This window comes from Erithacus rubecula (genome assembly GCF_903797595.1).
Source record: "Erithacus rubecula genome assembly, contig: SUPER_33_unloc_1, whole genome shotgun sequence".
Taxonomy (NCBI): domain Eukaryota; kingdom Metazoa; phylum Chordata; class Aves; order Passeriformes; family Muscicapidae; genus Erithacus; species Erithacus rubecula.
The window spans coordinates 273,046-341,601 of record NW_027636168.1 but is presented as its reverse complement, the minus strand read 5'-3'; the positions used below and the strand labels follow the sequence as shown (position 1 = coordinate 341,601).

The following is a 68,556-nucleotide window of genomic DNA, read 5'->3' as shown; positions in this document are numbered from 1 at the left end:
CTTGGATTGGATGGGGTCAGGGCTGGACCATTTAATAAAATTTTATTGTATTGGGAACATTTTGTAAACATGTAATACGTAGTGCAAACTATATAAGATCAGCCCTGCCTTCACCAGGCAGATTCCACCATGGATGCCAGGCTGAGCAGACCCTGCTGGCCAGGCAAAAGGTGCCTGAGATAAGAAATAATAAACAATCCTTGGAAAAAGAGAAAAGCATCTCCAGCAATCTCTCTTCAGCTGCTTCAGAGAAAACCAGGGTTTGAACCACCTTCGTGTCCCTCTGGGGTGATCTCGGGGCAGAGAAACCCCAGACTGGGATAGGGGACAACCCTCAGAATGTCATAATGTTCCCCAATCCACCTATAGGACATGGGGACAACGCCCCCTGGATGTCACAGCATCCCCATGAGGTTCTGGGACAACCCCCAGGAGGTCACAATGTCCCCAACTCACCTGGGGGCACCTGGACAACACCCAGGATTTCACAATGTCCTCAAACCACCCATGGAGCTCTGGGACAATTCCGAGGACATCAGAATGTCCCCAACCCACCTGTGGGGAAGTGAGACAATCTCCAGGATATCACAACGTCCCCATGGAGCTCTGGGACAATTTCTTGAGGATGTCACAGCGTCCCCAACCCACCTGTGGTGCTTTGGGACAACCCCCATGATGCCACAATGTCCCAAACCCACCTGTGGTGCTTTAGGACAACCCCCATGATGTCACAAGGTGCCCAACCCACCCATGGAGCTCTCCCTGTCCCCAAACTCACCGTAGACCCTCAGCTGGACCTGCTGGACGCTCTCCTGGCCAGCATCATCCTCCAGGTACAGTTGGTACTCGCTGCTGTCCCTGACGTTCAGCTCACTCATTTTTAGCGTGTGGTTGTCAAAGAGCTCCAGACGCCCCCAAAAGCGGGTACTGGGGTAGGTGGGCTCCTTCCCCCGTGTCCGGATGGCGATTGTCACCCGGTTTTCCCAGCGCCAGTGGATTCGGGAATATTTTGAGGGATCTTGGGGGCTGTGGGGGTTCAGAAATGCCACCCCACCAACGGCTCCATTCACCTCCAAGGGTTGGGGTTCTTGTGCCCACGCTGACAAAAAAACCCCAAAAATGAGGATGATGTTGTGGGGGTCACTCGGTCTTTCATGGGTTTCATCCCACTTGGAATTCCAAACATGTTTAAAATGCAAATTAACTTGAATATTAAAACCAAAATTCAAATAACTCCACCATTCCTGGAGCCCTTTGTCTTTAGTGGGTGTGGGAGCCCAGGGTGCATCCCCTGGCCCCCTTGGGGGTCTCAAAACCCCCCTGGCAAGGGTCTCAAAGACCTCTGAGTGAGACCCTGGTGTCACAGGTGCTGGATTCTAACACCTGGGGGAAGTTGTCAGCACAAAGAGAATGGAAACAAGCTACCAAAATTAGTGAAGTGTAAATTAGATTGTTAGAACGTAGATAAATAGGGTTTTTTTTGAATGTTTGTGGTAAGGGACACGTGGCCAAGATGGAGAATTTGGGGGGTGGACACCTTTTCCTCCTTCTTCCCTATGTCATCCATGCTGGGTGACACGTTGGCACTCTTGGATTGCATGGGGTCAGGGCTGGACTATTTAATAAAATTTTATTGTATTGGGAACATTTTGTAAACATGTAATACGTAGTACAAACTATATAAGATCAGCCCTGCCCTCACCAGGCAGATTCCACCATGGATGCCAGGCTGAGCAGACCCTGCTGGCCAGGCAAAAGGTGCCTGAGATAAGTAATAATTAACAATCCTTGGGAAAAGAGAAAAGCATCTCCAGCAATCTCTCTTCGGCTGCTTCAGAGAAAACCAAGGTTTGAACCACCTTCATGTCCCTCTGGGGTGATCTCGGGGCAGAGAAATCTCAGACTGGGAGAGCTGGGCAGGACAAGGATTTGAAGTTTTCCTACCCCAAATTCCTCAGGGATTAATTTTTCCCTCACTTCCGCTTTTTTGGGATTCCCCGTGGGGACAGTCTGTCCCCACCTCAAGGCGTGGTGGCTCCTGTGGGGACGGACTCGGTGGTGGCACCTTGTGGGAAAAGCCATGGTGGGGACAGGGTGGGGTCACCCCCATGTCCCCAAGTGTCCCCAGGGCCGCATCCCCACCCCAGCGCCCCCATCCACCCCGTACCTTGCACGATGAGGAAGAGGAGGAAGAGGAGGTTCAGAATCAGCCTCAGCACCATCTCCTGTCCCTAATATCATCTCTGGGAGTGGGACACCCCCACACCCCCCCCACACCCTGCCTCAAAGAACCCCCAAAGCCGGAGCCCCTCAAAATGCCCCCCAAAACTGGGGAAGGAGCTGAAAGGAAGAGGAAGAGATCACAACACGGAAAAGGGCGGGGGTTCCGGTCTTTCCATTTTTGGGCATGTCATAAATAAGGCTGCCTCAGCCTGACAGGGACACCTCCCACAGCATGACATAGATCCCCCAAATCCTCACCAGAGTAACCCCAATGGAATGACCCCAAAGCCGTCCCAATGACCAATGGGACACTGACCCCACATCTGGGTTGTCAGAGTGACCCCAAAGCCTGAGGGTAAGCTGGGAGGGATTTGGGATTGGATCCCAGGGAATGGGATAGGACAAGAGGGAATGGCCTTGAGCTGTGCCAGGCTGGGAAATTTGGAAAGATTTTTCCAAGGAAGAAAGGGTTGGGAAGTGTTCAAGGGGCTCAGGGAGGGTTGGATCCCCATCCCTGGAGGGAATTCCAGGAATTTGGAGTGGATAATCAGGTAAAGATCACTTTGGAATTCTTTCCCCCCTCACTGATCCCGGCATCTCTCAGGATTCCCGCCAAACTCAGGGTTTTAAACCTTTAATTTATCCATAAAAAGCAGGGGAAAAAAAGTATGAAAAAAGGGAATGTGACCATTCCATCACTTCCAGCATTCCGTGGGATGTCCCGGGGGGATCTGGGATGGATCCAGAGCTTCTGGATTTATGGATTGGGGGATTTGAGGATCAGGGAGTCGTGGCAGGCCACGGCGATGCCCCCGATGAGGTTTAGGAATTCCTGGAAATCCAGCTGCCCGTCGCTGTTCATGTCCAGCTTCTTCATCATCCTGTCCACCACGCCCGGATCCTTCTGGTTCTGGGGGAAAAAAATGGAATTGGTGCCTGGGATGAGGGGGAATTCCCTGCTCAGGGAAGGATTGGAGCTCAGGGAATCCTGGAATGGTTTGGGATGGAAGATGAAATATCCCAATCCATTGGCAGGGATGTTCCTGCTGTTCCAGAGGGATCCAGGCTGGAATTGGGCACTCCCAGAGATGGGGAATCCATGGAATAACTGGGGCCAGGGAAGGATTTATCCCTAAAATCCCATCTAAGCCAGCCCAGGGAATCCTGGAATGATTTAGGATGGGAAACCCTTAAATATCCACATTCAGTGATGTTCCCACAATCTCATCCCATTCCAAACCCAATCCCGGCACATTCCCAGGGCTGGGACCCTCTGGATCATCCCACTGATCCCATGTCATTGATCCCATCCCATCCTCCTGATCCTATTGATTCAATACCATTGATCCTATTGATCCCATTGTTTCCATCAATCTCTTCCCATTACATTGTTCCCATGGATCCCATCCCATTGATCCCATCCCATTCCATTGATCCCATGGATCCATCCCATGGATTGATCCCATCGATCCCATCCCATTAATCCCACTCCCATCCCATCCCATGGATGCCATCCGATTCCATTGATCCCATGGATTCATCCCATGGATCCATCCCATCAATCCCATCGATCCCATTGTTTCCATCGATCCCATCCCATTCCATTGATCCCATCCCATGGATCCCATCCCATTAATCCCATTGATCCCATCCCCATCCCAATCCCATGGATCTCATCCCATTGTTCCCACCTGATTCCACTGGTCCCATTGATCCCATCCTATCCCATCCCATCCCATCCCATCCCATCCCATCCCATCCCATCCCATCCCATCCCATCCCATCCCATCCCATCCCATCCCATCCCATCCCATCCCATTTCATTGATCCTATGGATCCATCCCATGGATCCCATCCCATGGATCCCATCCCATGGATCCCATTCCATTGACCCCACCCCATCCCATCAATCCCCTCCCATCAATCCAACCCCATCCCACCCCATGCCAATCCCATGGATCCCATCCCACTGACCCCACCCCATCCCAATCCCCCGCATCCCCGGGATCCCAGCCCCATTCCCGACCTTGGTGAAGGCGGCCAGCTCTGTTTCCATGAACGCCCGGAATTCCCGCTTGGAGAGGGTGCAGGAGCTCCCCTCCTTGCCAGCATAGCGCTGGAACACGGCCAGCAGCGACTCGATGCAGCGCTCCGTCTCGGTGGGCTGGGGAACGGGAACACACCGGGATCTCGGGATTTAGGGGCGGGGCAGGGCTGGGCCGGCCCCCTCTGCCCCTTCCAGCTGTGCCAGAGGCAATCCCGGGTTTTTTGGCAGCAGGAAAAGGCCCCTGCCCATTCCAGGAACAATCCCATTTTTTTGAGGAGTGGGGAAAGGCTGGAGGAGCCCCCTCTGCCCCTTCCAGCTGTGCCAGAGGCAATCCCGGGTTTTTTGGCAGCAGGAAAAGGCCCCTGCCTATTCCAGGAGTAATCCCAGTTTTTTGGGTGCAGGAAAAGGTCTCTTGTGCCCATTCCAGAAGCAATCCTGTTTTTTTTTTTGGGGGGGGGACAGGGAAGGGCTTCCTCTGCCCATTCCAGGTGCAATCCTATTTTTTTTGGGACGAGGGAAGGGCTCCCTCTGCCTGTTACAGCTGTGCCAGAGGCAACCCCAGTTTTTTTGGGATGAGGGAAGGGCCTCCTGTGCCCGTTCCAGAAGCAATCCTGGGGTTTTTTTGGGAACAGGGAAGGGCTCCCTCTGCCTGTTCCAGCTGTGCCAGAGGCAATCCCGGGGTTTTCGGGATTAGGGAAGGACTGGAGGAGCGTCCTGTGCCCATTCCAGCTGTTCCGAGATCAATCCCGAATTTTTTGGGATGAGGGAAGAGCTCCCTCTGCCCATTCCAGCCGTGCCAAGGGGCACTCCCGGTTTTTATTCGGTATGAGGGAAGGGCTCAGCCGGACCCGTTCCGCCGCATTTTTCCCCGGATTTCACTCCTTGGCACAGCGGGAAGAGCCCGGAGCGGGAGCGGCTCCTGGAAAATCCCGTGGGAGGCGGCGGCTCCAACGGGGCGGGCTCGCCTGGATCCGGCCGCTGATCAGGCGGATTTTTGGGATATAATCCCGATTTTTCCCCGTTTCCCCCCCCATTTCTCCCCAGCCTCCCTGTTTTTCACCCATTTCTCCATTTTTTTCCTCCGGTTTTTCCCTATTTTTCACCCATTTCCCCCCTGTTTTTCCCATTTTTCCTCCTGTTTTTTGTCCCGTTTCCCCCCTGTTCCTCCTTCCTGTTTCCTCCTGTTTTTCCCCCGTTTTATTCCTGTTTCCCCCCGTCTTCCCTTGTTTTATTCCTGTTCCCCTCTCTGTTTTTTTCCACTCCCCCCCTCCCCCCCCGCCAATTTTCCCTGTTTTCACCCCGTTTTTCCTTCCCTTCCTGTCCCCTCCCCACTCCAATTTTGGGACGTTCTGTGAGAAAATCTCCTTTCCCCCTCCGCTTTCCCCCCTCCGGAATCACCTCTCCCACCCCTCCCTTCTCTTTTTCCCTGGAAAAATCCTTCCCTTGCCACCCATGTCCCCTCCCCACTGCAATTTTGGGGCGTTTTGTGACAAAAATACTATTTTTCCTGGAAAAATCCTTCCCCCTGTCCCCTCCCCACTCCAATTTTGAGGCGTTATATGCGAAAAATCCCCTTTTTTTCACCCTCCCTCTCCGCATTCCCGGGAATTCCTCACCATGGCTGGGCTCCGCTCTGGGTTGGAATTGTCGGATCCGGAAAAAAACTCGGGAAAAGAAAGTTCGTGAGCCCCGCCCGTGTTGAGTCAGCCCCGGGTGCGTTGGGCAATTCCCGTTTCCAGCGGCAACCGCGGCTCCTCCCGCGCCTCTGGAATGTGCCCAACCCTGTCCCAAAGCCCCGCGGGCATCCCCAAATCCCGGTTTGCTCCTTCGGGATATCCCTGGAGCAGGAAAATGGCCTGGGGTAGGGGGAGAATCCCTAAAAATCTTCAGGGACAGGATGGGGAAAAAAAGAGAGAAGTTTATTTTAAAAAAATTAATCTTCCGGGGTGGAAACAACGGGAAGTTTCTTCAAAAAAATCTTAAGGAGGAAGCTGGGAAAAGAGGGGGAATTTTTTCCAAAAATCTTCTGGGAGAGGTTGGAGAAAGAAAGGGGAGAATTCCTAAAAATATTCAGGGAATTTCAGCCCCAAAAATCACGGGAATTTTATGGCCTGAACCCTTGAAATTCTTGCCCCAAAAACCTGAGAATTCCAAGTTTAGAACTTTCAGCATTACAGCCTGAAAACACTGGGAATTTCAGCCCCAATATCCTGGGAATTTCAGTCCCAAACCCTGTGACTTCCAGCCCCAAAATCCTGGGAATTTTAAAGCCCCATACCCTGTGAAAAAAAGGGGGAAAATTTTCTGAAAAATCTTCAGCAGGAGGCTGGGAGAAAAGGAGGGGATATTTCCCCAAAAATCTGAAATGGGAATGTCTGATCTGGACTGGGAATGCCTGACCCAAACTGGGCCCCCCCATCTCAGCCCTCCCACCCCTGGAACGTGACACACAGAGCCGGTGCAGGAATCAGCCGTTTATTCCCATTTTCCATGCGATGAAAAGGAAGGAAAAGGAAAAGGAGGAGAAAGAGAATCCCCCACCCACCACCAGCACCCTGTGGCCACTCCAAACCCCGAGCCTGGAGCTGGAATTCTGCTGCAATCAAGGCTAAAATGGTGATTTTTTTTCCCCAGTCTTGAGGATTACCAGACCCCAAAATCAGGAATTTTTTGGAGTTTCATGGCAGGAGCTGAGAGAAGCCCCAGCCCAGGGTGCAAAAGAGGACAGAGAGACCCAAGGACTCCAATTAGAGCAGAAAAAGTGATTAAATATCGAGGGACACACCCAGCAGGGAGGTGAAAACTCCAGCTCCGGGGGAATCTCGCTTCCTGCTGGGGATTTATCCCAGGGAAAAGCTCCCAAGCCCCTCTGGGCACCTCGGGATCCTTCTGAGTCCATCCCTGCTGGGCAAACACATCCCAGGCTGGGAATGGGGACAGAAGTGACCCTCAAAAGGACCAGAGGAGGCTCCAGGGAGAGGAGGATTCCCCTCAGGATTTCTTGGATTCCTCCCTGGGGCAGCTCGGGGTCTCCTGCGAGGGCTCCTGGCCCTGCTTGGTGCCACCTTCCCGAGAAACTCGGGAATTGCCGGATTCCCGGCGGCTCCTCTTGCTGGATTCCTCCTCAGCAGCCTCTTGGATCCCCTCCCTGCAGGTTTCTCCGGGATCTCTCCGCTCTGGATCCTGACATTCCCGAGCCTCTGGAGCCGGGGGGCAGCTCTTGGCCTCGCTGTCCTGGCACTCCCGTGGGATTTTTTGGGATTCCTCACCCTGGGGCTGATCCTGCTCCACCTCAGGGATCTCGGGGCGCCTCCGGATCTCCTTGGATTTCACCCTCTCATCATTAACAGCCTCTGTCTCAGCGCAATCCCGGGCAGATCCATCCTTCACTTCTTTCCCAGACCTTTCCCTGGGCTCATCCAGATCCTCAGAGGGGTTTTCCTGGGATTTGGTGGCCTGTGGTGGCCGCGGGCACACGGAGCAGGTCCGGACACAGGCGGGCTGGCCGGGCTGGTGGCACACGATCTCGTAGGTGGCGCCTTTGGGGTCATCCCGGTTCTGGATCACATGCACCAGGTAGGCCACGGTCTGGGGGTCCACGGGCTCGGGGAGCAGCCGGACCTCAGGCTGGACATCGGGGTCAGCAGGGAGGTAGCGGATCCTGAGGTCACTGACAGGTCCTGGGGGACAGAGGTCACCAGTGTCCACATCCAGAGTCTGGTAGCGGCATCGTCCCTGCTGCAGCTCCTCTTCATCTTCCTCCTCCAGCACCTCGAGCTTGATGGCCTCCCGTGCCTCCCTCTGGTCACTGGTGGTCACTTCTGCCTCTCTTTCACGTGTCCGGCGGCTGCGGTGCTCAGAGACCTCCAGGTCCAGCTCCCGTTCCCGATCGATTCTCCTCTCCCTCACAGCCCCTTCTCTCTCTCTGACTCGGGAAACTCTCCTCTCTGCTTCTGATTCTTCTTCTCCCTCACAGGGACGTTCTCTCCTTCTCACTTCCACTCGTGGTTCTCGTTCTTGGATCTCACGACGCACTTTGACATCGGCTTCTGCTGCTGCCACTGAGATCGCTCTCTCCCTCTCAAACCTCAGAGTTTCTCTTTGCCTCCTTCCATCAGCTTCAATCTCATGGTTTTCACATCTCTCTCGTGTTTCTCTCCGGCTGATGGCAGCCACTTCTTCCTCCCTTTCCCGTGTGCGGCGCTCAGAGCCCTCCAGCTGCAGCTCCCGTTCCCGATCGATTCTCCTCTCCCTCACAGCCCCTTCTCTTTCTCGCACCCGGGAAATTCTCCTCTCTGCTTCTGCTTCTTCTTCTCCCTCACAGGGACGTTCCCTCCTTCTCAGCTCCTCTCGTGGTTCCCGTTCCCGGATCTCACGGCGCACTTTGACATCAGCTTCTGCTGCTGCTACTGAGATCTTTCTCTCCCCCTCAAACCTCAGAGTTTCTCTTTGTCTTCTTCCATCAGCTTCAATCTCACGAATTTCACGTCTGTCCCTTGTCTCTCTCCTGCCGATGGCAGCCACTTCTTCCTCCCTTTCCCGTGTGCGGCTCTCAGACACTTCCAGTTCTTGTTCTCGATTGATTCTCCTCTCCCTCACGGCCTCTCCCCTCTCTCTTCTGGGGCAAATTCTTCTGTCTTCTTCCTCCTCAAAGGGACGTTCTCTCCGTCTGAGCTCCTCTCGTGGTTCCCGTTCCCAGATTTCACGGTGCACTTTGACGTTGGCTTCTGCTGCTGCCACTGAGATCTCTCTCTCCCTCTCAAACCTCAGAGTTTCTCTTTGTCTCCTTCCATCAGCTTCAACGTCACGGATTTTGCCTCTCTCCCGTGTTTCTCTCCGGCTGATGGCAGCCACTTCTTCCTCCCTTTCGCGTATGCGACGCTCAGAGCCCTCCAGCTGCAGCTCCCGATCCCGATCGATTCTCCTCTCCCTCACAGCCCCTTCTCTTTCTCGCACCCGGGAAATTCTCCTCTCTGCTTCTACTTCTTCTTCTCCCTCAAAGGGACATTCTCTCCGTCTCAGCTCCTCTCGTGGTTCCCGTTCCCGGGTCTCACGGCGCACTTTGACATCGGCTTCTGCTGCTGCCACTGAGATCTCTCTCTCCCTCTCAAACCTCAGAGTTTCTCGTTTTCTTCTTCCATCAGCTTCAATCTCACGAATTTCACGTCTGTCCCTTGTCTCTCTCCTGCCGATGGCAGCCACTTCCTCCTCCCTTTCACGTATGCGACGCTCAGAGCCCTCCAGCTGCAGCTCCCATTCCCGATCGATTCTCCTCTCCCTCACGGCCCCTTCTCTCTCTCTGACCCGGGAAGTTCTCCTCTCTGCTTCTGATTCTTCACCCTCACAGGGATGTTCGCTCCGTCTGAGCTCCTCTCGTGGTTCCTGTTCCCGGATCTCACGGCGCACTTTGACATCGGCTTCTGCTGCTGCTACTGAGGTCTCTCTCTCCCTTTCAAACCTCAGAGTTTCTCCTTGTCTCCTTCCATCAGCTTCAATCGCACGAATTTCACGTCTGTCCCTTGTCTCTCTCCTGCCGATGGCAGCCACTTCTTCCTCCCTTTCCCGTGTGCGGCTCTCAGACACTTCCAGTTCCTGTTCTCGATTGATTCTCCTCTCCCTCACGGCCTCTTCCCTCTCTCTTCTGGGGCAAATTCTTCTGTCTTCTTCTCCCTCACAGGGGCGTTCCCTTTTTCTCACTTCCACTTGTGGTTCCCGTTCCCGAATCTCACGGCGCACTTTGACATCGGCTTCTGCTGCTGCCACTGAGATCTCTCTCTCCCTCTCAAACCTCAGAGTTTCTCTTTGTCTTCTTCTATCAGCTTCAATCTCACGAATTTCACGTCTGTCCCTTGTCTCTCTGAAGTTTCTGGCAGCCACTTCTTCCCCCCTTTCCCGTCTGCGGTACTCAGAGCCCTCTAATTCCAGCTCCCGTTCCTGATCAATTCTCCTTTCTCTCAGATATTCTTCTCTCTCTCTTCTGGGGCAAATTCTTCTGTCTTCTTCTCCCTCACAGGGACATTCTCTCCGTCTGAGCTCCTCTCGTGGCTCCCGGATCTCACGGCGCACTTTGACATCGGCTTCTGCTGCTGCCACTGAGATCTCTCTCTCCCTCTCAAACCTCAGAGTTTCTCTTTGTCTCCTTCCATCAGCTTCAATCTCATGGATTTCGCGTCTCTCCTGTGTCTCTCTTCGGCCAATGGCAGCCACTTCTTCCTCCCTTTCGCCTATGCGATGCTCAGAGCCCTCCACCTGCAGCTCCCGATCCTGGTCGATTCTCCTCTCCCTCACGGCCCCTTCTCTCTCTCTGACCCGGGAAATTCTCCTCTCTGCTTCTGCTTCTTCTTCTCCCTCACAGGGATGTTCCCTCCGTCTTAGCTCCTCTTGTGGCTCCCGGGTCTCACGGCGCACTTTGACATCGGCTTCTGCTGCTGCCACTGAGATCTCTCTCTCCCTCTCAAACCTCAGAGTTTCTCGTTTTCTTCTTCCATCAGCTTCAATATCAAGAATTTCACATCTGTCCCTTGTCTCTCTCCGGCCAATGGCAGCCACTTCTTCCTCCCTTTCCCGTGTGCGGCTCTCAGACACTTCCAGTTCCTGTTCTTGATTGATTCTCCTCTCCCTCACGGCCTCTTCCCTCTCTCTTCTGGTGCAAATTCTTCTGTCTTCTTCTCGCTCACAGGGATGTTCTCTCTGTCTGAGCTCCTCTCGTGGTTCCCGTTCCCGGATCTCACGGCGCACTTTGACGTCGGCTTTTGCTGCTGCCACTGAGATCTCTCTCTCCCTCTCTAACCTCAGTGGTTCTCTTTGTCTCCTTCCATCAGCTTCAATCTCACGAATTTCTCGCTGCTGTCTCTCCCGTGTTTCTCTCCGGCTGATGGCATCCACTTCCTCCTCCCTTTCCCGTATGCGACGCTCAGAGCCCTCCAGCTGCAGCTCCCGTTCCCGATCGACTCTCCTCTCCCTCACAGCCGCTTCTCTTTCTCGCACTTGGGAAATTCTCCTCTCTGCTTCTGCTTCTTCTTCTCCCTCAAAGGGACATTCTCTCCGTCTGAGCTCCTCTCGTGGTTCTCGTTCCCGGATCTCACGGCGCACTTTGACGTTGGCTTCTGCTGCTGCCACTGAGATCTCTCTCTCCCTCTCAAACCTGAGAGTTTCTCTTTGTCTCCTTCCATCAACTTCAGCTTCAAGAACTTCTCGTCTCTCCTGTGTTTCTCTCCTGCCGATAGCAGCCACTTCCTCCTTCCTTTCACGTATGCGACGCTCAGAGCCCTCCACCTGCAGCTCCCTTTCCCGATCGATTCTCCTCTCCCTCACGGCCCCTTCTCTCTCTCTGACCCGGGAAATTCTCCTCTCTGCTTCTGCTTCTTCACCCTCACAGGGACGTTCTCTCCGTCTGAGCTCCTCTCGTGGTTCCCGTTCCCGGATCTCACGGCGCACTTTGACATCCGCTTCTTCTGCTGCCACTGAGATCTCTCTCTCCCTTTCAAACCTCAGAGTTTCTCTTTTTCTTCTTCCATCAGCTTCAATCGCACGAATTTCACGTCTGTCCCTTGTCTCTCTGAAGTTTCTGGCAGCCACTTCTTCCCCCCTTTCCCGTCTGTGGTACTCAGAGCCCTCCAGCTGCAGCTCCCGTTCCTGATCAATTCTCCTTCCTCTCAGATATTCTTCTCTCTCTCTTCTGGGGCAAATTCTTCTGTCTTCTTCTCCCTCACAGGGACGTTCCCTCTGTCTTAGCTCCTCTCGTGGTTCCCGTTCCAGGATCTCACGGCGCACTTTGACATCGGCTTCTGCTGCTGCCACTGAGATCTCTCTCTCCCTCTCAAACCTCAGAGTTTCTCTTTGTCTTCTTCCATCAGCTTCAATATCACGAATTTCACGTCTGTCCCTTGTCTCTCTGAAGTTTTTGGCAGCCACTTTTTCATCCCTTTCCCATGTGCGGTATTCAGAGCCCTCCAACTCCAGCTCCCGTTCCTGATTGAGTCTCCTCTCCCTCACAGCCCCTTCTCTTTCTATGACCCGGGAAATTCTCCTCTCTGCTTCAGCTTCTTCTTCTCTCTCACAGGGACGTTCTCTCCGTCTGAGCTCCTCTCGTGGTTCTCGTTCCCGGATCTCACGACGCCCTTTGACATCAGCTTCTGCTGCTGCCACTGAGATCTCTCTCTCCCTCTCAAACCTCAGAGTTTCTCTTTGTCTCCTTCTATCAGCTTCAGCTTCAAGAACTTCTCGTCTCTCCCGTGTTTCTCTCCGGCCAATGGCAGCCACTTCTTCCTCCCTTTCGCGTGTGCGGCGCTCAGAGCCCTCCACCTGCAGCTCCCTTTCCCGATCAATTCTCCTCTCCCTCACAGCCGCTTCTCTCTCTCTGACCTGGGAAATTCTCCTCTCTACTTCTGCTTCCTCCTCCTCACCCTCACAGGGACGTTCTCTCCTTCTGAGCTCCTCTTGTGGTTCCCGTTCCCGGATCTCACGGCGCACTTTGATGTCGGCCTCTGCTGCTGCCACTGAGGTCTCTCTTTTCCTTTCATAAATTACTCGTTCTCTCCTTCCATCAGCTTCAATCTCTTGAATTTCACGCTCCCGTCTCTCCCGTGTCTCTCTCAATCCGATGGCAGCCACTTCTTCCTCCCTTTCCCGTTTGCGGCGCTCAGACACCTCCAGCTCCAGTTCCTGTTCCTGATCCACTCTTCTGTCTCTCATTCTCCCTTTTCTTCTGGGATCATCTCTTTCTTCCCTCTCCTGCTCCTCCCGGATCTCCCTTTCCCTTTCTGCCAATTCCAGCTCCTGTTCCTGCCTTGTTCTCCGTCTATAGCCGCGTTCCTCCAGCTCTGCTCTCCCACATTCCCTGAGGTCGATCTCTAACGGTTCCTCCACGTACGACTGATGTGGCCGTCTGGACTCTGGACATTCCAGCTCGGCTGCCCGGCAGCTCCTCCTTTCCAGCCCTCTTTGTTCCAGTTCACCTCGGTGGTTGCGGCTCCTCTCTTCCCGGAGCAATTCGCCTTCCCGTGGCCGGTTGTCACCTCCTCCATCTGCTCCTCGTGGCCGCTGGCTTCTTTCATCCCGCCCTGGCTCCTGGTGGCTGCACCGGTCTGGCCGTGGTTGGGGCTCACAGCGTTGCCTGCCCATCCTCACGTCTGCTGGATCTTCGTCCCGGAATCTTTCCTGTTCCCCACTTGGTTCCGTGTCCTTCCCGTTCCGTGTGCGGCATTCCCGCTGATCCCTCCTCCTTTCTTCTGAGATCCCTACCTCCCTGACCCTGAGGTCTCGTTGCAGCTCAACTTCACGATTCCTCTCCCAGATTTGTTGTTGTTCTTCCTCCTCCTCTTCCTGGAGCTGCCGGCGGCTCCCTCTGCTCCTGAATTCTGGCTCCCGGATGGATTTTACGCCAGTGGGGAGCTTTGTTCTCTGCACCAGGAATGGGGCCCTGGGCTGGAACCAGAAGCAGCACTTGGCCACCCGGAACACCAAGAGGAGGAACTCGTTAAAGTCGATATCCCCGTCCCCATCCCACTCTAGGAACTGCAGGATCTTCTCGATGGTCTGAGGGTCATGAGGCTTCTGCAGGGAAAAAACATGACAAGGGAATAGTCTTCCTGCTCCTTGGGGGAGAAATGCAAAATTGTGAAAATTGCAGGAATTCTCCTTCCATCGCTCATAATTTCACTTTTAGGGCTCTGCACCAGCTCTGGGAATTCATTCCCCATTTTCCTGGTTGTTCCCTGGCTTTAGCTCAGCAGCTTTTTTCTTTTTGGGGTTTCTCCTTCACAGAAAAGGAAAACCACGTCTCCCCCAGTTCATTCTCAAGTTTCGCCCTTTGTTTTGGTGGCAGAATGGTTTGGAAGAGTTGTGGAAATTTCACAGAATCCCATGATTGGGAAAGAACTCCAAAATCAAAGGGTCAACCTGGAATCCTTCAGCCAGGAATTTCCTGGACTCCTCCAGGGGTCACCACTCCAACCCTCCCTGGGCAACCCCTTCCAAGGCCTGGCTGCCCTTTCCAGGTGGAATTTTCCCAAATTTCCCAACCTGGCCAACTCAAGGCCGTTCCCTCTTGCCCTGTCCCATTCCCTGGGATCAAATCCCAGATCCCCCCTGGCAGAACCCAAAATTCCCCTTGGATCCCCCTTTTCTCCAGGCTAAGGCCCCCTACCTCCCTCCAGACCTCTCCAGACCCTTCCCTGGCACAAAGCACTTCAACCTTTGGTGTGACCCTCCCCATATCCCTTTTCCAGAGGAGATTTTGCCATTCCCATATCCCAGCCCTTCCCAGCAGGGCTCACCACGAGGGAATCTGCGAATTCCCTCTGGATGAGCTCCCTCATTCTCCTGCGGCTGAGCCCGGAGCCGTCCCCATCTCCCCGGGCGTGCTGCTGGAAGACGCCGACGATGGTGGCGATGCTGTCCAAGAACGGGGACATCCTGCAGGTCTGAGCGAGCCTGGAAATGACAGACCGAGGGATTGGGATGGGGGAGATTCCCTTGGGAAGAAGGAAGAGAATTCCCGGCTCTGCATTCCCTGCTGGGAACACATTCCAGGGTTTTAGTGGGATGGGGAGTGGCACTGGCTCTGCCACTGACGCGTTTGGGTGACGCTGGAGCGGGAACGGTGACGGGGATGCGGTGATGGATGGTGGGGAGGGAGGTGCCCCCAGATCCTGCCCTGGGCAGTTATCTCATGGAATATTTCCTTGGAATGGACCCTAAAGGTCTCCTCACCCAACCCCTCTGCTATCCAGGGAGGTGTCTCAGCTCTCCATGGAGCTGCTGCTCTCCAGACGAAGCCCTCCAGCTCTCCCAACCCTTGGAGCGGCTCCATGGCCTCATTCCAGGAGCTCCCGATGTTTCCAGGATCCATCCCTGTGATCCCGCTGACAGGAGCTTTAACCCAACCCAAGACAAGATCTGGGGCAGAGACCTCAAAAGTTGGAAACCTCTGAGGCTTCCTCCTCCTCCCCTCCTTCCTCCCTTTGTGGGATCCCCATGCCCGATCTGATCCCAGGAAGCTGCGCCGTGCCCCATTCCTGCCTCTGGAACGTGCCCTGGCACACGAGCACTCCCTGCCCCATGCAAACACTGGAATCTTCTTGGAAAAAGGAAAATTGGAGCGTTTCTCCAATGGGTTCCAGCTGGGAGCTAACCCCACACCCAAGGGAAGTCCCTGAACTCCAATATTCCCTTCCCTTATGGACAACCCAACTCAACAATTCCAATGGGAAGAAACCCCTTGAAATTCCTCCAAAAAATACTAGGAGCAACTCTCTCATCCATCATGAATCCCAGAGGAACCCCAATATTCCCAACAAAGGGAATATTCCCCCAAAAAAGAGGGAACCACTCACCCAAGTCTCCGGCGGGATCGAGTGGGATTCCTGGGAAGCCGTACGGAGCGAGGGGAGGACCGGGCACCTTTTATAGGGTCCCCGTTGGGGTTGGAGAGGAGCCACCCTTTGTGGACGTTGTCCTGATTCATCCTGGGCCAAGCCCAGTCCCAAACGGGTTATTTGGCTTTATCAACCCTTCCCTATCATTTTCACCCCGAAATAGCAGCGGCTCTTCAGGCCGGTTCTGCCTAATCCTGGAAAATCCTGGCTGTAAAATCCTTTTATGGTCACGTTTCAGATTTTTGGGGGAAAATCTGGAAGGGCTCCAGAGAGTCAATGGAGGGTGGATTTTAATGTAAATATTTGTGTTATGGGTGGGAGCTTATGTCTTTAATGCGTGCAAAACCACACGAAAATAGGGATTAATATTTAAATTAAATCAATTAAATCAATTAAATTAATTAAATTAATTAAAATAAATTAATTGAATTAATTAAAAATAAATTTTAAGTGCTGATGGCAGCAGAACTCAGGATGAGCAAATCAGGGTCAATCAAGATCTTTATGATCCACAAAATTACACAATTCCAGAGGGGATTTTTGTCTCCTTTTTGTGCATTTCCCTTGGAATTTCAAGCCTGAATAAAAAAATTGAGGTTTGGATCAGATGAAGGGAAGAAGATTCAACTCCGAAGTCTGGGTGAGATCCCCAAATCCTCCTGATTTGGGACACCCTTCTACAGTCTTATTCTTATTTTTATTTCCTATTAATAAGCATGTGAACATAGTATCGAATATAAAAAAATCAAACAATCACAACCACTTTTAAATAACCACATGAATTTTTAAATTAATTTTTTAACAAGGAAACTTGAACCAATTGATGACATTTCACCGAGAAAAATAATGATAAAACTTCAAATACTAATGCAAATTAAAATTATTTTAATTTCCACTTGGCTTGTTTTTAATTAAAATCAGAACAGAAACCTCTGCTGAGAGGTCGATTAACGCCGAATTTCCTCCAGCTGCCCTCGGGCTGCAATTACCTCACAACCTCCTCATTTTTTAATTCCATCTTCGAACGGCAAATTAATTAACTATTCCTTTATTCCCCAGGAGCTCTCCCAGCACTCGGAGGAAATCAGGAAAATTCCAGAGCTTGGATTTGGGGTTTGGAGAGGGGACAAGGTGACGAGGACATCACGGGGGCCACCTCGGAGCAGGAACTCGTCCCGCAGCCTCGCCCGTGGCTCATCCTGGGTGTAGGAGCACAATTAATTAATGCTGGTGACACCTCGGGGACACTCAGCCCTGGGATGGTCCCCAACATTCATTTTTGGGCTTTTTTTTGTTGATTTTTTTTTTTTCTTTCCCTCCCTGGATTAAATTACCCCGGTGCAAATTAGGCCCCGCCTGGCGATAATGACACCCTTGGGACGCTGTAATTTTGGGGTGGATTTTGGGGTGATTATGCAAATGAGGAGGGGTTTGGTGGCCTCTAACTGTCTGGAATCCCCACCCCAGGGCTGGGGCTGCGCGGGAGCCTCGGGAATGCACCTTGGAAAAGGTCCCTGGCCTGGGGAGAGCTTTCCTGGGATTTGGTGACATTCCCAGGATGAGGCAACGAGGCTCCAGGCACGTCCTGGTGGCACCAAAACCCCTTTTCCTGCTGAATTTTCCTAAAAATGCTTTTCCTGAGGCTCCAGGCATGTCCTGGTGGTACCAAACTCCCTTTTCCTCCTAGGTTTTCCCAAAAATGCTTTTCCTGAGGCGTCAGGCACATCATGGCCATGCCAAACCCCCTTTTCCTGCTGGATTTTCCCAAAAATGCTTTTCCTGACTGACCACAAGCAGAATTCACTCCATCCCTGGGGATGGATCCAAAGGAATTTGGACAGGAGGGTGAGGAGGGGGATTCTCCCCATCTGGTGGGATCCACTGGGAATTCCGTGTCGGATTCTGATGTCTCAAAAAAAAAAAATGGGCGTGGAATTGTTGGAGTGAGTCCAGAGGAGGCCATGAAGTGGATCCAGGGGCTGGAGAAGCTTTGCTGTGGATCCAGGCTGGGAATGTTGGGAATGTTGGGAATGTGAAGACCCCAGAGTTCTCACCAGGATTTGTAGGGAAGCTGGAAAGGGACTTTTCCTCAGGAACTGCCGGGACAGGACACAGGGAATGGAGTCTGGGGAATTTGGGTGGGATTTTGGGCAGGAGTTGTTCCCTGTGAGGGATTTCCCATCCCTGGAAGTGCCTCAGAGTGGGAGGTGTCCCTTGGATCTTCCAGGATCTTTAAGGTTCTTCCAACCCAAGCCATCCAGAATTCCTTGGGCTGGTTTGGATGGGATTTTAGGGATAAATCCTTCCCTGGCCCAGGTGACTCCATGGTTTTCCCATCCCTGGAAGTGCCCAATTCCAGCCTGGAGCCACCTGGGATAGGGGGAGGTTCCTGCCCATGGAACTGGGATGGGATTTAAGGTTCCTTTCCATCCCAAACCATTCCAGAATTCCCTGGGCTGGTTTGGATGGGATTTTAGGGATAAATCCTTCCCTGGCCCAGATGATTCCATGGATTCCTCATCCCTGAAAGTGTCCAAGTCCAGGTTGGATCCCCCTGTGATGGTGGAAGTTGTCCCACCTCACTTCAGGGTGTCCTGGGACACTTTTCCAGATGGGATCGCAGTGGGATGAGGCCAGCAGGGCTCATTCCAGCCTCGAGATCCAGCAGGGCTCCTCACCCCGCTCATCCTGTTTGTCCCCACCTGTCACCTGTCCCCAGCCAGTGCCACCGTGGTCCCCAGGGCTGGCTGAGGTCGGTGACACACGGAGCCCTTGGTGCCACCTCGGACGTCACCCTCCGAGACGGCCCCGAATCCCACAACTGCCTCGGCTCTGAATCAGAAATCCCAAACCTGAAACCACCCCCGAGCTCTGCCAGCATCCCAAAGGGATTTGGGGTTCTGGGCGTGCCAAAATTCCCTGGATGGGGCCCCAAAGGGATGGGACTGTGGAGCAGGGAAGAGTTGTGGGGGATCTCAGCTGAGGGGAGGGTTAGGAATTCCCATCCAAACCCACCAAGGAATCCATCTTTTATAGGATCAAGATTCCAGCCTGGGAATTCCAGAGATGACACCCCTGGAACGCCCCTCACCCAACTCCTCTTTATTTGCATTTTCTCATTAATGGGGATTTTCTGTGGAATTAATTCCCATGGACACCTCCGGCAGGAATTGGGCAGGAATTGGACAGGAAAGGTTAATTTGGTCAATTTGGTGATTTTGGTTATTTTCACCGTGCTGTGATTGGGGTTCAGGCGATGCTGGAGCCGCGCCCAGGGCTGAGAACGGGTTTGGTGAGAGGGGTGGGGAGGGAGGGGAAACAAAGGGAGAGGAATGAGGATGTTGGGATGGGAATTGGGCCAGGTCCAGGGGGGCTGGAGCTGAGCCAGGGATGGGAACGGGGCTGGAGCAGCTGGAAAAAGGGAGTGGAGAATCCTGGGGGTGCTCAGCCTGGAGAAAAGGGGGATCCAGGGGGGAATTTCGGGATCTTCCAGAGGGGATTTGAGATCTGATCCCAGGGAAAGGGACAGGATGAGAGGGAACGGCCTCGAGTTGGAAATTTGGGAAAATCCCTCCTGAAAAGGGCGGCCAGGCCTTGGAAGAGGCTCAGGGAGATTTGGATCCCCATCCCTGGAGGTGTCCAAGGAATTCCTGGAGATTTCTCTGGATGACCAAGGGGATCGAGCCCAGGTTGGACTCGGTGATCCTGGAGCTCTTTCCCAGCCCGGATGATCCTGGAATTCTCCTGGATCAGGCACTGAGCAGCGAAATCCTCTCCCACAGTGCCACCAAGTGGCTCTGGGAGCGGGGCTGGAATCCCCGGGATGTGGAATTTGGATATTTCCATTATCCCCAATGAGATAAGTGGATTCTCCTGATTTGAATAATCTCACAATTCAAATCAGATCTCAGATCCTTTCCTTGCTTTGAGACCCTTTTAATAAACCCAACAATCATTAATGATAATTAGGGAGGAGTCAATTAAACCCTCTCCGTGCCTCACAAATATCTTGGATTTTCCCATTCCCCTTTTTCACATTTTTTTCCATGCTCCCTTTTGGTCATTTTCCCATTCCTTGGGATGTTTTAATCCCATTTTTCAGGATGTTTTCACCTAGTTCCTTGGGATGTTTTAATCCCATTCCTCAGGACATTTTCATCCAATTCCCCAGCTGGAATTCTTTCTATCTTTAGCCCAGATTTCCCAAAAAATAAGGACACCACGCTCCTGCTTTTAAATCCTGATTTTTTTTTTTTCTTTTTAATTTTTTCTTGGAAACAGATTTATCACAGAGGTTCAGAGGTTCATGAAAATCGGGATAGACCTGGATGAAGCTGCTGGAGGAGGGAGGAGGGAGCGGCTCTCCCCTGCTGGACATCGGGACTGGAGGAATCCAGGCCTGACCAGTTCTCCCAGTGGCCTGCCCAGTTTTCCAGTGGCATTTCAGGCTGGTGACACTGAGAAAGGATCTGGGACAGGCTCTGGCACTTCCCAAACATTCCCAGAAGTTTCTTCTCCGTTTGTTCTGGATTTTGGAGCTTCCAAACAAACCTCCCCTGGGGGTCCTGAGGGGTTCTGAGCCTTTGGCAAACTGGGAGCTGCTGGTTTAACTGGAATTCTCCATGCCTGGAAGAGCCTCTGGGGGTGGGGACTCATCCCAGGAAAATGTAGATTCCAGGCTGCATTCCCGAAAAAACAACCAGGAGTAGCCCCAGCCCTGGGGTGCTGCCAGTGATCCCCAAACTCAGATCCTACCCAAAATTCCCTAAAAAAATTCTCATCTGTGCGGAAGGAGCACCTGGAGTTTTATTTCTGAGGAAAATTTGCTTTCTTTGACATTCCCATAATTTTCATGGGAAAAAACTTTTAAGAAAGAGGATTAAAAATGCAAAGACAAAACCATAAATCAATTAATGAGGACTCTGAACTTCCTCGTTTGTCTGTGGGGAGTGAAAAGGTGGCGGGTGATGAAATGGGACCCCGGCTGCAATTCCCACTTGGATCACATTCCCATTATTTATTGCACTTCTTGTTGGGCAATCAAAATGCGAGAGTAATTAAGAGATGATTGAAAAGCAGCTTTTTTTTTTTTTTTCTTCTTACTCTCAGGTGAAGCAATTTCCTCTCTTTTTGGAACTTGTGGGAAGCTCAGACTCACCCGAGCCGGGCAGGGCCCCCAATCCTTTATCCCACTGATCCCAATCCTATTTCTTGCCCCGGAACCAGCTCTGGCAGCGGGAAAGGCAGCGCTCCACAATGCTGGAAGTGCAGGAGTTGAGGCGGAATGGGCTCCGTGGGGACGTTTGAGATTTGCTGTCCTTGCAATCTCCAGCATCCCCAAATTCCTGGGATTGGGACTCGCAGGGATCTGTGGAAATCCCGCTTTGGGATGTGCAGGGATCCATGGAAATCCCGCTTTGGGATGTGCAGGGATCCCCTGGAATTGTGCCCTGAGCCTGGCACGGCTCATCCGTGCCCAACTCCACCACCTCGAGGGTGCAGGGCTCCACCACTGGGAGCTCCTGGGAGAGCTTTTCCAGGTTTTCCAGACAAGTCCCGCTGGTTTTGGCGGCACAAAGTTCCTCCTGGGGAAGCGGGAAGGAGTCAGGGGGACACAACTCCACGGTCAGGATGGATTTCTGGAGCGGGAACTTCATCACGCACATCCCGGGGGTGTCCAAGGTGAAGGGTTCCTCTCCAGAGCTCAGGATTTTCACGGGATCCACGCAAGGCCCGGAATCCCCAACGGGGACCTGAGGGGAGTCACAAGGACAGGAGGGACAAACATCCTGGCACGGGCAGGGATCCACTTGGGAATTCTGCTCCGGGGCCACCACGGTGCAGGGATTGCACTGGGCAGCCTCTCCCAGGCAGGGACAGGGCGGGCACTGGGAATTCATCTCCCTGCGATGGAGAGCTGGAAGAAAAAAAGGACAATTTCACACCCAATCCCACAAAAAATCTGGGAAAAATTCCTCATTTTTTCCATTTTATCCTCAAACTCCCAAACTCAGCTTTTCTCATTAAAATCTGCTCTCAGTCAAACAATTCCAAAAATTTGCCAGCTTTTTTTTGGGGGGCATAACGACAAGGATTCGAGTCACTTTTTAAGGTTTATAAATTTCAAACTGCTTCCTTCCCTTCTCCAGTTGTTTTTCCCTTTCCCAGGCTTTTTTCTTTTTTCCAGCTGTTTTCCCCTTCTCCTGCTGTTTGGAATGGATCCTGGATCTCCTGGCAGGACAGGTTTTAATCCCACTAAACCCAGTGCTGGAACAACCAGTGTTTTCCAGAGCATCCATGGGAATTCCAGAATTATAGCCAAGCCAGCACGAGGGAAGATTTTTACCCTTTGAAGCTTTTACCCCTGAGGAAATTGAGCACCATAAACCCCTTTTTCCCATCTTTCCCGGGAATATATTCCAGAAAATGGGACCTGTAGGATCCCAAGGAGACTCACCCGGGTCGGGATCGGCAGGGCAGAGGCGGCCGCGTTATCCCGGGATGTTCCTGCTGTGATCCCGGGATGTTCCCGGCACCCCGAAGCTCCCCAGGGCCTCGCTCCGCCTCTGCCCCTCCAGGGATGATTTGCCTAATTATTTTTAATGGAAAACGCCTATTTCCGTGGCTGGAGCCGGACCTGGAGCTCGGGAATTCACGTGGCTCCGCAGACGCCAGGGAGGAATTTGGGAAATGAGTGGATTCCCTGTGACGGGGCAGGTTTTTTGGGATGTTCCAACATCCTCCAGCCCAACACCTCGTGAGCTCCATTAGGCACAGGATAGGATGTGGGATTTGGGGGATTCTTTTATTTTTAGCCACCTCTGGCCTTTTTTTCTGTCCTGTTTTTCCACGGAGCTGCTGGAAACTCTTCGCTCACCGCTCGCCTCGTGACATTTTCCATCTGCTCCTGAAGTTCTGACTCAAATCCCATCTCCGTTGTCGTGACGGTAGCGTTGTCCTCACGAGGGACGAGTGAGGAGCAGGCAGGTGACCAGAGGAGTGACCACCACCCTTTTCCCTTCATTTTACCCAAAACCACCTGAATTCCACCCAGCTGGGAATTCCTAAACCCAAAAACGTGAATCAAATCTGTTCCTTTACCCCCAAAAAGAAACATTGGCAAATCATTGGAATTGTTTGGCTGAGATCAGATTTGAGCAAGAAAAACTTTTTGGGGGAGTTTGAACAGAAAAGTAAAAAACAAAAGAGGAAACTTTCCTGAGTTCAGCAGCAAACTCCCAACCCAAGGGGTCTCAAATCTCAAATTTATTTATTTCCAGAAATATTACCACCCAAATTTGGAGGGAGAAGAGCCAAATTCCCCGTGGTCTCCTGGTGGAAAACAGCCTCACCTCTGGTGTGTGTCACTGCTGTCCCTGTCTGTGTCACTGGGTGACTTTGGGCTGGCTGGCAGCAGCTGAGGAGGAATTCCAGAGCCTTTGATGTCTCTGGGGGAACTGGTTGGGTTTCTCTTCCCTCTTTTCCAGGCAGGGACGATTTTTCCGTGGGGAGAGAGCGGCGGCTCCGAGCTGTGATGGCTGTGTGAAGTTTGTCACCTTCTCGAGCTGGGTGTGACCTCCTGGCACCAGAAACGGGCACAAAAATGGGCCCAAAGGCCACCAAGACTGAGGATTTCATCCCTCACCGCCCTGGGTGTCACCTGGTGGAGCTGGGACACGCGGGAGAGGTCCCAGAAGATCCTGGAGATCCTTGAAATGTGAAGATTTCCCTGCAGGCAAATGGCCAAAATCCCAACAAATCAAACAAATCAAACTTGGATTTGAAAGAAAAATCTAAGAGTTGTGGGCAAAATGACCAGTGGGACCAGGGCAGGGATTGTCCCCTGGGCTGGGTTTGGGACAGGAATGTCCAGTGCTGTGCCCAGTTCTGGACAATCATGGGAAGAAGGAATGGAGGGGCTGGTACATGGTCAGGGATGGGGACAGAGCTGGGGAAGGATATGGAAAATCCTGAGGGAGCTGGGGGGACTCTGCCTGGAGAAAAGGGGGATCCAGGGGGAATTTCAGGATCTTCCAGGGGAGATTTGGGATCCCAAGGAATGGGACAGGACAAGCAGGTATGACCTCAAGCTGTTCCAGGGTGGGAAATTTGGGAAAAATCCCTCCTGGAAAAGGGAAAAGGCCTTGGAAGGAGCTTGAGGAGGGTTGGGTCCCCACCCCTGGAGGTGTCTGAAGAATTTCTGAACCACATCTGGAGCTGTGTCTGATTTGGGTGCTTCAGCTCAAGACCAGCAAAGGACACCCAGATGTTCCAGGGACCTTGAGGAAAAGGTGGATTTGGAGATGCTGAAGGATTTGCCCATCCTGGAAAGGACTTGGGGATGACCCTGGTACCTCCAAGATATTAATGGAGAAGCTCTTCCCATTGAGTGACCAAGGCAAAACTGTGACCGGATTATCAGGAATAAAATTCCCAGCAGAAGGAATATTGTGAGCAAGCCAAGCCCCTTACAGAGTCCCATCCTGCCTCCATTCCTCTGCTCTGCAAGGAAATGCACCAAAACATCTTTTTTTTCCAGAGTTTAATCCTGAGGGGGGGATTGTTTCCAGGCTGTATCACCCGCTCCGCATTTCCCAGCCTGTAGGAAATACGTGGATGGGGAATTCCTCGCAGAGTCTCGTGTCCCACCTTGGCAACATTAAAAATTATAATGTCGAGAGAAGTAATTGAAGGATTGGAGCAGAACAGGTCTGGATTATTAAATATTTGATTTCCATACCCCTGAGGTGTCTCACTTCCGGAGCCACGGACACCAAAATCCTATAAAAGGATTCCTATTGTCCTGTTCCTCAAGCCATTTTTGGTTTCATTTGGTGCTCGCTGGTGGAGAATTGGGTAAGTCCAGCTTGATTTCCTGGGAAGTCACCTTACGATTGAGTTTTTTTAATTTCATTTTGGAGCCGTGCAGAAGCAAATTAAAAGACTTAAAAGCGTTTCTGCTTGGGGATATTGGGGTTGGGATTCCCCCAGGTTTTAATTCCGTCTTCTCTGGGGTTTATTTGCTGTGGGTTTTTCTCTTCCTCCATCGAGGAGGACGAAATTCTCTCCTCGCCGACTTTGCTGCCGTTTCACCCAGGGAATTGCTGGCGTTGGGAGAGATCAAAAGGCCAGGTTGGGACTTCAAAGGGGAGAAGTGGGAGGGGTGATAAGGAGTGGAGCCTCTCAGGCTGCCAGGGAAGGCCGTGCCTGGAAGGAAAAATCAAATCACGGTGGGAAGAGCCAGGCAGATTTTGTAGGAAAAGCAGAACCTTCCCTTGGGAGGTTTTCCAGCACAGAGCCTCCCCTGGTGTCCTCTGGATGAGGACAGGGTGATTCGAGGCTTTTTTGGGTGAAATTGGGCAAGCAATGGCGAAGATTCATCCTGAGCTAAGGGGAAGTGTGGGCAGGTGGAGGCTTCAGACTTCCCAGAAAACCTAAAGGAGCCCAAATAATTTCTGCTTCCTGTTTTGAGAGGAAGTCGGTTAAAAAAGAGCTACAAATTTGAAATGCTTTCATGTGGAGTCACTTCCTGGCTGTTTTCCCAGTTCCAGATTGCATGGGAAAAAGGATGATTCAATTTCATGTCTAGAACAACCTGGAATTATTTTTTTTTCACACATCTTTTATAATTTTATCCCTTTCCTGCTTCCAGCCTCCCCCTTTCCCCCCCAAAAAATGCGTCGCGCAACCGGCTGCCCGCTGAGCCAGATCTGCATCCCCCCTCCCGCTGTGCTGGTGAGGAGCTTCCCGGTGAGATCCAGCCTGGATCCTTGTGGCACCACCAGCAGCTTCCAGGGTTTCTCCCAATGTGGGACCCCCTGCTGCTACCCCGGCACCACCACCTACGTCAACCTGGGCGGTCTGGGTGCAGCCCAGGCAGCCTGCGGGCTGGCGGCCACCTCGTGTGTCCCCTCGTGCTGCCAGGGGGTGGCCGGGTGCACCACGACGTGCGGGAACCCCCGCTGCTGCTGCTGCTGCCGCGTCACCGAGTGCAGCACCACGCGCCGGGATTGCGGCCAGGAGGTCACCACGTGCGCCACAACATGCCAGGATCCGTGCTGCCAGGAGGTCACCAAGTGCGCCACAACATGCCAGGATCCGTGCTGCCAGGAGATCACCAAGTGTGTCACTACGTGCCAGGATCCGTGCTGCCAGGAGGTCACCAAGTGTGTCACTACGTGCCAAGATCCGTGCTGCCAGGAGGTCACCAAGTGCACCACAACGTGCCAAGATCCGTGCTGCCAGGAGGTCACCAAGTGCACCACAACGTGCCAAGATCCGTGTTGTAAGGAAGTGACCAAGTGTGTCACCACGTGCCAGGATCCGTGTTGCAAGGAGGTCACCAAGTGCACCACAACGTGCCAAGATCCCTGCTGCCAGGAGGTCACCAAGTGCACAACCACGTGTCAGGATCCGTGTTGTAAGGAGGTCACCAAGTGCACCAGGACATGTGTGGACCCGTGCTGCCAGGAGGTCACCAAATGTGTCACAACGTGCCAAGATCCGTGTTGCAAAGAAGTGACCAAGTGCACCAGGACATGTGTGGATCCCTGCTGCAAGGAGGTCACCAAGTGTGTCACCACATGCCAAGATCCCTGCTGCAAAGAGGTGACCACATGTGTCACCACGTGCCAAGATCCCTGTTGTAAGGAAGTGACCAAATGTGTCACCACGTGCCAAGATCCATGTTGCAAAGAAGTGACCAAGTGCACCAGGACATGTGTGGATCCCTGCTGCCAGGAGGTCACCAAGTGTGTCACAACGTGCCAGGATCCCTGCTGCAAGGAGGTCACCAAATGTGTCACCACATGCCAAGATCCCTGCTGCAAGGAGGTGACCACGTGTGTAACCACATGCCAAGATCCCTGCTGCCAGGAGGTCACCAAGTGTGTAACCACATGCCAAGATCCCTGCTGCCAGGAGGTCACCAAGTGTGTCACCACGTGTGTGGACCCGTGTGGCAAAAAAGCCACCAAGGGCCTCACGCCGTGTTACGATCCCTGCTGCAAGAAGGTGACCAAGTGGAGCAGCCCGTGGGTGATCCCGTGGTGCAGGAAAGGGAGCAAGTCCAGCACCAGATGTGCAGATCCCTGCTCCAAGAAGGGGAACAAGTGCAGCTCCAGGTGTGTCGATCCGTGTTACAAGAAGGTGCCCAAGTGCTCCACCACCTGCCAAGATCCGTGTTTTGTGGCCAGGTGTGACCCCAGGTGTGTGGACCCGTGTTGTCAGGAGGTCACCAAATGTGTCACCAGATGTGTTGATCCATGTTGTCAGGAGGTCGCCAAGTGCAGAACCAGGTGTGTGGATCCCTGCTGTCAGGAGGTCACCAAGTGTGTCACCACGTGCCAAGATCCCTGCTGCAAGGAGGTCACCAGGTGTGTCACCAGGTGTGTGGATCCGTGTTGCAAGGAGGTCACCAAGTGCAGAACCAGATGTGTGGATCCCTGCTGCCAGGATGTCACCAAATGTGTCACCACGTGCCAGGATCCCTGCTGTAAAGAGGTCACCAAATGTGTCACCACGTGCCAAGATCCCTGCTGTGTCACCAGATGTGCCACCAGATGTGTGGATCCCTGCTGCCAGGATGTCACCAAATGTGTCACCACGTGCCAGGATCCCTGCTGTAAAGAGGTCACCAAATGTGTCACCACATGTGTGGATCCCTGCTGCCAGGAGGCCACCAAGTGTGTCACCACGTGCCAAGACCCCTGCTGTGTCACCAGATGTGCCACCAGATGTGTGGATCCTTGCTGCCAGGGGGTGACAAAATGTGTCACCACATGTCAAGATCCCTGCTGCCAGGAGGTCACCAAATGTGTCACCACGTGCGTGGACCCATGTTGCCAAGAGGTCACCAAATGTGTGACCAGATGTGTTGATCCATGTTGTCAGGATGTCACCAAGTGCGTCACCACATGCCAAGATCCCTGCTGTGTCACCAGATGTGCCACCAGGTGTGTGGATCCCTGCTGTGGCAGAGTGACCAAGTGCACCACCAGATGTGTGGATCCTTGCTGCCAGGAGGTCACCAAATGTGTCACCAGATGTGTTGATCCCTGCTGCAAGGAGGTCACCAAGTGTGTCACCACGTGCCAAGATCCCTGCTGTGTCACCAGATGTGTTGATCCATGTTGCCAGGGGGTGACCACATGTGCCACCAGATGTGTGGATCCCTGTTGTCAGGATATCACCAAGTGTGTCACCACGTGCCAAGATCCCTGCTGTGTCACCAGATGTGCCACCAGATGTGTGGATCCCTGCTGCCAGGACATCACCAAATGCGTCACCACGTGCCAAGACCCCTGCTGCCAGGATGTCACCAAATGCGTCACCACCTGCCAAGACCCCTGCTGCCAGGGAGTGCCCACCTGTGTCCCCAGCTGTGCCCCTCCCTGCTGTGCCACCTCACAGTGCCGTGGTGGCGTCCAGGTTGTCACCAAGTGCGCTGATTCCTGTGCCACCACCTGTGTCACCCAGACCTGCCCGGTGTGCGGCCAGCGCTGCTCCGTGTCCTGCTGCCCGAAATTCCGCTGACGGGCTCCCAAGGATACCCTGTGGAATCTCTGAAGGAAGAGTAATTCCTCGTTTTTCCTCGCGTTCTGCCTCGTTCCTGCTGTCCTGAACCTCAAGAAAGCGCCTTTCCTCGCGGGATGTAACCGAGCGATTTTGTGCCCCTGGGGTTGTTCCCTGGGAGAAAGAATTCCGCAGTTCCCCCTCGCGCTGGGAGTGTGGGTGGAGGAGCTCCCCTGATCCTTTTCCTTTCTGTGTATGAAGCAATAAAAGAAATTATTTCGGCATTGGCCTCGCGCCTTTCCTTCACTGCCCGCCCTTTATCGTTTTAATTCTTCCCGAAAATCCCCATTTTTATAAAAAAAAAATTGCTTGGGAAAATCTCACTGGGATTTGGAATGCCCCTGAGATGGAAGGGACACACAGGGGTCATCAAATCCAACTCCTGGCCCTGCTCAGGACATCCCAAAATCCCACCATGTCCCTGGGATTGTTGTCATGGAGCTCTGGTGGGTTTGGGATTGTGATCATTCTGTGTGGTCAGCGATCCCACATTCTGGTGGGAAGAACTTTTCCCAAAATCTGCCCCAATTCCCATTTCCTGGCACATCTCCAGCGCTTCCCTCAATCCTGACAACGGCCTGAAATCCCAATAAATGTCTGAAATCCCAGATAGATGTTTGATATCACAGATTAACATCTGAAATTCCATATAAATGTCTGATATCCCAAATAAACATCTGAAATCCCAGCTCATTCCCACGGGCTGCAAAAATCCCTGGAAATCCCAAATAAATTGAATTTTTCAACTACTCCTCCATCCCCTTCATTGCTCCCTTCTCGATCCCAAATCCCTGAACGGGGACTTAGGACTGTCCCAGGACACTCCCGAGGTTGAGCTGGGCTTGGGGAGGGTTTGGTGGAGTAAATCCCGGTTGGAATGCGGGCGGGAGGAGCGGGGGTGGCGGCAGACGGGGTGGGACCGTCTGGGAGCTCCTCCAAAGATGCCCCAAGGCCCGGGCTTGGTGACAACCTGCCCTCAGAGCTTCTCTGGGGTTTCACTGGGCTCCAAAACTCCTCTAAAATTCCCTAAAAGTCCTGGCAAGCAAAGATTTCCTTCACTCCTGCTCCCGCATCCTTTGGTTTTTTGGGAAATAAAATGAAGGCGGGAAAAAAAAATTGGCTTTTGGATTAATTTTTTCCTTCTGGCAGAGTATTTAATCCTTCACGTGTCCATAAAACTCAGATTTAAATCATGTTGGAGAAGCAGAGAGCAGAAAAACAATTCCAGGAAGAAAAAAACAGCGGGAATTCTTCCGGCGTGACCACCTGGATGTTTATTCCACACCTGTGACATTAAAAATCGCTGCTCACTAGAAGAAAATGTTGTAGAATCCCCCTGGTTCCTCTGTCAGGTGAAGTTCTCTGAGCTCTAAAATTTCCACAGATATCAAAACAATTTTATCTTCTAAATTAAAAAAAAAAAAATCTGGTGGAAGTCTAGAGATTCCTCCTGAAAAAAAAATTGAGAAAATCAAAGCAAAGAAGACAAAGAGATAAAAGAGGTGAGGAGTTTTTTTGTTTTTTTTCCTTAACCACAGCCAGTTCCTCCTTCCCAGATTTAATTACTCAGGTGCTAATTGTCATTCTTCCCTGAGCGCTCACCTTCCGCAGTAAACAGGAAAAGAGGTTGGAACGGTGGGATTTGGGTTCCTCCGGGACCAAGGATGTCATGACTGGATCCAAATTGTCCCAAATTGTCCCTCGGGCATGGCCTGAAGGAGCCACTCATGTCCATGTGAGGCTTGGTGTCCTCTTCTCTCACCCTCCTGGCATCCCAAAAATTCCAGGATTCCCGGAGCCACCTGGAGCCGGCTCAGACCCTCCCACCTTCCCCAGGACCTTGTGGGAATGAGGAGAGGGGAAAGTTGGGTCTGATGAAAGCCCTGGAGGTTTAATTGTGACCAGGTGTGGAAGGTTTGGGCCAGAAAATGGGAGAATCCCTGATTTCCGTGAGAATTGAGTGAAAAACACAGAAAAAAATTTTCTTGCTTGGGAAAATGGGAATCCTGCGTAGGGTTGGAGGGGTTGGGTTTGGATCCCGTGTCCAGTTCTGGACAATCATGGAAAAGGGACATGGAGGAACTGGAGTGGGGCCAGGAATGGGAACTCCAGGGATGGGAACTCCAGGGATGGAAATGAGTCTAGACCAGCTGGAGAAGGGTCTAGAAAATCCTGAGGGAGCTGGGGGGGCTCAGCATGAAGAAAAGGGGGATCAAGGGGAATTTTGGGATCTACCAGGGGCTATTTGGGATGTGATCCCAGGCAATGGGACAGGACAGGAGGGAACGGCCTCAAACTGTGCCAGGGTTGGATATTTGGGATGATTTTTCCATGGAAAATGGGTTGGGAAGCATTCAAGGGGCTCAGGGAGGGTTGGATCCCCATCCCTGGAGTTGTCCAAGGAATTCCTGGAATCCTGGGGATCAGGCACAGCTTGGACTTGGTGATACTCTGGAAGATCTTTCCCAACCTCAGTGATTTTGGGATCCTGGAAAATCTTCAGCCATTCAGCACAAGATGAGACCAGAGCCTAGGAGCTGGGAGTGCTGCCCTCGTGGAATTCCCTCATGGAATTCCCTCCAGAACGCCCGACCTGCTCCAGGAGGAGTCACCAGAGCCTCCAAAGGACGTCGCTGTGGGGTCCTGACTCACCAACACCAACGTGATGGCTCCAATGACTCCAATTGCCCATAAATGCAATGGAGATTCCCAAATAAGTGCCAATTAGGGATAACCACCCAACCCCATGACGTTCCCACGTGTCGGGAGTGCGGATCCGTTTACGTCTCCCGAAATAATCCACTTTTGGAAGGCCCCAATTTTGTGCTAATCAGAGTTAACCACAGGGTGTGAAAGAACTCGGGGTAGAAAGGGAGGAGCAGGACCAGTCCTCAGAGATGGTTTTGAGGTGAGCCTGGAGCCTGAGGAGCTGTTCCAACCGGAATTTGGGATATTCCTCAGGAAGATAAGAGCTGGAAGGTGCTCTGGGGGGAATATTTCCACACCCGTCAGCTTGAGGAGGAAAAAATCAGGAGGGATTAATCTCATTTAAAACTCAACTCCCAAACCCTAGCTGTGCTCTCCTCCCACAGCAAAAAATGAGCAAACCACTCTCCACGAATCCAAATTTATCCCTGGAAAAACCCCTGGGGCAGCAGAGCCTCCGGAAAGGGGGGAGAAGCTGCACGTGAGGAGCTGAGTGTGTGGAAAATTTGAGCCATCCGTGAGGTGGCAAAAAACCCATGGAGATCCGTCAGCTCTGGGTGGAATTCTGGGAAGGAACTGGTGCCGATGCCTGGAATTCTCCAGGACGTGCTGGTCGTGCTGGGTTGGTTGGTTTGGGGTTGCTTTTTTATTTTTTTCCTTATTTAGCATTTTGGTGATGATCACATTCCCACCTCTATGATAGTGATTTTCAATAATCAGCAAAACTTTAATAAAAATTGTACCCTGGGTCTAAATCTCAATTAAACCAGAGTCTTTTGCACTTTTCTGGGAAGAAAAAATCTTTAAAATAAGGATTATTCTGCCTTGAATATTCCTTAAAATGTTCCTCAAAGGAGCTGGAGTTGTGTCCCTGTTGGAATTTCCAAGCACGGATGGTGTCAATCCATGGAGAGGAATAGGTTGGATGAATTAAACTATTTAATTTTTGGGGAAAAAAGGGATCTCAAGGTTTTGTGGGAGCACTGGAGGATTGGCTGTGCCTTCCCATGAGAATTAGGACAGGGCATTTCTCATAGTAAATCCAATTAATTATCCATCTTCCCTAATAACAGCCATCTCAAGTTGGAAAAACCCCAAGTATCAAAACCTGACATTTATGAAAATAAGACCACGGAAATATCCTAGCACATTAAATCCCTTTCTGAAAACCAATTAATTCAGCACCCGCTGGTTTGTTTTGTTTTTTTTTTTTAATGACCCCGCCATTCCCGTTGGGAACCGCATGATCCCAGCAGGGCTGGCTCAGCATCACCTGCTTTCCTGGAAGAGGGCTTCCACCAAAAATTAGGATGCAAGCAAACATGCAAAGCATGTGGAGGAGGAGCCTGCTGGGGCAGTTTGTGGTCAGCTGTCCATCCCCCTGGGCTCCCGCGTTTCCGGAGCTGACGCCACTCCGGCCGTATAAAAGGTTTGGATTCGGAGGCTCCCGCCAGTTCCTTTGGCTTCTCCGTCGCTCGCCAGGACCGGTGACCCGGTAAGTCCTGCTGGGCTTTATCAGGGAATTTTTATCAGGATATCTCGTGGAAAAGACAGTTCATTCCTGGTCCAGGGAGAGCTTCGCTCTTCTGCTTCTCATCTGGGATTTGTGCTGGAATTGGGGGTTTTATTTAGGGTTTGCTCTGCCTGGAGGAGTTTGGGGAAGTCACCTCCTCCAAAAATGTGGCTGCCTCTCCTGCTCCCTCCTGTTCCCTCCTGGTTAATTTGTTCCTGCCTCATTAAGGCTGGGAATTAAATAAATTAATGGATGCTGTGGAGCAGCTCTTGGGACTTCAAACGGGATGGGTGGGAAGAGGTTTTATCCGGAAGGAGGGAGCTGAGGATTCCTGCAGGCAAAGCTGGAGGAGAGCTCTGGGAGAAGTCAAGAGCAGGAAATGAGGTGGAAATGGGAGCTGCAGCCTCTGGGCCAATCCTTCCCTCATGGAAGGATGAGCCCCATCAATCCCCCTTCAAAAAAATTCCAGTGGTATCCCAGGATCTGGAGGATCATCAGGATGGGACAGCTGGGAATTCTCAGTCTGTGGAGACCTCAGAGTCTTTTCCAGGATCTATAGGAGATCCAGGGAAGCTGGAGAGGAATTTTTCCTCAGGAACTGCAGAGACTGGAAAAAGGGGAATGGATTTACACTGAAATATGTGAAAATTAGGTTGAATATTGGGAAAAAACTGAGGGTGGGGACGCCCTGGCCCAGGTGATTCCATGGATTCCCCCTCCCTGGAAGTGTCCAAGGCCAGGCTGGACAGGTCTTGCAGCAACTTGGTCTGGGTTGGAATGAGATGATCTGGGAGATCCTTCCCAAGCCAAACCACTCCATGATTCCATGGGATAATGGCGGGGTTGGTCTCTGAGCTCTGTGGTTGGGAATTCCCAATGTGGGGGATGTGTCCAGGTGGGCGTGAGCATCTGATAAGGAAGAGGTAAGCCCTGATGATGGAACTGAGAGCAGAAGGAACTGAATAATTTTTGTGTCATGCCTTCTACCAAGATCGACTTTGGGCAATCCAAGAAAATTCAGGATTTGTAGCTCGAGGCTTCCTGGTGGGTTCTCAACAAAGGAAGAGAATTCCATAAACACCCTGGGATTAGCCCAGACCATGGCACTGGCAAAGCCGAGCTCCCAGATTTGATCCCAGCAGGGTCCATTCCCTAAGAGCTGGACTTGATGACCAACTCCAGAATCCAGGAATCCTGAACTTAGGCAGCTTTTCCTCAGCTGAACACAAACCAGTGAGACCTCACACCGCGTTGAGCTCGGGCCGATATCCTAATTTTTTTTGTCTCTTTCCCAGCTTTTTCCCAGCTTCTTCCCACTCCCCCAGCACCTCTCCAGGATGTCCTACTACTACGAGCAGCGCAAGCAGCCCTGCCTGCCCCCTTCCATCTGCCTGCAGAAATGCGCCAAGTGCCCCGAGCCCTGTGCCACCCAATGCGTTGAGGTCTGCCAGGCCCCCTGTGCCACCCAGTGTGCCACCCAGTGCGTGGAGCCCTGTGCCACCCAGTGTGCCGCCACCTGCGTCCCCCAGTGCGTGGACGTCTGCTCCACCCAGTGCGCCACCAGCTGCGCCCCGCAGTGCGCGGACGTTTGCGTCCCGCAGTGCGTGGACGTTTGTGCCACCCAGTGTGCCACCCAGTGTGCCACCAGCTGTGCCCCGCAGTGCGTGGACGTCTGTGCCACCCCGTGTGCCACCCAGTGTGCCACCAGCTGTGCCCCGCAGTGCGTGGACGTCTGTGCCACCCCGTGTGCCACCAGCTGCGTCCCCCAGTGCGTGGACGTCTGCCCCGCCCAGTGCCCCGCCCAGTGCGCCGAGCCCTGTGTCACCAAGTGCGTGGAGCAGTGCCAGGCTGAGGTTTGCAGCACCAAGTGCGTGGAGAAGTGTGAGACCGTGTGCCTGGAGCCCTGCTCACGCCCCTGCTGATCCTGAGCCGCTGAGAAACCGGAGCCGTGCGGTTCCGGGATGGAAAACATGGTGCAGACCCATCGGCAACGCAACAAGGCCTCTCCTGCTCTGATCGTTGTATTCGTCTTGGAAAACGTTTCCTCTCTGATTGTTCCCTGTGTTATCACTTCTCCTCCTGCCATGCCAGCGTTTTTCCTTGATAAATTTTAGCGTCGGAAGTGCTGGCAGCAGCTGGCGGTAGAAGACGTTGACACTTTTCCCCCTTCTCCTTCTCCTCTTGTGTCTTCTCAGTCTTGTAAATCCTCTGTGCAGCATTAAAAAATGACCATCAATGGCACCAGTTGTCTTTTGTCTTTCTTCTCCCCATTTCCACGTCTTCAGACCCCAAAATATCTCCCTTGATTTCCATTTTCAAAGGTGTTTGGGGAGAGTTTTGTACCTGAAGTGAGAAAAAATAGTTTTAATAGGGAGAAATTCCTTCTAATCCTACCAGGAAATCATTGTCTGGTCAATTCTTTCTGGGAGATGCTTGAAATTATTGATAGAAATTTAATCTTGGTCTTCACAGTTTGGGATTTTGGAGGCAAATCTTAGAAACCTTCTAAAGGTGAATTTAAGTGGACGAAAGCTTAAATTCATAAAGAAAGAATTGAACACCTGGAAGGCACAAATTTAAATAAATATAGACACACTTTTATTCTGGATAAGTTGAAGCTGAAGGTGACCCTGTTGTCTGGAGGGTGTCAAACCCATTAAAATAACTCCAAATTTCAGAGATAAACCTCCCACTGTGTCCTGGGTTGTGCCTGTGAGTTTCTTCACCTCCGGCTCCATGCTGGCCACGCCATTTCCACGTCTGGGAATGCTGAAATCGCTCCCCACCTACCCCCTCATTATGGGAAGGGTGGGGAATATCTAATCTGGAGAATAAAAAGAGAGATATTTTTATTCAGGGGTGTGCCAGCACCGTTTCCAAATCGCCTTTTTAATGTGCAGGTGGGGAGGTGAGGAGCAGGTTCCTGTCTGTGGCCCTTGCTGTCGACACCAGGAGGTGACAGCAAAAGGTGACACCAAAAATGTGACACCCTCAGATATGGGAGGTAAAAAACCACAGCCAGGGAAGGCAAAGCAGGAGCAGGAATTATAAAAAAAAAAAAAAAAGAGTTGGGAAAGAAGGAATTAGCACCTCAAATTCCTCTGTGGAATTTCAGGTCCAGGCTCGGTCTCGGGAGTGACTTGGAAGTGCCACTTCCATGACATCTTGGGGACGTGGAAAAGGTTTTAGGGATTGGGGCTAACCACTCCATATTTGGAGCAGGAATTCCCAGGAAAATGAGGAATTTGCACCTCGAATTCCTCCCGAGGAAGTCAAATCTGTGAGGATCCAAGATCCACCTTGTAGGTGTCACTTTTGTGACATCGTAGGGCATGGAAAAGGTCGGGAATCATGAGGAAAAAAACCACCTGAACACACTTGGATGGGACATTCCCAGGAAATGAGGAGTTTGATCCTCAAATTCTTCCAAACCTTTGGGGATCCAGGCTTTGGGAATGCAACTTTTGTGTCCTCTTGGAGGTCTAGGAAAGGTTTAAATCAGGAATCATACATATGGGTAAGATTTAAATCAGGAATTATGAAAAAAATTTGAAATTGGGAATTATGGAAAAAAGTTTAAATCAAGAATCACAAGTAGCTCCTCTGATCCATGAGTCACCTGATTCTGGAGCATCCTCATCCTCATCCATCACCTGTCAGTCACTGGAATTTTTCCATTTCTCCCTGGGATCACGGGAGTGCCTGGAAAATCCAGAGGAAGTGGCCTGAGGGACTTGCTGTCCCTGTGGCCAAGCCCTGACACACCAGTTGTGGTCAGCACCAGGAATTGCTGGAATTCCTGGGATATTTGCAATAAACCAGGGATATTTCATCAGGAAGTGAAGGAGCCTGAAAAATCCTCCTCATTTCTTGGGGGAAAAAAAAAAAAAAAAAAAAGTAGATTTAATTCCTGCTTTTAGGGACGGGAATTAGAGAAAGAAAACAGCAAAACCCAGTTCCAAACTGAGATTTTGAAGAGATTCCAAATCCCACCAGGATTTTTGGAGATCCCTCCATCTGCTCCCCAGATCCCTAAAACTCATTCCCAAGTGGATGTGAGTCCCAATTTTGTGGGATCTCTGCCGGGGATGAGGACAGGGCAAATTATTAATGAATTATTAAGGAATTATTAACAAATCACCCTGCGATGAGCAGCCCTGGGTGTGCCCTCGGTGAAAAAACAACCAATCCCCCGCAGCTGGGAGAGGAGGGAAATCTCTGCCAGACTTTGAGTGAGGTCCAGGAGGTGGGAGCGGAGCCGGTTCTGGTTGTGAAAGATTCTGGTCACCGAGTTTAATCCGGAGTCATCGGCTCTTCCGTGGGGATATAAAAGCTGCACCTTTGGGAAGCTCCACACCCTCAGCGGCTCCTCCTGAGCTCCCTCCTCGAGCAGGACGTGCCAGGTGAGTCCTTCCCTGCCCCTCTTGCTGCCCAGGTGAAGGGTTTTGGTGCCCTGGGGTTGGAAAAATGGGATTTTTCACAGGGTGGGAAAAATGGGATTTTTCGCTGTTTATTTCCCAATCTGGGGTTTCTCCCTCCACAAAATTCTGCTTGAAATGGGAGGAAAACTCTATTATGGAATTTTGGGGTGTAAAAGCCTCGTTTTTGGGAAGCTCCACACCCACAGTGGCTCCTCCTCGAGCAGGATGCACCAGATGAGTCCTTCCCTGCCCAGGTGAGGGGTTTTGGTGCCCCAGAATAGGAAAAATTGAATTTTTCGTCATTTTCTTTCCCAGTCTGAGGTTGTCTTCTCCCAAAAATTCCACCTGCAATGGGTGGAGAACCGTATTATGGAATTTTGGGGATTTTGAGGCTCCAACGGTGGTTTGGGACATTTTGGGAACAGAACTCCGTGATAATTTTTCCCAGACTGATAAGAATCCTGTGGGTAACCATAGGTTGGCATCCATGGGCAGATGGTGGAGCAGCTTCCCAGATTTTCAGGGATCCTGGTTCCGTTTCCTTGGATAAAATCCTTTAATCCCCCTGAATTTCATGGCTCTGGGGGTCTCAAGGAGCTGGGCAGAGAGGTGGTAGTTCCAAAAATTGGTATCAAATATTGGAATTGGCATAAAATATTGGGAATATTATCAAATATTGGGAATATTATAAAATATTGTTTGTATCTGATACTGGATTTTAATAAAAAGATTTGTTCCCTGTCAAAACTTCAAATCCTGAGATTTTCCCAGTTTTCCTCTTTGATTGCTTTTCTTGCAGCTTCTCCTTGAGTTCCCTCCAAATCCACTTTTTTCCCTTTTTAAATTTGAGATTCCCAGGAAAAAAATGAACAGAGGGAAAGAAGGAAAGAGAACCCCTGGTGCTGTTTGTCTCCTCTCCAGCTCTGAAGCCTTTTCCTGGCTTTGTTAGGCTGGGCTTTGCCTCTGCTCCTCCTTTTAGGCAGAGCTATTCACTGATCCCTCAGAGAATGAGATGGGATCCAAAAAAAACCTAAACCAAACCTAACAAGGGCTGGGAAATGGAACTCTCCAAAATTTGGGTTGAACTTCACCATCCTCCAGTATTTAACTCCAAGATCTGCCTGGTTTGGGCCTGGGATTAAGTTTAAACCCGCGAGGTCGATCTGGGACCAACACCGCCAAAAAGGCAAATTCCAGTTTAAAATCCACTCAGTTCTCTCCCTGATTTTGAATTCCAGGCTGGTCCAGGATGTCCCAGCAGCAGAAGCAGCAGCAGGTGATCCCTCCCCAGTGCCAGCAGAAGTGCGGGGCCATGTCCAAGGGGGTCCAGCAAAGCCAGGCCCAGCAAAGCCAGGCCTGCAAAGGCCAGGCCCCCAAAGGCCAGGCTGTGAAGAGCCTCCCCCAGCAGCAGCAGCAGCAGCAGCAGCAGCAGCAGTGCTGCAAGCAGAAGTAGGAGCCATCCCAAATAATCCCAAATCCTGCTTCTCCCAGCTCTCCTGGCTCCCGGGAACGTCTCCGGACCTGCAGCCGCCGGCAGAAATTGCCTCATAACGAGATGCGCTTAATTAGCTGGAGAAAAATAATCAACGAATGGCGGGGCTGGTTTTAATTCTGAATTTAATTTGGGATCTGGTGCAATAAAATGGTGAAATGACATCGTGGTTGCTTCCTGGTGTTTTTGTTGGTGGTTTTCTCCCATCTTTCCTTCTCTTTCTATTTTCTCCCCCCAAAAAATCAACTTTAAGCATACACAAACACTGGTTTTTGCAAGCTCAGCCTCCTCTCCATCTCTATCAGGAGAAGCTGTTGAATATGCCCAAAACTTGGAATAAAAATCCCCAAAACTTGATTTTAAAAAAATCCCACAACTTGATAAAAAGAGTTCCCAAACCTTGGTATAAAAACCCCCCAAATGTGGAATAAAATCCTCAAAACTTGATTTAAAAATCCCACAAGTTGGTATAAAAATCCCTAGAACTTGGTATAAAAATTCCCCCAAACTCACTCCAAAAATTCCAAAACTTGGTATAAAAATTTCCACAATTTGATAAGAAAAAGCTCCCAAAAGTTGGTATAAACAAAACAAAACAAAACAAAACTGGCTACAAGGCCCCCAAAACTTGGTAGAAAAACCCCAAACCTGGGTAGAAAAATTCCCAAGACTTGGTATAAAAATTCCCAAAATTTGGTACAAACCCCCAAAAACTTGATATAAAAATTCCGACAGCTTGCTATAAAAATCCCCAAAATTTGGTACACCCCTCACTCCCCCCCACAACCCCCCAATTTCATACAAAAATCCCCACGACCAGGAAGAAAAAAATTCACAAAACTCGCTACTCAAAGTCGCTTTTATTGTGTAATTTTCACAGTGAAATCAATCCCGGATCCAAGAGCAGCCGAAGATAATTCCGAGACCAAGTCCCAAACACCGACGGGTGGCGCAACATTCCCGGCTGGAATTCCTCCTTTATCCCGTCTGCGCCACGCCCGCGGTTAATCCCTTCCCAAACATGTCTGGAGTGGAGTTAATTATCCATAAATTGCGATAATTATGGAATATTCTCGGCCAGAGCTGCTCTTTGACACCTCCGAGGAAATTCAATGGGAGAGAACGCTCGGATCTATCCTAAAATTCTTCCTTTCCCCCTCTCAATCCCAAAGGATTCCTTTTAATCCCACCAGAATCGGATCTATCCTAAAATTCTTCCTTTTCCCCCTCTCAAACCCAAAGGATTCTTTTCAATCACACCAAATATTCAGCACTAATTTCCGATTTGGGAAGGTTCGAGCTTTTTTTTTGGCGGGAGATTCCTCACAAATCTGATTATTTATAAGGGGAAAACTTCCCAAATTCCAGGTGGGAGCTGCAATCCAGGGGAGAAAGGCAGGAAAAAAGGTGATGAGCTCTTCCCTGGATTTTGGCTCGTGAACCTCTCTTTGTTCCTTGATTTTTTTGGGGAGGCTTTCTGGGTTTTCCAAATCCGTGGGATTGGGGGAAAAAAGGGCAGGAATTTGGGAACTACAACCCTGCTGGAAGCCATTCCCGACGGGAATTCCCTGCTGTTAGTAAAGGACAACGCGTTAGCGGGAGGGAAGGCTGGAAGGAATTCCTGAAAAAAAAAAGCTCTGCAGAGGTTAAAAAAAAGAAAAAAGGGATTGGAAAACAAAAAACAACCCTCTGGATTCAGGGAGAAAATCTCCGGGATCGGGATTTTCCCTCTACTTCTGCCACAGGCCAGGCTGTTCCAGCTGCTGCTCCAGGGGAGGGAATTTCTCGGGAAGGGAGCGCTGCTCCGGGATCTCCTGGAATTCCTGCTTTTCCTGGGAACACGGGGTGGGAACCGGGGTCTCCTGGATTTCCTGCTTTTCCTGGGAACAGGGGACGGGGTCTGGGAGTGGGACTGGGATCGGGGTGTCCTGGAATTCCTGCTTTTCTGGGATGGACACCGGGATTTCCTTGCATTCCTGTTTTTCTGGGATGGACACCGGGATTTCTTTGCATTCTTGTTTTTCTGGGATGGACACCGGGATTTCTTTGCATTCCTGTTTTTCTGGAATGGACACCGGGATTTCCTTGCATTCCTGTTTTTCCTGGGAATGCAGGACGGGTTCAGGGCACGAAACCGGGATCGGCACCGGAGTTTCCTGGCATTCCTGGGCACATGGAACGGGTTCAGGGCATGAAACTGGGATGGGGACAGGGGTGTCCTTGCATTCCTGCTTTTCTGGGATGGACACCGGGATTTCCTTGCACTGCTGCTTTTCCTGGGCACACGGGACAGGATCAGGGGTGGACACCGGGATTTCCTGGCACTGCTGCTTTTCTGGGATCTCCTGGCATTCCTGTTTTTCTGGGATGGACACCGGGATTTCCTTGCATTCCTGTTTTTCTGGGATGGACACCGGGATTTCCCGGCACTGCTGCTTTTCCTGGGCACACGGGACAGGGTCAGGGATGGACACCGGGATTTCTTTACATTCCTGCTTTTCTGGGATGGACACCGGGATTTCCTTGCATTCCTGTTTTTCTGGGATGGACACAGGGATTTCCCGGCACTGCTGCTTCTCCTGCATCTCGGGAGCAGCCACGGGAACCGGGATCTCCTCCAGCGCTGCCGCCGTCTGTTCCGGGCAGGATTTCTCTTCGGATATCGGGAATTTCGGAAGGGATTCGTTCTGCTGCTGCTGATCCTGGGGCGGGCATTGCGGCACCGGAGCTTCCCCTTCTCCCAGTTCCACGCCCGGCTCTGGAATCGCTTTTTCGGGGCATTTTGGCACCGCCGGGAGCGTCTCGGGGCACGGGGCGGGCACCGGGATTTGGGGATGCTGCGACAGCTCCGGGCTCTGTTTTGGGGTGGTTTTACCCAAACCGGGTGGGAGCGTGAGCTCCTGCTTGATTTGCATCTGGTTCAGAGACATGTCTGCGGGAAAACGGGATCACCTGGGGGAAAAAATGGGAATTTCTTGTGTTACCGGCGCGAGGATGACACAATTATAAAAAAAAAAAAAAAAAAAAAAAAAAAAAAAAAGAAAAAAAAAAAAGAAAAAAAAAAAAAAAGAAAAAGCCGCGTTTTCCTCCCATGCCCTTGGCTTCCCCAGATTTTTCCTAAGGGATCGCGATTTATTCTTCCTTTTCCATCCTCCCTCCCCAGCTCCGGCCCTGATCCCTCTATTCTGTTTTGGACTGAAAAATCTGAAATAATTCCTGGTTTTTTTGCCCCTGGATTTTCAGCTTTTCCTTGTAATTCGCAATGCCAGGGGAGGTTTCTCGAGGCTCCGGCGAGCTGAGGGTTAAATTCACAGGAGGCAGCTCCTCCTCTCGCTCCGGTGACGATGCCAAGGATTTGGGGTGACCCTGGCTCGGTCCTTGGAAGGGAATTCTCAGGGATAAAGAGTCCCCGAGGTCCGGGATTGTCACCTTTGTCCCCTCCTGAGTCAGAGCGGATTTCTCCTCCCGGGGCCACCGCGCGTCCCCGACAATTTGGGGACAATTTTGTGGCTCCACCTGGACCTCGGGAATTCCTGCGCTGCCGCTTTTCTAAACCCAAGGGCAGGAGTGAAAGGTGAGAATTCCGAAAGTGGGCCGAGGCAGAAAGGGGGGAAATTCCTTCTCCCTTCCCTGGGGGGGTTCCCAGCTCCTCTCACAGCCAATTCCTTCCTCTCTCCCACGCCTCCCCCCTTTTTTATAAATATGATAAGACATTAATTAATTAATTAATTAATTAAGATCTTTCTCCTGACAGGGATGAGGGTGGCACATGGGGAATATTTTCATTCCTGCAGCGCCCTCGTGCTCCCAAATTTGCCTTTTCCCCAGGAACTCCTGGGTGAAATGGAAGTTTTGAGAATATTTTGGTTCTAAAATTGCATTAAAATCGATTTGGCAGGAGAGGGTTTGGTGTCCTTCCCTGGAGGGAGGAGACTCATCCTTAAACCAACGGAATTCCATCTGACCCGTGCCTCAGGAAGGGTCTAATTTAGGATTTAATTACCCTCAGATTTGGACTCGGTCTTAATTTGCCTTCCAGAGCCATTTCCAGGCCACCTCAATGCCCACAAATTCCCTGCTTTCCAGGAACCCTCTGGGTATCCCAAAGCACTAAATCCAACCTTTCCTGGAGGGCTGTGCCCACAGTGGAGGCCAGGAGCAGAACCCCAAATATCCCCCAAAAATCCTGGAATTCTCAATCCCAAACCTCTCCAAAAATCTTAGGATTCCCAGTCCCAATTATTCCCCTAAAATCTCAGGATTCTGAATCCCAAAACTCACAAAAAATCTCGTGGTTCTCAATCCCAAATATCCCCCAAAATACTGGGATTCTCAATCCCAAATATCCCCCCCAAAAAATCAGGATCCTCAGTCTCAAACCTCCCCAAAAATCATGGGATTCTCAGTCCCGAAACTCCCCCAAAATCTCAAAATTCTCAGTCCCAAAACTCACCAAAAATCTCAGAATTCTAAATCCCAGTCGTCCCCAAAAATCTCAGGATTCTCAACCCCAAACCTCCCCAAAAATCTCAGAATCCTGAATCCCAAACCTCCCCTGAAGAACCTGAGGATTCCCAATCCTAAAAAATCCCCGAGGATCCCCCGGACTCACCCAGCCTGTGCCGAGGGAGCAGAGGGAGAGGAGTGGATGCTGGAGTGTGGAGATTTGGGATCTTTTATAGGGTTTGGGAGCCCTGCCTTCTGGGAATGAGTCCTCCTGGCTGATGAGCTCATTCTTTCACAAGAACCCTGCCCGGCCGGGTTTTACACGTAGGCACTTTCCAGAGAGGATTCCCAGGTCGTTCCCCTGGTTAATCCCAGTGAACCGTGGGATTCCTCCCTGGAAAAATGTCAGACCCTCAGGTTCGTGGAGTTATTGGTGACCCCGTTGGGGTTTGGGGGCTTGGTGGGGTTAAAACCCACCCAATGTCTGAAATTCCTGGAATTTATTGGAAATTTCCACCTCAGCACATCCTGGGGTCACTCCAGAGTTAAAAACCCACACAATGTCTGAAATTCCTGGGATTTATTGGGAATTTGGGATAATTTGTGTTTCTCTCCTCTGCTCTTCATCAGTGGATCCTCTGAAATGGATTTATTGGGATGGTGAAAAGCAGGGATGGGTTTTCCTGAGAAGAATTTTGTGGAACTCCATCAACTTTCATTTCAGTTTGGAATCACCAGGGGGGCATTTCCTGGAAATTCCAGGGATTTCCTCCTGGAAAGGGTGGTCAGGGGCTGCCCAGAGAGGTTTTCCAAGGAAAGGTGTTGATCCATCAAAACTTGGACTCGATGATCTTGGAGGGTTTTTCCAACCTCAATAATCCTGGAATTCTCTGGATAAATCTCATTTCCCGTGGAGCTCTCATCCATCCAAATGTGATGGAGCAAGGAATTGAGTTTATCTCCAGGGATTTTTTAAGAATATCCAGGATTTTTCCACCCAAATGGAATTTGGGGGGAGCGGCCCCAGCAGAATTCCAGAACGGAATTTAAAAATATGTTCCAACCTGGATGTGAAATAAAGGGAGCTCTGCGTGCGCAACGCATTCCCTGAGGATTATTCCAGGCAAAAAAAAAAAAAGCAAAATAAAATTTATGGAATGGGAAAACCTTCAGAAATCCAACCCCAATCCCCCAAATCTCCGGGATCCATCGGGCCCCGTGTGAGGGGAGGGCGATTTCCCACCCTGGAGACACCGTGTCCCACCCAGACGGGAATTTCGTCACCTTTGGTCATCCCAGGCCTCATCTCCGTGGCTTTTCCGGAGCTCTTATCGGATCAAGATCCCGGTGTGATCGCTTCCAACAGGCTGAGCTGGTCCCACATCACCTCCTGGAATTCCTGGGCAGCTCTGCTCTCCCTCTCAACAATCCTTCAGCAGCACAAAGCTGGAAAATTCCAGAATTTCCTCCCATCCACTCAATTCCCGTTTTTCCTTGGGTCTCTTTGGGATAGGCTTGGTTTTACCTCCAGCTTTGGTAATACCCCAACCCAAGTGCTAAGCCTGACTCAGGCCTTGCAGGAGCTGGTTCCAGGCTGGAATTAGGGCACTTCCCAGACCTGCCCGGCTGCTTTCGAGGCAGGCAGGGCTCAGGAGTCGAGATAAGCTCCTGGAATTCTGCCCTTCCCGCCAGGAGATGCAGGGCAGGAGATGGGAGTCGTTAAAACCGTGGGGTTCTGCACTGCCCTGTTCCTGGAGGTGTCCCAGGAAAGGCTGGATGGGGCTTGGAGAAACCTGGGACTGGGAATTGTCCCTGGCCATGGCAGGGGCTGGGAATGGGATAATCCTGGAGGTTCTTTCCAACCCAAACCATTCCATGATCCTCTGATTTTCTCTGATTCTCTGGTTTAATTATTCCATGATTTTATGCTTCTGTTATTCCGCGAATCCATGATTCTCTGATCCTCGTATTTCATGATTTTGTGACTATTATAATTCCATGATTTGGTGATTTTTTATGATTCCATGATCCTCTGATTCCATGATTCCCACATACTATTTTCCCATGATTTTCTGATTCTCTGATCCTTTAATTCCATTATTTTGTGATTTTTTAATGATTCCATGGTCCTCTGATTCCATGATTTTATCATTCTCTGAATTCGTGATTCCATGATTCCCTGATTTCATTTTCCCACGATTTTATGATTCTCTGATACCCCATGATTCCCTGATTCCATTTTTCCATGATTTTCTGATTCCCTGATCCTGGTTTTTGCCCCATTGTGGCCGGAGCAGCCAGGTTTGAGAGCAGACAGGGAATTTCACCACGTCCAACCTCTCACCTGAATTTTTGTGCAATATTCCTGAGGGAATTCTCCTCCTCAGGTCAGAGCTTGGTGCTGTCCATCCCTCGGACATCTCCACCCGTGTGGGACGTTTTAATTTAAGCAATAAATAAAATATTTCTGGAATATTTCAGTGCCAAATTTAACACCTGAACTTGCAACACCCAAGGATTAAAGGAGAACACTTCCCATGGATGCAAGGGAGAGACCTAAACCTAATCCTAAACCTAAACCTAATCCTAAACCCTGTCTGGAGATCTAGAGATGCAGCCTGACCTTAAACTGGTTTGGATCCAGTCTGGGAATGCTCCAGAGGTCACTGGGCAGCAAGCTCAGCACAAAAATTATGGATATTCCCTAAGTCCTGACCTTAAACTGGTTTGGATCCAGTCTGGGAATGCTCTGGAGGTCATTGGGCAGCAAGCTCAGCACAAAAATTATGGATATTGCCCAAAGAGGCTCCAGAGTCAGCCCCTGGAAAGGGAGGGAACGTTTTTCCTGGAGGAAAGGTGGAATTGCTCATCTCATCCTCGGGAATTGCACAAAAAAAATATTTTTAGTGGCACAGCAAAATCCGCCAGAGAAAAACCTTTGGGAGAAATGTGAGGGAGTGGAGGGGACGTGGAGCTCCCAGCCCATCCCAAATCTGCCACCAATTCCAGGGGGAGGAAATTCCCAACCCAGAGTTCCTGGGTGGCAATTGCTGCTCCAGATCCCAAAAATCCCGATTTTCTCAGGGAGTTTCCAGGTGGTTCCCAGGGATTATTCCATCAGCTCCATCTTGGATATCACAGAGGCGTCTCAGGGTCTCCAAGGGTTCTGGAGTTCTGCCAAAAAAAAATGGACCTGAATTTTGGGAAGCGCAGACCCCTCACTCAGGACTCCATGGATGTTCCTCAGTGTTTTTTGCCATCCAGGATTTGGGGAAAGGATCTGATTTTTTAGGAAGTGAGGACCCCTTGCTCAGGACTCCATGGATGTTCCTTGACCTCTTCTGCCATTCCATACTTGGGGATTTTTATGCAAGGATCCGAATTTTGGGAAGTGAAGACTCCTCACTCAGGACTCCATGGGTGCTCCTCGGCCTTTTTTGTCACGTGGGATTTGGGGACTTTTGTTTGGGTATCCAATTTTTGCGAGGGATGTCATGATTTCACTGAATCTCCCTGATTTTTCCACCCAGGATTTGGGGAAAGGATCCAAATCTTGGGAAGTGAGTCGCTCTCCCTCAAGACTCCACAGATGCTCCTTGATTTTTGCCACGTGGGATTTGAGGACTTTTGTTTAGGAATCAGATTTTTTGGGGGAGGGAAAAATCCCCCAAATTTCCCTCATGATGTCGCGGATCCTCCCTCATTTTTGCCACGCGCGATTTGGGCATCTTTGTTTAGGAATCAGATTTTTTGGGGGAGGGAAAAATCCCCCAAATTTCCCTCATGATGTCGCGGATCCTCCCTCATTTTTGCCACGTGCGATTTGGGCATCTTTGTTTATTGATCAGATTTTTTTGGGGAGGGAAAAATCCCCCAAATTTCCCTCATGATGTCGCGGATCCTCCCTCATTTTTGCCACGTGCGATTTGGGGATCTTTGTTTATTGATCAGATTTTTTGGGGGTGAATTGAGCAACCCTCCCTCACGACTTCACGGATTCTCCCAGATTTTGCCACCCAGGATTCAGGAGCTCTGAGCACAGAGGGGAGGATCCCCGGGAACTTTGGCCCCGCTGGATTTCAGCCGTGACTCAGGAGCTGCCGAACCGGCCCAGCCTGACCCGGGGCTCTCAGGAGGGTTCAGCTCACGCCCGTCTCGTTCCTCATTGTTGTGTCCGGGCTGGGGCTGGACACCTCCGTGAACTCATCGCACGGGACAAAAGCTTAATTAACACCTGCTGGATGGCTTAATTAGCACTTGCAGCATCTCCTGGTATCGGTCTGGGCATCATCCTGGAGCAGCTCCTGTCCCACCGCTGGAGACTCTGGGACCTTCGTGGCTTCCCTGGAAGTGTCCAAGGCTGGATGGGGCTTGGAGCCACCTGGGAAGGTGGGAATTGTCCCTGCCCATGGAACAGGGTGGGATTTGAGGTCCCCCAAAAAACCTGGACAACCCAAGTGCTGTAGCATTCAAGGAATTGGATCTGGAGTGTCCAGGGTTTTTTTCCTGGCTGTTTTTCTTTTTTTTTTTTTTTTTTTTTTTTTTTTTTTTTGGGAATATTGGGAATGTGGAGACCCCGAAGCCTCTCTCAAGATCTCCAGGGGCTCCAGAGAGACTTTTCCTCAGGAACTGCAGGGACACGAAACAGGGAATGGGGTTAGGGGCACAGAGGGGGAATTTGGGTGGGATTTTGTGCAGGAATTGTTCCCTGGAAGGGCCTGGCCCAGGGAATTCCACGGATTTCCCATCCCTGGAAGTGCCCAATTCCAGCCTGGACACACCATGGACAGCAGAAGGATTCTCATGGCAGAGGATGGAACAAGATGATTTTTAAGATCCCTTCCAACCCAAACCATTCCATAAATCCATAATTCCTGAGCTTCCCAGGATTCAGACAATTCCTATAAAACTGAGTTTCCCAGCTGAGTCACAGGCTTGAGTCTGGGACTCTCCTGTAAAACCTCCCCATAAATCCCCCAAACTCCAGCCCAAAGCTTGGTCTCTGGTTTGAGTCCCACTTTTGGATTTCCCAGCCTGTTCCTGGGCTGATCTTTTAAAACCTCCTGCCAATTCCCAGCCTAAATTACTCCCTCATTTCTTCTCTTCTTGAAAACCTCTGCTAATTCACAGCCTAAATTTAGTCCTGATTTCTTGCCTGCTCCCTGAAAACCTCTGCTAATTCACAGCCTAAATTTACCCCTAATTTCCCCCGCAGGGCTCTGATTGCCTCACTGGAACCCCACAACTTTTCCAGCAGCCATCCCATCAAGGAACCCAATTCCTGATTGCTTCATTCACCCTCTGGAGCTCAGGAATGAACTCGCTGGAGTTCAGCCTTTCCCAGGTTTTTCCAGGACCTGCTGGAAAGTGGAGCAGCCTTGGGGTCACCTGAGGAGGAATTGTGACACAGGGACACGGTTCAGCCTTCCCTGACCTCTTGGAATGGGATAAAATCCCTTTTTTTTTGGGATATCAGCTCCATGGTGCTCCTGGTGCCACCAGGAAAGGTAATTTTTGGTCTTTGAGATTAAAAAAAAATAGGGATTTATCTTGGATTTATTCCTTTCCGTGAGTTCCATGAGCCAGCGTGAGTTAATAATTAAAATAATTAAAATTACAACTCTGGGCTCACCATTTGCTCCATCCCAACATCTGCACGAGGCCAAACCCCAAATCCCAAATCCCAGGGGTTTTGTTCCCCTTGGAATCCCAGCAGAGGGACAGAGCTGATGGATGGAGGTGCTGGGGGAAGGAAAATTGGTGCTGAAACCCCACAATAAGCTGAGCTTTGAGAAGTCACCAGGGTTATTCTGACCCTAAAGCCAGGCTTAACCTCCCCCGAGCCAGGCCCAGAACAAAGAGCTCCTAATTAGAGAAATCAAGAGTTAATTAGGTAATAAAACCCTTTTAGGGTGAAGCAAGAGGGACCCAGGTGAGGAGTTTCATTCTCATTTTGCCCTGAGCGCTGTTAAATCAGGAATTTGCTCCTCGCTGGACTCGAACTCATAATGAGGGAATTTTCTTGTCTGCAGCTCGTTTGCAGCTCTTTAATTACAAATTAATTAAATTCATACAATTACTCTGAGCATGGTCTCTGCTCATCCCCTCATGTTTCCTTTGGTCCCTGCCCTTCCCTCCTGCCCTGTGCCCAGAATCCTGGAATGGTTTGGGAATTGTAGAACGGTTTGGGATTGTGGAATGGTTTGGGATTGTGGAATGATTTGGGATTGTGGAATGGTTTGGGATTGTGGAATGGTTTGGGATTGTGGAATGGTTTGGGATTGTAGAATGGTTTGGGGTCGTGGAATGGTTTGGGATTGTGGAATGGTTTGGGAATTGTAGAATGGTTTGGGATTGTGGAATGGTTTGGGATTGTAGGATGGTTTGGGATTGTGGAATGATTTGGGATTGTAGAATGGTTTGGGGTCCTGGAATGGTTTGGGGTCGTGGAATGGTTTGGGTTGGAAGGGACCTTAAAGCCCTTAAATCCAGTTCCAATCCAGGGGCAGGAACACCTTCCCCCACCCCAGGTGGATCCAATCCGTGTCCAGCCTGGCCTGGGACATTCCCAGGGATGGGAAATCCATGGAATTCCTTGGGCCAGACCCTCCCAGGGAACAATTCCTGCCCAAAATCCCACCCAAATTCCCCCTCTGTGCCCCTGACCCCATTCCCTGTGTCCTGTCCCTGCAGTTCCTGAGGAAAAGTGCCTCTCCAGCTTCCCTGGAGATCCTGCAGATCCTGGGAGAGACTTTGGGGTCTCCACAGGCTCAATATTCCCAATATTCCCAGCTTTTCCATCAGTGGGAACAGCGGGCTGAGCAGAGGGGTGAGAATCCTGATCTCCTGGGATCCCTCCCCAATTCCTGGGATCCCTCCCTGACCCTTGGGAATGCTGTCCCTGAAGTCCCCAGGTCTGGGACAGCTCAGGGATGAGTTTTTCCCACCAGGACCCCCAGGTCCTTCCCTACAGGGCTCATTCCCAGCAGGACAATCCCAGCCTGTGCTGCAAAAAGGGGTTGGGCTGAGACAAATCCAAAATTCAAATTTGGGAGGGAGGGAGGGAGGATCCCGAGGGATTTTCCAGGCGCCAGGAGCCGCCTGTGCAGGCCAATGCTGCACTCTGCTGGCTGGGGACACACAGTTCTGGGTCCCCTCATGGAAAAGGGACATGGAAGGGTTGGATCCTCATGGCCAGGGATGGGAACAGGGCTGGAGCAGCTGGAGAAGGGTCTGGAAAATCCTGAGGGAGCTGAGGGGGCTCAGCATGGAGAAAAGGGGGATCCAGGGGGAATTTTGGGTTCTGCCAGGGGGAACTCGGGATTTGATCCCAGGGAATGGGACAGGACAGGAGGAAACGACCTTGAGCTGTGCCAGGGTGGGAAATTTGGGATGATTTTTCCATGGAAAAAGGGTTGGGAAGTACTACAAGAGGCTCAGGGAGGGTTTGGATCCCCATCCCTGGAGGTGTCTATGGAATTCCTGGAATTCTGGGCGTTCAGAGTTCAGCACAGCTCGAACTCAACAACCTCAGAGCTCTTTCCCATCCTCAGGAATTTGGGAATTCTGCCCTTTTTACCCCACCTGGCTCCACCAGGTGAAGGAGGAGATGAAGGAGTTAAAGCAGGAGGGGTTGAAGGAGGGCAAAGATCCCAAAAAAGCCCAGGAGGAGGAGCCAGGTGGGACCTTGGGCGTTCTCCACCTCACCTTTAATAATCCAGGAGCGCCGCGGGTTTTGGAGGGTGAGCCGAGGCCCCAGGAATGCAGAGCTCCCTCCCTGCTCCCAAAATAGAAACTCTGGCAGCAGAACAAAAGGAGAGAGAAGAACAAAAAGAAAAGAAAAAAGAAAAAAAAAAAAAAAAAAAAAAAGGTGAGTTTTTAGGGTGTGATCTGTTTTGAAAGAACGAGTGATGGAAAAATCAGAAAGGGAATCTCCATGAGTTCCTGCCTGGGAATGCCTGACCACCTTTTCCAGGTGGAAATTCCCGCTGCCAGATAAATGGATATAAATTTATAGAAATAATATGTATTTATAATTTTTATTTATATAAATGTGAACTATTTTGGAGGGTCAAACCTCCTGCCAATGGAGCTGAAAGCCATGGAGGAATTGCAGCTTCAGAGCCAAGAATTCCTGCAGGAGAGAAGCCACAACAAAGCCACGTTCTTGTGGTCCAGGTGGAGCCAGACACTCAGAGCCGACCAGGAAAAGCCTGGATTTGTTCCTGGTGGACAATTCCTTGAAAAAAGGAAAAAAAATTGCCCTCTCTGTTTCTTCCTCCATGTGGGGCACAATTACCCAAGACCTCCCAAACTTCCTCATTCGTTTTCCTGCCTGAATTATTTGGGGCCGTTTCTCCTGGCCACAAAAACCACCTGGGCGGGGCCGTTTCTCCCAGTTCACAAGAAACCACATTTTTTAATTAAAAAAAAAAAATTAAAATACTTAGGCCCTCCCTGTGGCTTTGGGCTCCATGTTGGTATCACCAGGGCTGGGCTTTATTTTGTCCTGGTCCCTCTCAGCTCTGCTGGAGGCAGCTGGGATGAATTGGCCTTTTTTGGGGTAATTTTTTTCAAAATGAATCCATAAAAGCACTGAGCAGATTTTTAATGACTTAAAAAAATTCATCTTCTGATTTTTGGAGTTGTTTCATGTCACAAGGAACCCATAAAAGCACTGAGCAGATTTTCAGTGACTTAAAAAAATAATCTTTGTTTTTTTGGGTAATTTTGTGTCTCAATGAACCCGTAAAAGCGCTGAATAGGTTTTTAGCTACATGAAAAATTCATCTCTGGGTTTTGGAGTTATTTTGTGTCACAATGAACCCAGGAAGGTGCCGAGCAGATTTTTAGTAACCCAAGAAAAGGAATTCCTGGTTTGATGAGTTTTTTTACCCCTGTGAGATAAGGAGGTCAACGACAGGGGAAGGCACGCGGGGCTGGAGGAAGTTTATCAGCTCCTGGAGATTTTTGTCACCTCTGGGTGTCCCCACGCGGATCCCGAGGTTGTCACCTGTCCCCAGAGCAGCGGGAATGTGGCACCCAGTGACTCTCAGGTGACCAGGAGAGGGTTGGGTGGCAGCTCTTGCACAACCTGCTCAGCTGCCACCCAAAAATAATCGTCCTTCAAAAATCACGTGGGACTTTCTCACTGATTCAGCTCCTTATCTCACAACAACTGGAAAAAATCCTCATAAAACCTGGAGACGAGTTTTATAGTCACTAAAGATCTGCTCAGCTCTTTTATGGCTTCATTGTGACACAAAATAACCCCAAAACCCAGATGATGAAATTTTTTAAGTCGCTCAAATTCTGCTCAGTGCTTTTATGGATTCATTTTGAAAAAAATAACCCCAAAAAAGGCCAGTTCATCCCAGCTAGCTCCAGCAGAGGACAAAACGAAGCCCAGCCTTGGTGACAACAACACAGAGCCCAAATCCACAGGGAGAGGGGCAGGGCCTGAGTATTTTCAATTTATTATTTTTTTTTAATTAAAAAATGTGGTTTCTTGTGAACTGGGAGAAATGGCCCCACCCAGGTGGTTTTTGTGGCCAGGAGAAAGGGCCCCAAATAATTCGGGCAGGAAAATGAATGAGGAAGTTTGGGAGGTCTTGGGTAATTGTGCCCCACATGGAGGAAGAAGCAGAGAGGGTGAAATCCTCCTTTAATTACGGAATTCTCCACCAAGAACGAATACAGGAAGGAATCCAGACCCTTCCTGCTTGGTTCCGTGAAATTTCTTCTGGATGATCCCAAGGAGAGCTCAGAGGGACCAGGACAAAGCAGTGCCCAGCCCTGGTAACATCAACACTTGTAGAATTAGAGTTTTTTAATTAAAAAATTCAGATTTTGATGGATAACCAGCTTCACCCACCACAAGGCGGGATTTGTTTTCCTGTTTTTCCTTTTGAATTGAAATCCACACCCAAAACTTGACCCAACACCCCCAAAATCAGGGGCTGGAGAAACCCATGGCAAACCCATCCCAAACCCAACAATATGGCACAACCCCATGCCAGTGAGACCCCCAGGGATGGAAAAAAACCCTGGAAAACCATTCCTACACATCCAGGGGTTCAGCCCCCAAAAACAACCCCGGGGCTGGGGCTGTTGCTGCTGTGAATGCCACGGAGGATTAATTATCCCGAGGTAATTACTCTGGGAAGCTGACATGGAACCACTCATTGTCGGGGATGAGTCGGCGGCTCCGACTCACCCCGGGAGGTTTTGGGGACTTGGTGGCCCTATAAAAGCTGTCCTGGAGCTGGGACACTCTGGTCACCTCTGGAAACTCTTCCCACCCCCAGGAGCTGGGTGAGTTGGGTTCCCTGAACCTCTGGAGATGATGGGGTGGGAAATTCCCAGGGAATTCTGAGGGAATTCTTGATTTCCAGAGTGGGGTTGGGCTGGGTTGGGTGGTTCAGAGAAGGGTCCCCATTCCCAGGAAGTTTCCAAGGTCAGGCTGGACAGGGTTAGGAATTGGGAGATTCACGGTGTTTTGGGAAAATGACAGCTCGTTTTGGGGTGGGATTGGTGGATTCCATGGAGAGATGTGAAGTGGTTTTAGAAAAAAAAAAAAAAAAAAGGCAGCTCAGTTTGGGGTGGGATTGGTCATTCCCAGAGATCCAGGGTGACTTTGAAAAATAGTCAAATAGCAGCCAAGTTTGGGGTCAGATTGGTGGATTGCAGGAAGAGATCCAAGGTGGTTTTAGAAAAAATGCCAGCTCGTTTTGGGGTGGGATTGGTCATTCTCAAGCAGAAATCCAGGGTGGCTTTGGGAAAATGACAGCTTGATTTGGGGTGGGATTGGTGTTTTCCAGGGAGAACATTCCCTGCAAGAAAGGATGGTGGGAGGGGTTTTTCAGGAACTGGAGCAACGGGAGAAGGGGGAATGGGGTAAAAGTGAAAGAGAAGAAATTCAGATTGGATTTGGGGAGGAATTGCTCCCTGTGAGGGCAAGGGAGAGCGTGGCACAGGTGATTCCATGGATTTCCCATCCCTGGAAGTGTCTCAGACCAGGTTAGAGCCACCCATGGCAGGGGTTGAGTTGATTTTTAATGTCCCTTCCAACCCAAAGCACTCTGGGATTCTGTGATCACGAAATTCCTGTTTATTCCTGATTATTCCATATAAAAAATTCTATTTGGGAGAGGTTTTTAAAACTGATTGGTTGAAATTTCTATGTCAGAGTGGGAGAGGACTCTTGGTGTTCACTGCTGAGTGTCTGAATATTAGATTTTCTCCTGAAAAAGGGGAGTTAAGGAACGGGTTTGTTTTAATTAATTAATTTAATTAATTGGGTTTTTTTTGCATGACATTCAGTGCTGAATGTCCCCAGATGTCCCCAACTTGCTTTCAGGATGTGGCTCAGAGTTAAAAATAGGGGTTGGGTCTCTCAGATGCTGCTGGGGCCATGTTGGGATGGTGGCACAGCTGGGACGTGTCCCTGAGGTGTGGGGACCACAGGTTGGGGAGGGACCCTAAAATCCACCTCATTCCAACCCCATTGTGTCCTTTGAGTGTCCCCAAAGTGTCCCCTAGACCTCCACCAGCATCTCCCACTTGTGACACAAGTCCCAGTCCCACAGTCCCAAAAGTTTGGAATTGTCCCTGAGATTTGGGGACCAGCAGCTTCCTCAGGTGTCCCCAGATGGGTTGGGTTGGGAGTGACCTCAAACTTCACCTGATTCCAACCCCGTCGTGTCCTTCCAGTCCTGCCACGTGTCCCCAAGATGTCCTGCTACCTCCACCAGCACCTCCCTCCGCTTCACCAGGACCCTGTGGCGCTGTCCCCTGGCGTCCCCTTCCCGGCTCAACGGTGGCACTCCTCCACCTGCATCCCCCAGGCCGTGCCCGGCCAGGTCCCCCTGCAGCGGGCCATGTCCTCCAGCGTGTGCCACCAGCAAAGTGTCACCCGGACCGTGCCCCGCCAGCTCCTCGGACCCCCCTGCGTGCCCCAGCAGCAGCAGATTGTCCCCAGGCGGGTGACAACGTGCGTGCCACCGCAGCAGCGCGTGACCGGCGGCGCGGGCGTCACCCGGTGCGTGCCACACCAGGTGGGGGTGACCCAATGTGTGCCACAGCAGGTGGGGGTGACCCAGTGCGTGCCACAGCAGCTGCGGGTGCCACAGCCCGTCCCCCAGCAGCAGAAGATCGTCCCCAGGTGTGTCACCACCTGCGTGCCGCAGCAGCGCCTGACGGGCGGCGCGGGTGTCACCGGTGTCACCCGGTGCGTGCCGCAGCAGCTGCCGGTGCCACCGCCTGAGCGCATCCCCCCCCAGCAGCAGCAGATTGTCCCCAGGTGTGTCACCACCTGCGTCCCCCGGCCGCCGTACGTCACCAAGGGTGTCCCTCAGCAGCAGAGCGCCACCAGGTGCGTCCCCCAGCAGTGTGTGACCACGGTGTGTCCCCAGCAGGGTGTCCCCAAGTGTGTCACCACCTGTGTCCCCCAGCAGCGCGCGGCACAGCGCGTCTCGTACCAGTGGGTGACGGCGCCTGTCCCCCAGCAGCAGCAGAGTGTCACCGCCCCTGTCCCCCAGCAGTGGCACGGCAGGTGTGTCACCAAGTGTGTCCCTCAGCAGTGTGACACCGGTGGGGCCAGCCTCTGTGTCCCTCAGCAGCAGCAGAGTGGGACGCTTTGTGTCCCTCAGCAAAGTGTCACCAAGGGTGTGCTCCAGCAAAGTGTCACCAAGGGTGTCCCCCAGCAGTATGGGACAGTTTGTGTCCCCCAGCAAAGTGCCACCAAGTGTGTCCCCCAGCAAAGTGCCACCAAGTGTGTCCCCCAGCAGAGTGGGACAGTTTGTGTCCCTCAGCAAAGTGTCACCAAGTGTGTCCCTCAGCAATATGGGTCAATCTGTGTCCCTCAGCAGTGTGTGACCAAGAGTGTCACTCATCAGAGTGCCACCAAATGTGTCCCCCAGCAGTGCTGCACTAAGTGTGTCCCTCAGCAGTGTGTGACCAAGAGTGTCACCCAGCAAAGTGCCACCAAGTGTGTCCCCCAGCAATATGGGACAATTTGTGTCCCCCAGCAGTGTGTGACTAAATGTGTCCCCCAGCAAGGTATGGCCAAGTGTGTCCCCCAGCAAAGTGCCACCAAATGTGTCCCCCAGCAGAGTGTAACCAAGAGTGTCACTCAGCAAAGTGCCACCAAATGTGTCCCCCAGCAGAGCGTGACCAAATGTGTCCCCCAGCAAAGTGCCACCAAATGTGTCCCCCAGCAATATGGGACAATTTGTGTCCCCCAGCAATGTGTGACAAAATGTGTCCCCCAGCAAAGTGCCACCAAATGTGTCCCCCAGCAGAGTGTAACCAAGAGTGTCACTCAGCAAAGTGCCACCAAATGTGTCCCCCAGCAGAGCGTGACCAAATGTGTCCCCCAGCAAAGTGCCACCAAATGTGTCCCCCAGCAATATGGGACAATTTGTGTCCCCCAGCAATGTGTGACTAAATGTGTCCCCCAGCAAAGTGCCACCAAATGTGTCCCCCAGCAGCCCGGCGGGGTGAAGATCTCCAGCCACTCCAAGAAATACTGCTCGGCCCCCAAGTGGCCCTGGTGACAGGGAATGTGACGAGGACAATCCCTGGAAAATCGGGATTTGGGTTCTTTTTCTCCTCCCACTCCCACTTGTGTGATTCTGGTTTTCTGGGTGGTTCCCTCTCTTCCCGTGGTGACATTCCAGGTGCCTCTGGATCCTTTCTTGGTCTACTGCAAGGTGTTGGTGGGATGGGATCGAATTCCTGAACAATTCCAAGAAATTGTGATTTTAAAGCAATTAAAATAAAACTAATAAAAATATTATTTAATTTAAAAATATTTTAAAATAATAATAAAACAATATTTTTTAAATTAATACTGAAAAATAAAAGAAGGAATAGAAAGATCTGAGGAGCCCAGATCTTCGAGAGGATTGGTCCAGATCCCAGCACAAGAAGTCGTGATTAAAAAAAAAAAAAAAAAAAAAAAAATAAAAACTAAGAAATATAAAAATCAGAGAAGTCCAGATCTTCCAGAGGACCGGTCCAGATCCCAGCTCCAGGTTTATTCCTGGAATTGGGATGGAATGTTCCAGTTAAGCTGGATCCCACAAGGGAGTTTTCCAGAACATCCAAGCTCGGGATGGGAATTTCTGACGGAACTGGGATAAAAATTCCCTTGGAATCCCAGGATTGGAGAGGGAGCAGAGCGGGTCAGAATTCCTCATTCCATCAGGGTGATCCTGAAGCATGGGATGCTTCTGGAATATTCCAAAACTTTTCCAGAGCACAGTGAAGGAATTCCAAAAATTCAGGTGGAAAAGGTGCTCCTGTTCCAGGAGAGCCCCTCCCCCTTTGGAATGTGACCAGAATTCCCAGATTTTTAACCCAGCAAAGACCCCAAACAGGAATTCCCCAAGAATTCCCAGTTTGGTGAAGCCCAAATGTGCCTCACAAAGTTTTTATTCTTTGATGAAGATAAAAACCACCACTAGAAATGAAAAATCTTTGAAAAAGTGGAAGTGATTTGATAATGTTTCATTGGAAAGTTAATTAATTAAATTATTTATGCTGAAGATGTGAACTGAAAATAAACTTTATTTGCAGAAATATACAAATATTTTACATACATAAACTTAAATAAACATTCTTGTCTGATCTTAGATTAAAATCTTGGGTTTCTGCCTCTTGGTGATTTTGTATTTTAAATAAAATATTTTTAAAAATTTAAATATTTATTTATTCTTATTTAATATAAATATTTATTATTTTTTATTATTTTGTCAGTATTATTATAAATAATTGTTATTATTATATTTATTTAACATGATATCTTTATTTAATGTGAAAGACTTCTTTAATGGAATGTTTTGGGTTTCCAGGACCTGTTGGATCCATGGAAAATCAGGATAAAATCCTGGAATAATTTGGGTTTCTGGGACCTGGAGTGGGTGAAAATTGGGAAAAAAATCCTGGAATACTTCAGGTTTCCAAGATTTGTTGGATCCACAGAAATTTGGGATAAAAATCATGGAATAATTTGGGTTGGTGGGAGGTCAAAACCAACCCATTCCATGGGCAGGGACCTTCCACCATCCCAGGTGGCTCCGGGCTGGAATTGGGTCCTTCCAGGGATGGGAAATCCATGGAATCACCTGGGCCAGAGAAGGATTTATCCCAAATATCCCATCTAAACCATCCCATAGAATTCTGGATGGTTTGGGTTGGAAGGACCTTAAAGATCCTGGAAGATCCAAGGGAGATCTCCCACTCTACCAGGTGGATCCAGCCTGGCCTGGGACACTTCCAGGGATGGGAAGTCCATGGAATTCCCTGGGCCTGGCCCTCACAGGGAACAATTCCTGCCCAAAATCCCACCCAAATTCCCCTGACCCCATTCCCTGTGTCCTATCCCTGCAGTTCCTGAGGAAAAGTTCCTCTCCAGCTTCCCTACAAATCCTGGTGGGGGCTCTGGGTTCTCCACATTCCCAGTATTCCCAACATTCCCAACATTCCCAGCCCCTCCATGACCTTAGTTGTCCCATCTCTGTGGATTTTTTTCCTCCATGGAATCTTCTAGAAAATCCTCCTGGGAGGAGGCGGGTCCTTGATTTTTGGGGTCACAGGGATTTGGGGATGTTTTGGGACGGCCCTGACTCAGCTGTGCCTCAGTTTCCCCAGTGTTTAATTGGGAATAATGACCCCCCCCCAAAATATCCCAGGAGCCTCACGGAGATGAAAGGGCCTCGCAAATGTTAATTAAGGATATTTGGGTGCTAATTAAGGGCATTTTTAATGCCAGGTCACGAAGTTATCCCCACACTGGGCACACACAACCAGGAATTAGCAGCTCTCCTTGATCCCGAGCTTCCCAAGGAATTCCCATAAAACCCAGCTTAATCCACACTCCGACGCCTGTTTATTCCCGAAAATTTAGGTCAGGGAATTTAAAGAGTTTAAAAATTCCTTGCTGTTGTTGTTCAGGGGAGGGAGAATCCATAAAAGTGAGAGGAATCCGGGGCTGGAGTCAGGATTTGCCTTTGGGTTCCTCCCTGGAGCCCTCGGAATGTTGGGATCCACCTGGAAACCCGGCGCCGTGTCCCTGTTATTTATTTCCTCTGGAGCCAGGGGAAGCTGGGGAATTAAATGGAAATCACAGGGCTCCTGGGAAAGCAGGAAATAAACCAGGAAATTTGGGTCACAGGTCATAATGTGGAGCTTGATATTCCAAATATTCCAAAATTCTAAATTTTCAATATTCCAAAAAATTCCAATATTCAAATACTCCAATATTCCAATATTTCACAATTCCAATATTCAAATAATCTAATATTGAAATATTACAACATTCAAATGTTTCAATATTCCAATATTCCACTACTCCAATACTCAAATAATCTAATATTCAAATACTCCAATATTCAAATGTCTAAATATTCCAATATCCAAAAATCCAAAATTCAAATGTTCAAATATCCACATATTCCAATATTCAAATATTTCAAAATTCCAACATTCCAATGCTCCAATATTCCAACATCCAAACATCTCAATATTCCAAAATTCCAATATTCAAGTACTCCAAATATTCCAATATTTCAATACTCCAAATATTCCAGTTATGGAATTCTTGTGGCCAGGTACTGACCAATGGAATGGTGAAATTCCCAAGGCTCCAGGAGCAGGGTGGGATTTTGGGAATTCTGAGCAGGGCCTGGAGGTGGATTTGAACTCTTCCAAGGAGGACATTCTATGACAATTCCATGATAATTCCATTAGAATTCCATGATCATTCCCTCTTTTTCAGGCTCCTCACCTGAATCCCTGGAACTCAAAAGTGTCGGATTCATAATATAGAGACAAAAAAGAAAATAAAACTTTCCAGGGACAAAAAACCCCCCAAAAAACTCCCAAAACCCCAAATTTCAGGTCCTTCCCTGAAGCCGCAGAAGCGACTCTCCCAAAATCACCATTCCCAATTTTCCCTGGAGATTTTCGTGGAATAAACAGGGAGCAGGAAATCATTCCCAATTTTCCTTGAGTTGTTTTTTATTTTGTAGGATAAACAGGGAACAGAGGGAGCAGGAAATGGGAATTTTGGAGAGTTTTTTGGGATGAGCCAAAAAAGGGCAGCACCGGCCCCTTTGTGACAGCGAATTTTTGGGAGCTGTCCCAAGGGCTCCTAATGATCCCTCCTCTCTCCCCTGGATTCCTGGGAAGGAACCCGCGTGTCCCAATAATTATGGGATGCCCCGAGTCCTTCCTGGATGGATTTTCAAAGGGATTCCTGCCTGCAGCTCCCATGGGAATGAGGAATTCCTTCTTCATGCCCTTGGCTGGCCTCAACCACCATTTATTTTAAACTTTTTTTGGGGTTTCGCCGCCATTTTTTTTATTTTTGGGGCTGAAAGAGCTGTTTGGGCTGGAATTTCGGGAAGATCCATGAGCATCCTTGGTTTTCCAATTTGTTTTTTTCTGGTTTTTTTTTTTTTTTGCTGGTCCAACCTTTTGGATCCCGGCGATCCAGGACATCCCTGGGAGCCGGAGCTGCACGTGGCCGGGATTTGGGGTGCAATTAAAGCATCACCCCGGCCAAACCCAACCTCCCCAATTCCCTGGGGCATTCCCGGGCTCCATAAAAACCCGGCCCAGGCCGGGCTTTTCCCGGACACTTCTCTGCAGCTCTTCTCCCTCATGACCTGGGTAAGTCCAAAGGAACTCCCAAAATCCCGCTTTTTATTCCCGAATTCTCCTCCAGCTCTTTTTTTTGGGGGTGCGTGGCTCTTCCAGCTGTAGCTGCACTGAGGAAAAACAGGGAAAAGATTCCATGAAAGTGCTGAGGAGATTCTTAATTACTTAACTCCCAAATTCCTGATTTTAGGAGTTTTTTAAATATCTCCTGTCGCGAGGAAGGAGTGGGATTTTTTGGGAGGGATTTCTTATTTTTTTCCCGGTAGGATGTGGACAGGATCCCGGCGGGAATGGGATGCAGGATTGGAAGAGCCCAGGCAGCTCCTCCAAAGGAAGCGCAGGAATTCGCTGCCTATTTCATGGAATTTTAAACAAATAAATCTTTTCCCCCGAACACAGCGAGGAGCTGACTGAATTCCAGACGGGAAAAATCCCCGATTCCTAAAAACTCCCGGGTAAACCCCCTAAAAATGAGTGGGAGGAGCAAATAATCCCCTTAATTAAGAGGCGTTTTGTACTAATGAGCTTAATCATAATTGCTGCCATTGTTTTCCCGGCGCTGTTTTTATTGGACAATGATTGTTTTGATTGTGACGATAACGAGTTTTCCTAAATCAGCCGGGCACGTGACTCTGTCCTGCTTTAGGATTTGGGAGGATGAAACCTTAAATCCTGGAATAATCAGAATTCGGAGTGGTCAGAAAATGCAGAATTTCAATTTTCCCCCCACTATCCACTATGTAGATTTATTTATTTATTTATTTATTATTCATGGTTTACTCTCCGCAAAAAACTATTGCCATTAAACCATTTTTGCCCAAAATAATCCTGATTAAACCTGGGAAAACTCCCTAAACCTGAAGTTTTTTCTGGAGTGGGACGGTTTTTCCTGATATTTCCAAGAAAAAGGGAGACTTTTCCAGGGAAGAAAAGCAGGGTTCATTTATTGGGTGCAATTTTCCCAAAAAACAGCGAAGCTGGAGCCATTCCCAATCCTGTGTCACCTGCTTAGGGTGACACCGCCCTGGCAGGACGCTCCTTCCACCCCCAAATCTGGGATTCTGGGATATTTAATTCCTTTATTCGGATGCGATTTTGCCTTGATTTTTGCCTTCCCTCCACCAAATACTTAGACGCGATCCTTCTGCATTCCCCCCCCCCCCCCCAAAAAAAAAAAACAACTCGGGATTTGCCCTGACAGGGAGCCAGGGCTGTCCCTGCCCCATTCCAGACCCCAAATCCTTGTGGGATTAAAGCTCCAGAGAGCCCCAAACCCCTCCTGCCCCTCGGCGTGGCTTGGTGGCCACACCCGGCTATTACCGGGTGGCCAAACCCGTAATTTTGGGCTCTTCTTTCATCTCCCAGGGAGCTCAACTTGAAAGGGCGACCCGGGGAGGAGCTCGGGGAGTCACCCAGAGGGTGAGGCGCCACGGTTCGAGGGTTGGCACGAACCCCGGGCTGAAATTTCGCATTTTTTTTTTTCAGTCTTTCCAGAGCAGAATCCGGAAATTCGGACGGAATTTGCTCTCCCCTCCCAAACACACCCCGGGTTGAGTCACGGTCAGCGAGGAGAGCGGGGCGTGGCGGGCGAGTTTGGGGGCTGAATCACCAAAAAAAAGAAAAAAATAAAACAAAACAAAAATGAGGAAATCTCTGTTTTTTCGCTGTTTTCGCAGGTTTGAGCCCCCCCGCTCCACCATGCACTACCCCGGCGAGCGCTGCCCGCCGCTCCTCCTGCAGGGCCCCAAATTCATCCCCGAGCTGCTCCCACCTTGCCCTGCACACCCCGAGCCCTTCGCCAACACCTGCCACCCCCTGAGCATCACCAAGAGCCCGGTGCCCCGCTGGCAGAGCTGTCCCCAAGGTGCCACCGCGCTGTCGCTGCTGCCGTGCCAGCCGCTGGTGCAGAAATGCCTCCTGCTCTACCCCGAGCCCTGCGAGACCACGCGGCTGCTGCCCCGCTCTGAGCCGGGCCCCAGGTGCTCCGCTGGCCCCCAAACCTTGCCGGCCACCGAGAGCGGCCCCCGTGGCGACAAGAAGCGCGTGGCCAGGAGCCTGCCGCCCTGCGCTCCGCCGCGCTGCCCCGAGCCCGGCCGGCTGCGCTTTCCCCCGTGCGGCATCCGCTACTCGTCCTCGGCGTCCTGCCGGGGCGAGTGCCGCTCGCACAAGGTGGCCAAGTGCTCCTGGCGTTGCCCTGAGCTGACCAGCGGCTACTCGCTGCCCCTCCGAGGGGTCACCGAGTGTCCTCCGCAGCAGAGCGTGGCTCATTCCTTCCTGCAGGAGTACCTGGCCCCGCACAGGTGCTCCAAGGGGTACCCGACGCAGGAATTTGTCACCTGCTCGTGCGGGGAGCAGCGCCTGGGCTGCGCCACCAAGGCCACCAAGGAGTGTCCCCCGCTCAGGGAGGTGGCCAAGGGCACCAAGGAGTGTCCCCAGCTCAGGGAGGTGGCCAAGGGCACCAAGGAGTGCCCCCCGCTCAGGGAGGTGGCCAAGGGCTCGCCGGTTCTCGAGGGGATCAAGGTGAGGAGCTGCTCCGCGCAGCACCTGAGCAAGTCCCGCTGTGGCCAGCACCGCTCCCGCGGGACCCCGCGCCCCTCCCGCCTGGCCCCGGCTCCGGCCAAACGCTCCGGACACCCCAAAAAAAGTCGCAGCGCGTCCAGGTGGCTCTGGTGAGGTAGGGGAGGGGACAGTCGGGGATCCTAAGGGGGAGGGGGGAGCAGGAGTGGGGTGATTGCCCGCTCCTTGGAGCAGAGATTTGAGGTGATTTCCCCCTCCTTTGAGCCGAAGTTTGGGGTGATTTCCCCCTCCTTGGAGCCCAAAGTTGGGGTGATTCCCTGCTCCATGGAGCCTGAGTTTGGGGTGATTCCCCCCCTCCATGAAATCGAAATTTGGGGTGATTCCTCCTCCATGAAGCTCAGGACTGGGGCGATTTCCCCCTCCATGGAGCCGAAGTTTGGGATGATCTCCCCCTCATTCGAGCAGAAGTTTGGGGTGATCGCCCCCTCCATGAAATCGAAGTTTGCAGTGATCTCCCCCTCCATGGAGCCGAAGTTTGGAGTGATTCCCCCCTCCATTCCCAGTCCTGTCCCTCAAGCCTGGTTCTACCCCATATCGTGCCCCTATTAACCTCACAGAGCCAATCCCCCGTTTCATTCGACCCCAAAATCGGATTTTTTCAGCGCTGGGAAGGTGTCGGGGAGAGGCTGAGGAGCTCTGAGCCACTTGGAACCTCAACCCAGTGCCTTGGTGACAACGTTTACACCCTGTTTTTATTCTTGTGGGATCAATTCTACTCTGGTCGTGCCACTCGAATTAAACTCAGGTTGCAGCTGATTCCTGCTCTCTGCCTGATTTATTTTCCATCTTTTAGACAGTTTCTAATTCCTACTCATGGGGGAAAAAAAACCAAACCAAAACAACAACAGCAACAACAATAACAACAACAACAAAGACCAAACAACCGTTTTCCTGTTGTTACACCACTCATTTTTTGTAAAATAAAGAAAATAATCGCAATTTTAGGGCTGGGTTTACTACTACAGATTTACTGTGAGGAGGGGATGATGTTCCTCACAGGAATTCCTTCCCAATATCCAACCTAAACTTCTCCCCATCAATCTGAACCCATTCCCCTTTTCCTGACACTCCAGACCCTTGGGAAAAAAAATATAAAAATTTCTCCCTGTGTTTCCCGCAGCTCCTGCCAAGTCACAGTGGGGTCGCCCCAAAACTTCTCCAGGCTGAAAATTCCCAATTTCCTTCACTTTTCCTCCCAATAAGAAGGGGAAAAAAAAGAAAGGAAAAAAAAAAAAAAAAAAAAAAGAGGAAAAAAAAAAAAAAAAAAGGGAGAAAGAAAAAGAGAAAAAAAAAGGGGGGAAGAGGGGATGGATCAGCAGGAAAAAAATTAATTGTAAAAATCTGATTCTGTGGATTTGCTGCTGATAATGTGGCTGTGTTGAGAGGACAAAATATAAACCCGATGTCTCAAATCAGCCGCGAAATTTTGTTGTAATTCCACGAGGACGATCCTCGGGCACTCCTGCTCCCCTTTCCCTCCCTCATCCCGAAGTTTTCCGGGTGGGATTTGCCCTTGGAAAAGTCACGGGACCGGGAAAAGGGAACCCCAAAAAGCGCATCCGGGCAGTGCCGCCGCCTGGTGGCGAGAGCGGAAAACTGCGCCAGGAATTCCATCCCCATCCCAAAAAAATCCCATCCCCAAAGGAATTTCCGATTCCAAGGGGAATTTCCCTGGATTTTTCCTCCCACGGAGAGAACCGGGAGGTTAAAAGGAGCTCCCGCTCCAGGAGGGGTTGGATGCTCTGCAGGTTAAGAGGCATCAGAATAAAAATTCCAATTTTTCCCGAGATTTTCATTGTTTTTAAGGAGGGAGACTACAAGAAGGGATTGGTTCAGGAGCCTCCAAGAGATCCACGATAATTTGGAATTATCAAAGGACATGAAATAGAATTTCCCGTGAATTCCCAGAAATCTGCAATAACAGAGCTTGATGGGATCGGCCTCGATTGGGAAGAAGGAATCCAAACCTGCATTCTTTTTTTTTAAACTCTGTGAGAACCTGAAATTTTAGGACATGATGAGAGAAATAATCCCGATAATGAGGTTCCCACACAAGTGGGGGATGTCAAAACACGTCAGGAATATTCGCGGGTGATTTATGCATGCAAAGTAATATAAATATATAAATATAAATTACAAATTTGTGATATAAATAACAAATCATCTCAGAAAAACTGCTCGGGGCAGGAAAAAGATCTGGAATATTCCCCCTGGATGGAAGTGCCTCTTCCACAAATCAACACGATGTTGTTGTCCAGCCCAGCTCCAGGTAATTTGCATATTCATGAAGCAAAACAATCGATTTCTCTTCAAAAATCACCCCAAAATTGGCTCCAAAGCAGTTCCAGCTCTGGGGGAATTTCCAGGGGCAGGGGTTGATTTCCAGGAATTTCCACTGGAACAGATTTTCTGGGGAATGTTGGGATCTCCCTCAGCGGGGATATTCCAGAGCCATCCTGAAAATCCAGGCTTGATTCTTCCTGCCTGAAGAATTCCTGAATTTCCCAGTGAATCCCATAAAATACCCAGTGAATCCCATAAAATACCCGAAGAATTCCATAAAATATCCAATGAATTCCATAAAACACCCAACGAATTCCGTGAAATACCAATTTCAAAATTCTGGGATTCTCCCAGCTCTGAGTTTCCACCCAAATCAGCAAAGCTTCAGGAAATTAATCAATTTTCCCTGCTTCCACAGGATTAAGTTTTTCTTTTCCTCGTACTTAAGCCTCCCTAGAGGCATTTTTATCCCAATAAAAAATTGGGATGGGGCTTGGAGGGAGCTGGGATAGCGGGAAGCATTCTCTCTCCCTGGAAAAGGGCTGCAATGGGATGAGATTGAACCCAAACCACCCCAGGGTTGGAAAATCCAGGCAGAAATGGCAAAATCTCCTCTGGAATTCACTTTTCCTGCAAAATCCCACCAGGAATTCCCATGGAAAAGGGAATAACGCGGGTAAACAAGCCCAAAATAATTACCAGTAATTAAAATTATTACACATGAGGGGAGGGCAATTAAAACCTCGCATCTAAAGGCTGCCTCAGCTTCCTGGAAGTTCGGGGGTTCTTATAAAACTCCAGGGATTTGGGACTGCCCTGGACATTCCCAACGATTCTTTCCTGGAATTTCGGTGAGTTCCTCTCCTGCCCGTTCCAGAATTTGGGGAAAGGGAAATAAATAGTTCGGGTTTCACGGGAATTCCGTGGCTTCAAAAATTTCCCAGCGAGATTCCCTGCTGGGAATGGGTTTGTTGGATATCTGGGGTGAGTCCAGCCTTAAAAATGGAATTCCTGTTAAAATCTCCTCAAAAAAATCCCGCTGGAATGTTGTTATTATCAATTAACCGCCAGTATCAATAAAAGTCGCTTTAATTTTGATTCTGGCGGGATTTAGATGAGTTTGTCATAAAAGTCATGGAAGGTTTTGGGATTTTAAAAGTCAGGATGTTCAGCAGCAATTTATCTGTTTTCTTCCATTTTAAAAAATCGGAGAAGATCAGAGATTTTCTCTTTTTTCAACTCAAAAAATTTATTATTCTTAAGTCAAATTTATTTTCTATAGGATAAAAAAAGAAAATCTTTTTTTCTCCTTATTCTCCTGCCTGAGTTATCCAAACTGAGCTCATTTTCCCTAAAAAGTTGTTTCTCCCTAATTTCCAACTGGCCAGGGAATTTCTTTGGAGCAAACCCCATTTTTGGGAAGAAGAACCTCCAATTCCATTGTTTTCCCACCCAAAAACTTGGGGAATTCTTTGAAAAGAGAATTTGATCTCCATGGGAATCCCCATGAGACAAATAATGGGATCCCCCTGGGCTTTTCAAGCAGAATCTTTGGAGAAAAAACAGGAATTTGATGACTTAACCCAACACCTACCTCCGAAGGAGCCTCTGGAAGAGCCCGGATACCTCCAGGGATAAAAATTAAAGGAATTTTTATCGGGAATCACCCGCATCCTACAGATAAATCCTGAGAGATATCCTGGAATTAATATCCTGGAATTAATTCCACAAGAATGCGGATTCAAACTCCGGGGAAAAAAGATCCAGGCACCAAAATTCCCTGTGGAGTTTTTGGAACTGATCTGGAGGAAGGATTTTTCTGGAATTCCGCAGGTTTTGGAGCTGTGAGGGTGAAGGAAACGCTCCGGGACTGATCCCAGGCTCTGGAATTAATAATTAATGAGGTTAATTACCCTCTGCTGTGGGTAATTATCCCAATGAGGGCTGGGCACGCGGAGATAAACAAATCAGGAAGGGATGGGATGGAAAATCCTGGAATCCTGGCGTGGATAAAGCCAGGGTGGGGTTTTTTTGAGAAGGTTGAGGTGGGTGGGGAAAAGGGGAAATGGAGCTGGGAGTTCAGTTTCAAAGTAAGATTTAAAAAAACTTCTTTTATTTTTTTTTTAACTGAAATGAAAAAATTAAATGGCATTTTAAAAATTAAAAAATTTAAATATTGTGTTTAAAATGAAAATAAAAGTTTAAGATTATTTTTAAATTAGCATTAAAATGAAATAAAAAATTAAAAGGCAGAATTAAAAAAATTAAATTAAAATGTACAAGTAACATTAAATTTAAGTAATTTACTTAAAAATAAAATTTTAATAGTAAACAAAAATTTTTAAAAGTTATATTTAAAAACTGGTTAAAATTTTAAAAATAACAATGACAATTAAATCTAATTTTCAAAAAATAAAATTGGAAAATGAATGAAATTTAAAAAATAACAATGAAAATAAAGTAGAATTTAAAAAAATAAAATTAAAAATGAAATGAAAACTGAAAATAGCAACGAAAATTAAACGGAATTTTTAAAAATAAGACTGAAAACTAAATTTGAAAATCACAATGAAAATTACACAGAAACTTTTTAAAAAAATAAAACTAAAAAGCGAAATAAATTTGAAAATGTAAAACAGAAACTATTTAATTCAAAATCTGCTCCAGCTGCAGGTTCTGCATCACATTCCCAGATGTGCTCGGAATTCCCGGCGGCCTCCGGCTCCAGCCGCCCCTGCGTCGTTTCTTGCAGCGCTTCCCGCGTCATCATCTTCCCTCCTCCCGTGCTCATCACCTTCCCGGGGCCCATCCTCAGCACCTGCCCGCAGGAGACCGTGCTGGGATCCTCGGGAACGGTGCCGGGATCCTCGGGAATGCCGGAGGGAACAGCGGGAATCTCCCTGAGCTCCCACGGAGCTCAAATCCCGCGTAACACCGAGTTTGTCCCAAAATTCACCTCCGGGCCCATCCTCGGCCTGGACCCGCAGGAGGCCCTGCTGGGATTCTCAGGAATGGTGTCGGGATCTTCGGGAATGCTGGATGGAGTACCGGGAACTTCCCGGAGGTCCCTGAGATCCTACGGTGCGCAATTCCCGCGTTCCGGGGGTTTCGCCCCAAAATCCGGCCCCCGGCGAGCGTCGCGCTGCTCCTACATCTTTAACTCCCGCTGGATCCATCCGTGCCGGAGGAGCAGCTGGGGGAGTCAGCAGCCGGCTGGCAACGGGAGCCAGGAG

At 50.2% G+C, this 68,556-nt stretch overlaps 7 protein-coding genes and 1 long non-coding RNA gene across 8 annotated transcripts in view; 5 read left to right on the top strand and 3 right to left on the bottom strand.

Moving 5' to 3' along the window:
* The window catches only part of LOC306813954 (CD48 antigen-like), a gene marked incomplete at its 3' end in the record, with an annotated part of 2,323 nt that extends 1,300 nt beyond the window's left edge, over window positions 1-1,023 (bottom strand). Inside the window, exon 1 of the mRNA XM_079329634.1 lies at window positions 779-1,023. Coding sequence (XP_079185760.1) covers window positions 779-878 — 100 coding nt within the window. The 5' untranslated portion in view covers window positions 879-1,023. The remainder of the gene's footprint in view (window positions 1-778) is intronic.
* The window catches only part of LOC306813953, a 45,667-nt gene extending 42,605 nt beyond the window's left edge, over window positions 1-3,062 (top strand). The window contains exon 2 of the long non-coding RNA XR_013777064.1: window positions 2,744-3,062. This is a non-coding gene — a long non-coding RNA (uncharacterized lncRNA). The remainder of the gene's footprint in view (window positions 1-2,743) is intronic.
* On the bottom strand, window positions 2,842-6,158 carry S100A11 (S100 calcium binding protein A11). Its single transcript, XM_079329633.1, has 3 exons — window positions 5,887-6,158; window positions 4,250-4,387; window positions 2,842-3,133 (listed from the first exon to the last, which is right to left on the bottom strand). Exons 1-3 carry the CDS (start codon window positions 5,887-5,889, stop codon window positions 2,981-2,983), a joined length of 294 nt encoding a protein of 97 aa, XP_079185759.1. The 5' UTR covers window positions 5,890-6,158; the 3' UTR covers window positions 2,842-2,980.
* A 19,165-nt stretch (window positions 6,159-25,323) lies between these two features.
* Window positions 25,324-28,182, top strand: LOC306814007 (uncharacterized protein; the record flags this gene model as incomplete). The annotated part of the gene is made up of 2 exons (XM_079329704.1): window positions 25,324-27,551; window positions 27,882-28,182. The coding sequence occupies 2 exons, from the start codon at window positions 25,324-25,326 to the stop codon at window positions 28,180-28,182; spliced, it is 2,529 nt and encodes an 842-aa protein (XP_079185830.1).
* A 5,595-nt stretch (window positions 28,183-33,777) lies between these two features.
* LOC306814006 (uncharacterized protein) lies at window positions 33,778-34,362 on the top strand (the record flags this gene model as incomplete). Its single annotated transcript, XM_079329703.1, has 2 exons — window positions 33,778-33,968; window positions 34,089-34,362. The coding sequence occupies 2 exons, from the start codon at window positions 33,778-33,780 to the stop codon at window positions 34,360-34,362; spliced, it is 465 nt and encodes a 154-aa protein (XP_079185829.1).
* Window positions 34,363-39,356: 4,994 nt separating this feature from the next.
* LOC306813966 (uncharacterized protein) lies at window positions 39,357-41,300 on the bottom strand. The gene is made up of 2 exons (XM_079329650.1): window positions 40,729-41,300; window positions 39,357-40,629 (listed from the first exon to the last, which is right to left on the bottom strand). The coding sequence occupies exons 1-2, from the start codon at window positions 41,281-41,283 to the stop codon at window positions 40,084-40,086; spliced, it is 1,101 nt and encodes a 366-aa protein (XP_079185776.1). The 5' UTR covers window positions 41,284-41,300; the 3' UTR covers window positions 39,357-40,083.
* Window positions 41,301-54,530: 13,230 nt separating this feature from the next.
* On the top strand, window positions 54,531-56,426 carry LOC306813965 (uncharacterized protein). The gene is made up of 2 exons (XM_079329649.1): window positions 54,531-55,480; window positions 55,859-56,426. The coding sequence occupies exons 1-2, from the start codon at window positions 54,532-54,534 to the stop codon at window positions 56,353-56,355; spliced, it is 1,446 nt and encodes a 481-aa protein (XP_079185775.1). The 5' UTR covers window position 54,531; the 3' UTR covers window positions 56,356-56,426.
* Window positions 56,427-62,072: 5,646 nt separating this feature from the next.
* LOC306814023 (uncharacterized protein) lies at window positions 62,073-63,136 on the top strand (the record flags this gene model as incomplete). Its single annotated transcript, XM_079329720.1, has 1 exon — window positions 62,073-63,136. The coding sequence occupies exon 1, from the start codon at window positions 62,105-62,107 to the stop codon at window positions 63,134-63,136; it is 1,032 nt and encodes a 343-aa protein (XP_079185846.1). The 5' UTR covers window positions 62,073-62,104.
* Window positions 63,137-68,556: the final 5,420 nt, after the last annotated feature.

What these genes read in the sequence shown, in the direction of transcription:
- LOC306813966 (XM_079329650.1), bottom strand. Translation starts at nt 41,283, where the DNA reads ATGTCTCTGAACCAGATGCAAATCAAGCAGGAGCTCACGCTCCCACCC. An exon ending in AGGAATGCAAGGAAATCCCG is followed by an intron (nt 40,630 to 40,728) that starts GTGTCCATCCCA and finishes CCGTGTGCCCAG; the next exon opens with GAAAAGCAGCAGTGCAAGGA.
- LOC306813965 (XM_079329649.1), top strand. Translation starts at nt 54,532, where the DNA reads ATGTCCTGCTACCTCCACCAGCACCTCCCTCCGCTTCACCAGGACCCT. An exon ending in CAAGGGTGTGCTCCAGCAAA is followed by an intron (nt 55,481 to 55,858) that starts GTGTCACCAAGG and finishes TCCCCCAGCAAG; the next exon opens with GTATGGCCAAGTGTGTCCCC.
- S100A11 (XM_079329633.1), bottom strand. An exon ending in AGCTGGCCGCCTTCACCAAG is followed by an intron (nt 3,134 to 4,249) that starts GTCGGGAATGGG and finishes TTTTTCCCCCAG; the next exon opens with AACCAGAAGGATCCGGGCGT.